The 70,955-nt window shown below is 41.6% G+C and overlaps 3 protein-coding genes across 14 annotated transcripts; all 3 read left to right on the top strand.

Moving 5' to 3' along the window:
• The first annotated feature begins 346 nt into the window (after nt 1-346).
• Nucleotides 347-13,959, top strand: LOC140898912 (solute carrier family 2, facilitated glucose transporter member 11-like). Of its 4 annotated transcripts, none has more exons than XM_073313473.1 (12): nt 347-513; nt 1,825-1,923; nt 3,648-3,808; nt 4,927-5,051; nt 6,298-6,427; nt 6,574-6,722; nt 7,140-7,327; nt 8,675-8,785; nt 8,862-8,963; nt 10,476-10,551; nt 12,848-12,975; nt 13,299-13,959. In XM_073313473.1, exons 1-12 carry the CDS (start codon nt 490-492, stop codon nt 13,503-13,505), a joined length of 1,500 nt encoding a protein of 499 aa, XP_073169574.1. In that variant the 5' UTR covers nt 347-489; the 3' UTR covers nt 13,506-13,959. The 4 variants fall into 4 exon arrangements, with proteins under 4 accessions (XP_073169574.1, XP_073169576.1, XP_073169577.1 ...); XM_073313474.1 differs by lacking the exon at nt 347-513 and adding an exon at nt 3,407-3,533 and having other exon boundaries at nt 1,844-1,923; XM_073313475.1 differs by lacking the exon at nt 1,825-1,923.
• Nucleotides 13,960-18,078: 4,119 nt separating this feature from the next.
• LOC140898911 (solute carrier family 2, facilitated glucose transporter member 11-like) lies at nt 18,079-37,234 on the top strand. Of its 4 annotated transcripts, XM_073313470.1 has the most exons (12): nt 18,082-20,921; nt 21,498-21,596; nt 23,190-23,350; nt 26,831-26,955; nt 27,672-27,801; nt 27,987-28,135; nt 31,327-31,514; nt 33,429-33,539; nt 35,122-35,223; nt 35,496-35,571; nt 36,475-36,602; nt 36,937-37,234. In XM_073313470.1, the coding sequence occupies exons 1-12, from the start codon at nt 20,898-20,900 to the stop codon at nt 37,141-37,143; spliced, it is 1,500 nt and encodes a 499-aa protein (XP_073169571.1). In that variant the 5' UTR covers nt 18,082-20,897; the 3' UTR covers nt 37,144-37,234. The 4 variants fall into 4 exon arrangements, with proteins under 4 accessions (XP_073169572.1, XP_073169571.1, XP_073169573.1 ...); XM_073313471.1 differs by having other exon boundaries at nt 18,079-21,596; nt 37,008-37,234; XM_073313472.1 differs by lacking the exon at nt 21,498-21,596.
• Nucleotides 37,235-37,640: 406 nt separating this feature from the next.
• Nucleotides 37,641-69,236, top strand: LOC140898910 (solute carrier family 2, facilitated glucose transporter member 11-like). Of its 6 annotated transcripts, none has more exons than XM_073313463.1 (13): nt 37,641-39,017; nt 48,638-48,736; nt 52,435-52,595; nt 54,503-54,627; nt 54,873-55,002; nt 55,608-55,756; nt 56,184-56,371; nt 57,429-57,539; nt 58,935-59,036; nt 60,497-60,572; nt 62,028-62,155; nt 64,956-65,114; nt 68,897-69,236. In XM_073313463.1, exons 2-13 carry the CDS (start codon nt 48,662-48,664, stop codon nt 69,101-69,103), a joined length of 1,611 nt encoding a protein of 536 aa, XP_073169564.1. In that variant the 5' UTR covers nt 37,641-39,017; nt 48,638-48,661; the 3' UTR covers nt 69,104-69,236. The 6 variants fall into 6 exon arrangements, with proteins under 6 accessions (XP_073169564.1, XP_073169569.1, XP_073169565.1 ...); XM_073313464.1 differs by lacking the exon at nt 37,641-39,017 and adding an exon at nt 40,243-43,008 and having other exon boundaries at nt 64,956-65,100; nt 68,897-69,098; XM_073313467.1 differs by lacking the exons at nt 37,641-39,017; nt 64,956-65,114 and adding exons at nt 40,243-43,008; nt 62,495-62,585 and having other exon boundaries at nt 68,897-69,098.
• Nucleotides 69,237-70,955: the final 1,719 nt, after the last annotated feature.

Below are 70,955 nucleotides of genomic sequence, written 5' to 3'. Positions count from 1 at the left end.
GACTGTACAGAAGAGCACATATTTACTTCACAGCAACATAACTCATTGTACAAACTCTCTCTCAGGCACGTTCTAGTTCAGACAGGTATTACTGCAGAGACACTTCCGAGCTTAGATCAGAGAACTAAAGAATTTTACAGTAACTGGAACATTTTAAGTTTTATGCTTGATCCATGTACCTCTTTCCCTTCCCACAGTTAGCACCCCACAGTGACTAATATTCTGAGGTAGCGATACCTCTCCCTCCATTGGCTTAGATTAGACACAGTTTCCTGAAATAGTTAACTCAACAGTTTTAAACCTTGCCCAGCTACTGCAAAACATATAATACAAAGAAAACAGTACAAAGTACAAATTTAACAGTAATCCCTTGGTGCCAGTTCCTCATTGCCACAACTCAGACAAAGATGGAGACACAGAAATCAGTTCATTCAGTTATAATAAAAGAGACCTACTAAGGACTGGGAACAGTAAGCCCTTTAACCAGAGATGGCCAGCTGCCTCTCAGATCTGGTGAGTACCCTGGTGTTTACCTATTGCAGCTGATGTTTTTAATGCTATCAGCACTTTAAAGATGACAAAACCAATATATCAATAGGAAGAATCTGCCTCCTACTCCCTGAAAATTAAAGCTGGGCAAAACCAACAAAAATTATTTTGCACAAAAATTTGAAATTTTGACGTTGTTTCCACTTCACAAAGTCGAAAATTTTCTGTCTCACACAATTTTTCATAATTTTAACCAACACGTTGAAATTTTTATAAATTTTTTTCCCTTTACTGAAAATTATTTGTTTTCTGTCTGAAGACTGAGCTTTTGGTAAATGAAATATCTCATTAATGATTTTGAAAATAATGTTGATATAAATACTGATATAATTTCATTAAAATTTTGGTTAAAAATTGTGAAAAATGTAAAATGGCAATACTGTTGAAAATGTTTCTGTGATATTTCCATTAAGACTTCTTTAAAACAAATCTGTGTGTGTGACATGGCTTCTTTGAGTCTGTCTGTTCTGCAGTCAGGATGGTTGAAGCAGAACACACTTTTTTAGAGGATATCCCTTTAACAAGAAAAGTGAAAAAAAAATATTGGAACAAGAGCATTCTCTGAAGGCTCCTAAGTAGCTGGTTTCAGAGTAGCAGCCGTGTTAGTCTGTATTCGCAAAAAGAAAAGGAGGACTTGTGGCACCTTAGAGACTAACCAATTTATTTGAGCATAAGCTTTCGTGAGCTACAGCTCACTTCATCGGATGGGAGGACAGTCTGGGAGACAATCAAGGGAATGGGAGAGTCATGAGGTGCTTATTCATTAGCAGGTGGGATAAGAGAAAACACAAACAAAATATGTGAAAATACAATCCCAATCACGCAAAGATCTTTTGGGAATAGCTGGAGATGGCATAAGTCCCATCCAGAATCCAGTGGCAGAGGCCAAAGACAATTCTCTTCCCACAGCTACTACTTACATTAACACAAGAGCCTGGGAAGCCCCACAACTTATCACACTGTTGACAGGGAAACTCCAGGGTTTCCATGGCAGCAAAATGCAGTTTCTTGAGCTGCATGTAGAGAAAGGGTCAGATAACACATCTCTGGCCCCAGAGCAAGTAGAGGGAGAAAGAGTGTTTTCAGAACCAAGGCACCACTTATGCTTTGCTACCATTTCAGTGAAGATGAGACAATATTCTTATTCTGTTCCTGTGAAGTTTCTTACACCTGCAACAGTCTGTGACATATGAGATATATTTCTGGAAAGTGAAAGACAGATATAAGGAACATCCTGGTCTTACCACAAGCTTAAAAAGTAGTTTTTCTTTGCAGGTTAAGTACCAAAGGCTATTTCAAATGATCTTCGTTTTGGGAATTGGTGGATCCCTGCAAGTTGGCCTTCAAATTTCTATGATCACTTACGCTTCTGTGGTAAGCAGTCTTAAGCAGCTGGAATATTATTTGGTTGTGTGTGCAATGGGACTGCATGCTAGCTTGAGGATGCTCCTTCAAGGCAATTCACCAAGTGTTTGCATTGCAACTATTCCTCCCTTTTCTATTCTATCCTGTAGGTCAGTGTTCCTCAAAGTGTACAAAATAATTGAGAGGAGGGGAGAGATGTATTTTCAGAATGCTTTATGCTGTAGCTAGCTTTTCTTCTGACAGATGGTGCAGTCAGTAAGTTAAGGCGGTAAGGTTGTGCATTTCCTTATTGCATACTCCTGAGACCTCAGAGTGAATCTGTAAAGGATTTTTTTAAAGTAGGATTTTGCTTTACTTTACTTCTTGATGATGTATAAAGAAGACCTGAATGTGTGTGTGGGGGGGGGAGGGACAGGTTGTTTGTTTTTAAAAAAATCTTCTGTTTTCATACACTGGAAATATTAGGAATGTCAAGTTTGGTCTTCCCAGGTTTTGCTGAAGGACACTTCTTGGGGTTCTCAGAGCGTGGGTACTTTGAGGTCTCACACCATAAAGGGGAAGTGGTGTTGAATCTTTAATAAATAATAAAATAATAAAAATATCTAGCTCTTATAAGCTTCCTTCTTTTTCCAAAATACTCAATAATGACTAAAATTCAATAGGTGTTAACATAAAACAAAGAGTCAGATTATGCCTGCCTAGATCCATGTGGTCTGAAGTCATGATAGGGGAGTGGATGAAGACAGGACAAGCTGGAGATGGCATAGATGGGACGCTCATCATCCCGCTCCTGTCCTAAGGTTACCAGGAAAAACTAATAGATCCCCACATAGTGTTAACTTTTCTGTATAGCCTCCCCACCCCCGTCTTTGGGAGTGCCTTCTGCAGGCCAAGAGACAGAAGAGATGAATCCCTGACCTGAGGCACCCTTCACAGTTGCTCAGCTTAGAGTCTCAAATTTTGTGATGTCATTCAGTAACTTCATTAATTCTCCAGTCACCAGAGTATGTTCTAGGATAGACAAGATCTGCATTTCTAATGTAAAAAAGACTTAGAAGCAAGCAAATGTAATAAAATAAAACAAATACCTTTCAGATCTTTTTTATACACCCTAAAGAAGAGAAAAAGGGCAAAAGTCTAAATATATTTCCTTTGAAGGCAATGCCTTTTCCGTGGGGATTCAATGTTATCCAGTGGATTTCACCTTACAGAGAAAGTAGAATTTTAAGGCTTCAGGACAGTGAAAATGAAAACAAGGTGGGCAATCTCACTGTAAAAGCACCACCAGTCAACTGTTTAAGAGAGGATCAAGATTGAGGTGCACTTGCAGAACTGCATGGGGAATTCTGTACTGTGTCCGACTTAAAGCCAATGTCATTACCCTCTTATTTTCATAGCTATAAATTAAATCACAATTTTTAAGCAAATTCAAGGAACATCTCTGGAATTTTTCACTCCACTCTAAATATATTAAACTCTCTCTGGCCTTTAGCTCCTAGCAGTTCCACAGTGTGAAACAGAAAAGGAGCAATACAAAGTTGATGTTCAAGGTCTCAGATTCAAGAAGCAGCAGAAAAGTTTGGTGGAATTATGGGTTCTTTTTTAAATTATGTCTAATAGTAAGTCACCCACTTTTAACTTCTTCTAAATAGTGCCTGAAAATATGACAAATAACTAAGAACAATCCATTGGAGTCATGTTTAGTTAATGAAAATCCCCTTTTTCTTTCCCAGCATGTTAAAAAGTTTATCAATGAAACCTGGCAAGAGCGATATAGCTCTCCTCTTCATCATGAGACCCTTATGTTGCTGTGGTCCTTCATTGTGTCTGTCTTCGGTATAGGGGGACTCCTAGGGTCTCTGGGCAGTGGATACCTGACTAGAAAATATGGCAAGTATGTATATATAAAAACAAGTTGTTAATCAAAAGTCATGAAACAATTAATGAGTGGTTGAGTCCTTGAGTGTGAAACATTCTTTTAGGTATTCTAGGACCAAACCATTTAGCACCTTGAAAGTAAGGATCAAGACCTTAAACCTGACGTAGTATTCTGTAGAAAGCTAGAAGAGTGAGAAGACTACTGGAGTGATATATTGATTATATCATTCTACATTTGTTGCAATTTCCTCAGGGCTGAGACCTTCAACCCTGATAGGTTATATTGCTATGGCCTAGGTGGGAACTAACAAAGACATCTATTATTGAGGCCTGGTTACCATCAGCAAGGAGGGGATGCTGTTTCCTAGCAAGCTGAAATGACAGAATGGGTTTCTTGGAGGTGCAACTATGAGTTTAGCATCACTGAGAAGCACAGAAGTCCTCCTAGGCTATGGTCTGACTTTCTGAGTTGTGGGTATGTCTTCAAGTGGAAAAGTTGCGTCTCTAAGATCTTCTAAGTGTTTTCCTATGCCAACCAGCATAACGTCTGTATTACTAGCCTTCAGCTTCAGCCAGCTCTTTTTCATCCATATTCTTATCTCATCCAGACTCTTAGATAGTTGGCTGACAACAGTATATTCCTAAATTGTGAAGGACAGGTAGAGTTGTATGCCATGTGCATATTGTTGACATTTGAGCCCATTAGGTCTCTGTTTTTCCTAGTGCCCCCATGTAAATATTTAATAAGGGCTTGTCTACACTTAAAATGCTGCATGAGCGCAGCTTCACCGCTGCAGCTCTTCAGTGAAGATGCTACCTACCCCCATGGGAGGCCTTCCCATTGGTGTAGGTTCTCCACCTCCCTAAGAGGCGGTAGCTAGGTCAATGGGAGAATTCTCCCATCAGCCTAGTGCTGTCTATACTGGGGGTTAGGTGGCTTTAACTGTGTCACTCAGGGGTGTGGATTTTTCACACTCTTGCGCAATGGAGTTATACTGACCCAATTTCCTAGTGTAGACCAGGCCTAAGACTGGGGAGAGAAGTGTGCCCTGAGAGAGTCTGCAAGTGATGGGCACAGTGGTGTAGGTGGGATTTGCCTACAGTTTTATGGAAGTTTCTTTTGCACTGTTACAGAAAGAAATGTCTAATGTGCAACAATCTGCTCATGCTATCAGCTGCATTTGTCATGGGCTTCAGTAAGACAGCCAAGTCCTTTGAAATGATTCTGATTGGACGCTTACTATGTGGCATCAGTGCAGGTGAGACTTCTCATACAAGTCAATTCTCTTTCCTATCCCACAATGCTTTGTCTCTCTTCAAATTTGGATTTCCCTTTACTTTGACAACAAAATGTCCAGATTCATCCTCAGTGGTGCAATGTCTCATTAGGTCATATGCACAGAAACAGCACACCTGCTACAACACTTATTCTTACACATATCAAAATGTTACCAATTCTGCTCACAAAAAACAAAGTTCTACTTTGAAAAAAAAATATCCCTAGAGCAGCCAGAGGAAAGTTTGGGCTTACTGTATAACGTGTAATTTTCTTGATGGGAAAGAAATGAATAGATACATACTGTTCTCAGCCTACTTCAGTTACAATCTGTAGTTTCAGCAGAATATGGTTCTGATCAACGAAATTGGAAAACAAAACAGAGGACAGTTTAAATCTAATGTTCTCATAAAGCTCTCAAGAAACAACTCTATTCAGAGCTTCACCCATTTTATTTTCTCTCTGTGAAAATTCTCAGTACACTGTCTTTACCCCTCCCTCAACACATGAACTCCTTTGAGTTAGGAAAATGACCTGGGATAACCAATAAAAGTAAATCCTGGCACGTAGCCCAGATGTCAATAAAAACTTCCCATGCTAATGCCATTATGTCTTCGATTTCTCACCTACACAAAAGGATACCTATTTCACCTCTTTCTTTTGGAAAGGGATCTCTTATTTTGAAACAAGAACTTTTCTAAACTGATGTAAGACAATGTTGCATTGAATGGCAGCATTTTTTTTCTTTTTGGCCCATGCACTGGGATGCTCTGTAATTTCTTCTATGAGGGGCACCGCTCTCGCCCAGAGAGAATTTCATCTGATTCAACAGAGTTTCACATCTTTATCCCTTTTGCTACCATATGCTAACAGGAAGGACAATGTCAGAAACTTGTTTACTTTAATATCAAACAGAAGTATGCTGAGATCACAGTATTAAGGGAAAGCTGTTACTTATCTAAAAGATGTAATATTTATTTTTAAATGCCTTTGTTTTCAGATTAAATATTTCACTCATTAAAAGATACAAATAACACTTTTTGCCCCAAATCTGCAACATTAATAACAATGTGCAAAACAGATACACATGACAAAAGTATTCATGATTTGCTCTGGAATCCAGTATTGCTTGCTACAGAAATAGCCCATAAAGTACTAAAACCACAATTTTTTAAATTTACACTAATTTTATTTCCTATAATGGTTTTGTTTCATCTCCTAAATTCAAGGCTTAGGAATTCCTCTACATCCTCAGTATGCTGGAGAGGTTTCCCCCAAGAAGCTGCGTGGATTTGCAAATTCTACTATCCCTCTTTTTGGGGCACTGGGAAAAACCCTTGGGCAAATTATGGGACAAAGGTAGAATACACTTACTTCCCTACCTACCTTTATTTCTCTATATTCTTTATCTTTCTGTTCATAGTTTCCATTTGCCCACGCATCTCTCCAAAAACAAAATCTGTTGAAGTTTTATTTTACAATATTTACATTTTTATACTCTCCAGGGAGTATTTAGGAACTGAGTCATTGTGGCCATTACTGATGGCCTCCTGTGGAATTGCAGCATTGGTCCAGCTGGTCACTCTGCCATTCTTTCCTGAGTCTCCACCCTACCTCCTGATGCATAAAGGAGATGAGGAAGGTTGCCTGAAAGGTAACTGAGAGAGTTCCCTGGTCCTCACTTTTATTTCTATTGGTTTTTTGGATTTGTGATGTTAATAGAACCTGTTAAGGGGATTTGTGATATTAGGTGGTACCAAGTTTCCCACTGCCCATTACTGATTCTGTGAATATAGATGAGCTACAGATTTTGATACATGTCTAAATTAGTAAACAAACTTTTCTTTGTAAAATTCTGTATTAGGGGAAGCTTTAGCTTTCTACCATTACCAGCTAACTTCATTATTGCATTGATCATTCTGATTGATTAATGAGATATGGCCTGTCAGTTCAATGGAATAATCAGTGCAGATACTGAACAATTCATGCATTATCTACTCAGTAAATTCAATAGTTAACTGAATAACAAAGAGTGGACTAACATGATGGATTTTGTCTTTCTCATGGACAGCCATGAAGCAGTTCTGGGGTGAAGGGACTCATCAAGCAGAGATTGATGACATGATGAAGGAGAAGGCTACAATGAAAAGCACCAAGATTCTCAGTGTCTTGGAGCTAATGAAAGAAGCATCCTTGCGTTGGCAGTTGTATACCATAATTATTATTATAGTTACCCTGCAGATTTGTGGCATCAATACAGTTGAGTTCTTCCTCACTTTAAGTCTCAAAACTATTAGGCAGCCTTGAAAATGCTATAGACTCAGTATAATTGGCATTTGGTTAACATGGGAGTCCATAGCATTTCAGAATCTCACCACGCAATCTCAAATGTATATTTAAGAGAAAGAGTGATAGTTTTGAATACTGCAAGACTCCACACATCAGGGTTCTTGGGAGGGAAGAATGGGTTCTACCATGACATTATTGGATCTGTCCCTGCAGTGTCCATATATGTAGCTGTTTCTGATAGCTAGTGGAGATCAGCGGAGTGATAAGTAGTGGGACTACCTCCCGCCTATGTCAATATGTGCTGCAATTGTTCGCCATGGACGGCAGGCACCTAACTCTGAGCCAAGCTAACATGCACTCTGTCTAGGATGGGGAGTAATGAAAGCACACAAACTTAAGAATCGAATGTCAAAATTATTACATAGGACTCGTTTGCAAATTCCCACTTTGATGTGGGACTACTGGATTGAGGAGTATAATTATAAGGAGGTATCTTGAGCAACTATAGTGCAGGTCTATTTATAATACAATATCATCTGACAAATACAGGTCCCAACAGCAGCAACAGCAGAAAACTGATAAAACCTGGTCAGTGTCATATTCTGCTCCATCCTTGTGTTTAAGGATTGCATACACAAGCAGCACAGATTAAAAGGGCACAATTCCGTATTGCAACATTTCACCACCACATTACACTGCTGCACTGCATGGAGAAAGGTTCTTGACTCACCTTCAAGCGATCTAGTCAAACACTACTTCCCAAATGAATAGTAGACATTCACTGGAGCAACTGCCATACTTACAAACAGGAGCAGAGCCCCACCATTATTTCAATACTGTAGAGATCATTCCTTCTTATGTATAGTGGCTGGTCTTCCCTGACAAACAGTGTGTGTGTGTGTGGGAATACCACTTGCCCTGTGAAATGGGTTCCACTTAAAAACACTGAGTTCCTAAGGAAGAAATACACCATTCTATTCCGACACCAAGACTTTCAAAAGCACTTAATGATACACGTCTATAAAGAACTGATGAAACCTCAGCAATGATGGTCTCACCGTCACAGGGTTTTAGTTACTGTAATGTTTTATAATAAAATATTTTAATTTCATAACATTTTACAGTGTTTTCATCTTTCAGTAATACAAAGTCTCACACCTACCCAACTTTATGTAGAACTGCAACATTGCAACACTGAACAGTAGAGACAAATCACAGTTCTCACTGGAGAATAGCAATTATTTATCTGGTGCCAGGAACAGTGTCACACATACATATGTAAGAGGTAGTTTACTTTTCTTTGATTGCATTTTCTAGATCTATGTTTATGCTTTTGAAGTGCTCCACACGGCTGGGTTTGGTGAAGACATCATCCCCTACATGTCACTGAGTGTTGGTCTATGTGAACTCCTCTCTTCTATACTCTGCGTAAGTAAAATTACACTGGGAATTGGTCAGAATTTGCTCCATCTGCAATTACATCAATGTGATTTGTATCCCTCAGAGCATCGTCATTGAGCAACTTGGCAGAAAGAGGCTGCTTTGCGGGGGCTATGGGATAATGGCTTTAATACTGGCTAGCCTCACAGTAACACTCGCCCTGCAGGTGAGGAAAATCTTTCCAATGAGTTCTTTTCCAATATCCACCCCATTTCTAACCCTTCCCATCAATAGTTCTACTGGCTATAGAAAAAGGCCAGTTGGCTCTAGAATCCCCAAAATAACTTTTGCTACTATGATGTCAGAGCTGGTAGTCGCTAAAGTTTGTCATGAGACTCCCCCAATCTTCCTCACACTCTGACGCAGGCAGGGCTGAACCTCAGGTAGATTCAATCTTGATTGGTTTCAGAGTAACAGCCGTGTTAGTCTGTATTCGCAAAAAGAAAAGGAGTACTTGTGGCACCTTAGAGACTAACCAATTTATTTGAGCATGAGCTTTCGTAAGCTACAGCTCACTTCATCGATAATGTCTTCTGCAGTTTCCACAGAATGCATCCGATGAAGTGAGCTGTAGCTCACGAAAGCTCATGCTCAAATAAATTGGTTAGTCTCTAAGGTGCCACAAGTACTCCTTTTCAATCTTGATTGTCCTCCTTCTTCTGTGGCCTGTGAATGTGGCGACTGTTAGCACAGTCTGCTGTATTCCTCCCTCCTTTACAGCTGGACCCAGCCAAAATGGTTAAAAGCTAAATGTGATCTCAACAATACTAGTATCATTGCTGTTGCTCCTTCAGAGACAGGGCTCTTGTGATACCAGCACTCATGGAAGAGGAGCTGCTCCAAACTGCTTCCTTACCCTCAGTGCCTCCCACTCCTGTTTCATTTATGATGGATCAGTGTATCTACAGAATCACTGGTCCAGGCTCCACCCTTCCTTGTGACCAACCCTCTGTGCACTATGGTGCAGAGACTCTTCTCTACATGGAGATGTGATCCATGGAGTGCAAGAGGTATAGTGAACAAGTGCCCAAAAGCTCTTTCACCCCTGTACAGGAGGCAGGATCTGCTGCATCCAGGGACCTCCATATATGTTGAAGGGGCTACAGAGGCAAGACTTGCCCTTAAAAAGAGGTGACCTCAACAAAAATGGAATTTTTCCCTTTTTGTTTGTTTGTTTCTTTATAGTGTACAAAGAGGCCTTGAAGGTTCTCTTTTGTTTAAGGATTCTTCTGTACATTCAAAATTCAGGTGTTATACCCTGGATTTATAGACAACTGGACAACTTGGAGATCTACCACAAAGAATCTATTGAAGGACAACATGATTATGGGAAAGGGAAAGTGATTTTTAGTCACCCTGCTTAAAGCATTGTTTTTGTTCATAACCATTTAACAAACACCTGGGAGAAAAACCTTTCATTAAAGAATCAAGACCTTCACCCCTTCAACAAGGCATGAGAAAGAGATCTCATCTGGACTGTGAACTAACAAGTCCTTAACAAAATCAGGGAAGACACAATCTGGTATTCTTCATATTTCTAAAGTTAGGAAAAAGAAAAGCAAGCAGAATTTGGGAGGCAGGGAGAGAAGGGGTAGTCGGAAAATGAGGCCAGGGTGGAAACGAGGAACTATTTGTCACTAGCTGAACAGACATCACTAAGCTTTGTATTCCTCTCTAGGACTGGTTCTTCTGGATGCCATACTGCAGCCTCTGTCTTATTTTGTTGTATGTGATCTTCTTTGGCATTGGGCCAGGTGAGTAGTTCAACAGAGAGGGAGAGAGACAGGAACCAGGCCACGTGAGTACAACAACATAGTAAGGAGATAGGGAAAACAAATAGCATATACCATTTAGGTATATGTGGAGTAACCGCAGAATCCAGAATGCTAATATGGACAAGGATAGGGAAAGAAGAGAACTAGACCACATGAATACATCTTCTTAGAGGAAGGAGAGAGGAGAGAGTGCATTAACGTGAGAGTAGAACCTGAGTGAAGGAAATTATTGACCTTACGTTATTGATTATATGACCTCAGAGGCTCAGGAAATACTTTTCTCCATCAAAAAGTCTTTCCCCCGCTCCCCAAAATATGTCATCTATGGCACTGATTCTGTAGCAGCATATGGCCTCCCAGTGGTTCTAAAACTGGGGGTTGGGATCCCAAAGTGGGTCATGACCCCATTTTAATGGGGTCGCCAGGGCAGGCATTAGTCTTGCTGGGGCCTAGGACTGAAACCCAAGCCCCACCACCTGGGGCTGAAGCCAAAGCCTGAGGACTTCAGCCCTGGGCAACGGGGCTCAGGTTATAAGCCCCCTGCCCAGGGCTGAAGCCCTTTGGCTTTGACACCCCACCCCACCCCCCATCGGGGCAGAGGGGCTTGGACAGGCTCAGGCTTTAGTCCCCCCTCCTGGGATCATATAGTAATTTTTGTTGTCAGAAGGGGGTCACGGTGCAATGAAGTTTGAGAACCCCCATATTGGCAACACGAACTCAATAAATAAAACAGGAGAGCAGGCAATTGTGGTTGACCTAAGGCACTCTTTGATCAAGTATTAGCCCCAAATATGATTTAACATTAGGCACAGGCAGACTAATTTTGCTTAATTTTGAACACTCTTGAACATCATAGGTTCAGTAGCAAGACAGACTTGAAAAGTTATTTGGCTTGTGTTTTGCTAAGCAGAGAACAAAGAAGGTGCACAGAATAAAAATATTCATGGAAAAAAACAGGGTGATAACACAAAGCAGAGAGCAGGCAGAGTGAAAAACAGAGAGAGAGTCTGAAAAAAAGAAAGAGGAAAAGTTTAAAAATACATTATACACATGTACGCAGAGTGGATAATTAATTTGTGCCAGAGCAGAGATACTCAGACCTCAGTGGTTCAGGAGCCAAATTAGTGATCAACATTACCCAAAAGAGCCACAGTCATGTGAATTCACTATATATAATTTTCACAGCAAAATGACTGACCAGGTGTTCTACAATTGGTTAATAACATAGTATAAGCATCCTGATTGGTTAATAATTAAATCACTCAATGGTTTAATATCATGTGCTGCAAACAGCCACAGGAAACACATTAAAGAGCCATTTGTGGCTCCCGACCTTCAGTCTGAGTATCACTGTGCTACAGCTAGCTTTTGGGGTGACTCTTCTTTCATGCATAGTACTGGCTTCCTTTTACCTAGAAAAGCCTATTCGGTTTCAGCTGCCTTCCCTTCCCTTGGGGGGAGCATGGTTTGCTAACTCACAGTTGTTTAGTTAGTCCTGGGACCTCAAAACATAATCTGAAGCATTGGTAAAAGCCAAACTCTATGAGGTTCATCCATGCCTATCAATATCATCTAGTACATTGGGACATTAAAAAGGGAGAGTTCCATAGTCCTATAATAACAACAAAATAATGATGATAATAATAAGCACTTGTATAGCATCTTTCATGTCAGACTTTCAGACTGTTACAAATATTCTCACATCTTCCCAGCGAGTTAATTACCATTTAAAAACTCAACATTTGTTACATATATTTCTTGATACATAGACTAGAAACTTACACAGTGGCATCTGAGTTACTACTGTAACTGTGGGTATTTTCTGTCTTCGTAATGGCAACACATCCTGGAATCATCATCACCAATAATTTACATGTAGGGAAACTGAGGCAGGGAGATTAAGGCATATATTCAATAATGTACTTAAGGATGTGCCAATGAGTTGACTCAATTATTTAAATGAGATTACTCCTATACTTCCCAAATTGGGGTCTAGATGGCTTGCCCATGGGCACACAATGAGTCTGTGGAGAAAAATAAATCAGAACTCACAAGATCCTTGCTTTCAGCTCTATATTCAGTGTGCATCCCATACAGCCTCTTACCTTGGCCATTACATTAGCATGATAGTTTTGTTATCTATTTTCACCAACAACTTTTAATGAAAATTTTTTTCACTGGAGGGAGAGAGGAAAGAAAGAAGGTGAAGGGAAACAGAGTAGCTAAGAAAACAACACAGCAATTATTACTTGTTCATGTTTCATCTTCCTTTCAGCTGGTGCCACAATATCCATTAGGGTTGAAATCTTTGACCAGTCATCCAGACCATCTGCCTTTGTGATTGGTGGGGCCCTCAACTGGGTTGGAATCTTTGTGATTTGGATGATTTTCCCATTCATTGTGGTAAGTGATTCTAACTGGATCATTTCCCAACTGCTTCTAATTTAAACCACCTTGAGAGGGTTGCAGGAAAATGGAGATGAATAAAGAGCAGTAAATCACAATGCTGGGTCAGTTTGGAATCTTTTGGCTCCTATTCTGTGGAGACCACTTACGTAACATAGGTGGTGCATTTCATTTTTAGACTGAACTGATCTCAAACTCAAACATGTAAAGAATGACTTCTCCTTTATTTAAACATTATCTGACTTCAAAGATATAAAGTCACATTCAAGAATCTGAAAGTCAGAAGATTTGTTCATATTTCTCTCAATTTTTTTCCCCAGGAGAGCCTTGGTCAGTTCTTCTTCCTCATCTTTATGGGGATTCTTGTCACTTCTGGGATCTTTATCTACTGGTTCCTTCCAGAGACAAAGGGAATGTCTATCACTGAAATCCAAGAGGAATTCAATAAGTTAAATTTTAGGAAGAAATATGTCCCAGCCATGGAGAAGAATGTCAGTGAAGATTATACTTTCTGCACTCAGCTCTGATTTACCATCAAAGGGAGTCAGGAAAAGGAAGAAAGAAGAGACATTAGTGACTTTCAGACTGGAAAATAAAGCCACACTGGACTGTCAGCTTTAATATCTTTTATTGGCCAACTTTTGTTGGTGAAAGGGATACGCTTTCAAGCCACACAGAGCCTGAGGAAGAGTCTCTCTCACCAACAGAAGTTGGTCCAATAAAAGATATTCCCTCACCCATCTTCTCTCTCTAATGTCCTGGGACCAAGTGCTGCTCTCCAGTCAACTCAGAAACAGGATGATGTCTGTTAGTAACAGATCCAGTGCTCAAGACTGGAATGACTGAGAACTCTGGCTTAACTTGGTGAACTGTAAATATTCTTTTATACTATCCGTCAATGAATCAAAGGTTGGCGTTATGTTTAAAACTTTTAAACAACTCTCAGCTGAACCATGAGTAAAGAGAGGAAATAGAAACCCACCTCTTCCAAAGTGACTTCCAATTGTCATTTTACAATACAAAACTGGGAATAGTGAAGTTATTCGGTTGCTCTCCAGGGCTTAGGTTTAGACAGTGATAGATCCAAGAAAAAGTTAAAAAGAAAGAGGAGGGAAAATCCAATGTTCTTTTTGACCCAACGTCATTGAATGGGAAAAATTTTGATTCACATCACAAAGGGATAAGAGCTCAGATAACTCTCCATAAAAGATGGTGTCATAGGCAGAACTAAGGTTGCTCAACACTTTCCACTCTAAGATTCTGCTTTCAGTTGCTCATAACTTTGCCAAATTTAAACTGTTCTGGCTGAAATTTTCCATGCTGGAAGTCTGACTCAGGCTGATTTCCCCCAACCCCTCACATTCCCTGCTTTTTTCTCCTTTAAATTTCAATTAAACAGTTCAGATGTGTGCAAAAATGAGATTAGATAAAAACACATTGTTTTCCCCATGTTAAAAAAAATTCTTACAGCAGTTTTGTTGAGAAGTTCTACCAACTCCATCCTTTGGAGAAAGGACTTAACATTTGGCAGGATGGCCATTCGAGTACCAGGAATGTGCCTTTTGCTGTCCCCACGTGCTTGTGTAGGACAGGTTTGGCACCCCTGTCATGAGGTACTCCTGTGTGCCAAAAATGCTAACAAGGGGTATGAAGCAGAAGAAAAAGCCTTGTGTAAGAGTCTTATCTGTTTTCACAACTGATTCCACCTTATCATCTATGGGTATGCTGGGGAGGTGGTGCGGTGGTCAAACTCCCATTTATATGCAAATTCCTGGAATTCTTCTAAGGCAAAAAGAAAAGGAGTACTTGTGGCACCTTAGAGATGAACAAATTTGAGCGTAAGCTTTCGTGAGCTACAGCTCACTTCATCGGAAGCTCACGAAAGCTTATGCTCAAATAAATTTGTTAGTCTCTAAAGGTGCCACAAGTACTCCTTTTCTTTTTGCGAATACAGACTAACACGGCTGCCGTTCTAAGGCAAAGAGGAGTCCGTAATCATTGAGTACAGAATCTAGAATGTCATATCTCACAGAGTGGGTCTTCAGTTTGCCAAGTATTGATTTACTTTTTGTATCAGGTAGGGAGGGCATCAACCTCCAAAAACTGGACTAGTAGTCCACAGTAGCCAAGTATTGGTTTTCCTTGAAGGTAAGCAAGTCCTCTCCCACCTTTTCCCAGGGTTGAGTGAGCAGTTCATATAGGAACAGAGTCTTTCTGTTGACGGGTATCACTCAACCAGCCATGTTCACACCCTTCTAAGGAGTTCAGTTATGTATTCATTCCTGGCCAGTGAACACTCAAGTCCATCTAAAACAACTGTCAATGCCACGGTGTAAGGCATTTTTTTTGCATGATATCCTTGCATAATGAGGCAGGGACAACAGCTTTGTCCTCAAAATATGATTCCATCCTACACACTCAGCTCATTTTAAATTTGAAAATGCAGTTCTGCTCCTATCAGCACTTGGCTTGTGTCTTCTGGCCACCCTGCTAGTATCTGCGGAAAAGGACCTAGGGGTGACAGTGGACGAGAAGCTGGATATGAGTCAGCAGTGTGCCCTTGTTGCCAAGAAGGCCAATGGCATTTTGGGATGTATAAGTAGGGGCATAGCGAGCAGATCGAGGGACGTGATCATTCCCCTCTATTCGACATTGGTGAGGCCTCATCTGGAGTACTGTGTCCAGTTTTGGGCCCCACACTACAAGAAGGACGTGGATAAATTGGAGAGAGTCCAGCGAAGGGCAACAAAAATGATTAGGGGTCTGGAACACATGACTTATGAGGAGAGGCTGAGGGAGCTGGGATTGTTTAGCCTGCAGAAGAGAAGAATGAGGGGGGATTTGATAGCTGCTTTCAACTACCTGAAAGGGGGTTCCAAAGAGGATGGCTCTAGACTGTTCTCAATGGTAGCAGATGACAGAACAAGGAGTAATGGTCTCAAGTTGCAGTGGGGGAGGTTTAGATTGGATATTAGGAAAAACTTTTTCACAAAGAGGGTGGTGAAACACTGGAATGCGTCACCTAGGGAGGTGGTAGAATCTCCTTCCTTAGAGGTTTTTAAGGTCAGGCTTGACAAAGCCCTGGCTGGGATGATTTAACTGGGAATTGGTCCTGCTTCGAGCAGGGGGTTGGACTAGATGACCTTCTGGGGTCCCTTCCAACCCTGATATTCTATGATTCTATGATTTCTAGACTGCCTGTAGTTGGATGTCCTTTTCTGTAACCTCTTTGATTTCCATCAGCTTTGCTCTTGAAACTCGGAGATGATGCAGCATGTTAATGGATACAATGTTCTGACCCCCTTCCCCAGCTCAGGGATGGTGGGTAAATGCCCTGCTCAGGTGTCAGCTAACACCAGTAATCTGCCTGGACATTCTCTCTACCTGGTGGACTGGAGGCACATCCACATGTACTGCAATCTATTTGGAGCATTAAGAAGGGGCCTTGCCATAATTACACTATTACTGGGTAGCCAAAGGTGTACTGATGGAATCACTCCAATCGAAATATCACAGCCAGAAGCTCTTTTGGGGGATATATAAAGATTCTGGCCTTGAAGAGTTCTGGCAAGATGTGATCAGTTGTGGATAGTGGCATTTTTTCCCCAATGTCCAGGTCAGTGGCTTTGAATCTATGCAGACGTGTGATTTGCCTGATGGCTTTTTTACCACCATCATGTTGCTTACCCAGGCTGTATTGGCCTCTACAGGTACTAGGATACTCCTGCTCTGCAGACTTGCAAACTCCTTGCATAGTAGATTATGTAGTGCCACCAGAATTTTCCTTTGTGGTAAGCACACAAGTTCCACTGTGGGGTCTACATTCAGTCTTAGCTTTCCTTTGAGGCACCCTTCGCTGTTGAAAACATCCATATGCTTTTAAAGTTGTCTCCATTGTCTATGAGACTCCCCCTTTGGCTTCTTGCACTGCACTTATAAAATTCTGAAGCTGCATCCAGATCAGATCCATGGTTTGTATGGCTGTATTTCCTAAGAGGGGTCTGTAATGCTTGCCATCCACCACCACAAACTTTGATTGGTACCATTCCTTATTTTTCAGGCTAGTTATTACCAAGTCACATTTTCTTACGGGCTACGTTATGTTCTCATTGTACATTGTTAGACTGTTCCTGTTTGCAACGGGTATGTTCAAGTGCAATTCACCCGGAGCAATTTCATTGAAGGGGGCCCTGCCATTCAGCTGAAATAGCACAGGGCATTTCTCTATTAACATTGTTGCATGCACAGAGGTTGATATTGTCCCTTGTTGCTTTCCTGTCTTGACAGCCTGAACCTGGTTCATTCTCAAACTCAAGGAGAGAGTCATGATATCCTCTCTGCTGTCTGATGTGCCATCCCTCTCTTGTACAAGTCTGACTAATCTTTCAGATCTTGCTCTGCTCTTGCATGCGCTGCTAAAATGGTCCAACTTGACAACACAGTGCTGTCCTAGTGCAGGGCACTTCGTCTCCTTTACCTGCTCATGCTGTCTTCCACAGTAAATGCGTCACACAGTGGGAATGGAACACTGGCCACCTGGTTGCCTTTGCTGTTGTCTCATTGCATGTACTTCTGGGGGTTTTGTGCCTCCTAGGCTTTCATCCTTGCTCTTGAGGCTACTGCTGCATGCCCATGTCTAAGCATGTGTTTGATAGGAGATTGCCTTCCTGACATGGGCGGGTGGATACAAGAGGCTTGGGGAGGCTAAGCCAAGCCTCCCCAAAAGGGGCAAGAAATGTCAGATGCGGATGCCAGCCTACCACCTTTGGAGCGCTGCTGTCGGAATCTCCCAAGAAGTGGGGAGACCACTGGTGCCCACACCATGGCCCCACCCCTGCTCTGCCCCAAGGCCCTGTCGCTGCTCAGCCTCTTCCTCTGTGGCCCTGCCCTCGCTGCTCCTCTTTTCCCAGAGACCCCACCTTTACTCTACCTCTTTCCTTGAGGCCCCCCCCCCCCGCAGCCCATCACTCGTTGCTCTCTGCCTCCTCTCTCCAAGTTGCTTGCCTTTAAGGCAGGAAGGAGCGAGTGGTGGGGGACCAGACGGAGGGGGTAAAGAGGAACGCGGCGGGTAGGGGAAGAGGCACAGCGGGGGCAGGGCCTTGGGGCGCAGTAGGGGTGGAGCATGGGCAGGGCCTTGGGTGGAGCAGAGGCTGTTCCCCCGTCTGGGCACTGATGGTCCCTCCCACTTCTAGGGAGCTTCTGTGCCTCATGCCTAGCCTTCCCAAACATAAAATTTGGGTGTCACCTATACTTCCTGGTGCAGCTACTCCCACAGATGGTGTTCCCAAGTGCATCAGACTATCCTGTCCCAAATCAGGGAGTCTGTCAAGTCCCCAAATGTGTATGTAGCAGCCTGTGTATTTAAGGCTGCAACGTAGGGGTCTATCCCTCCCTTTGGACTGGTTTGTACTGAAAAACTTGGGTCACTCCACACATTTGTTCTGCTTTGGGGAACAATAGTTTCCCAGGGCTCCTAGGCCTGCTGTGAGGTTTGAAGAAGTGGTGAAGATCTCTCTGCCTTGCTCCCCAATATGATAAAATCGTTTTAGTTTTCCGTCGCAGTCTCCCTGCCTGACTAGGTCTGTGTACAGGTCAAACTCCTCCTTCCACCAGGTCCATAGTCTCAAGTTCTATGCCTTCAGAATCCAGGGCTTCAAACCAAACTCCATGGCTCACACTCCTAGCTGTTGCACTTCAGAGAACTCACAGCTCTGACATTGCCACAATGTTTTATTTGAAAAGAATGAAGCTGAATCCAAGTTCAGTTCAACAAATGGAACTTTACTAAACCCTCTGGAATGCTCTATCCATGTGGCTTCCAGTTGCTTCCAGCCTAACTTCCTGCATTTCCTGTTCCACTGGTGTCCTGTCAATAAGTCTCCCTAGGGAACAAGGGCCTTCTAACTCCAGTTCCAGTGTTCATAATACAGAGGAAGATGCTGTCTGACGGGAATGCAGAGGAATTAGGTGGATTTGCAGGAGCCAGAGGGTGGGAAACAGCAGAGGGAGAGATGGGCAGGAGCTGGAGAGGAAGGAGCCAGCGGGTGAGGGCCAGCAGCAGATGGGGACGGGGACAGAAGCCATGAGGGACTGTGAACATTTTATTTAAGGACATGCCCAGCATCATATAGGAACTCTATGACAGGGATAGAATACAGTTCTCCATGATGGCATTAAACTTGTTGAACAATGAGATCATCCTTTCTTTTTCTGCAATTCCCTGGCTTATTCACTATACACCTTCCAAAATTTACAAATAATGAGGCAAGGTTCCTACAGACAACAGCCTCATTCACTACACAACCCTGACTTATTCTCAGGAGCACCATCCATCCTGCATTCTTGGTGAGGCTGGGGTCCAGTGAAATAGATGAAATTTTGTAATTAGAGACCATATGTATATATAATGCACACACACAAAGGGGCCAAATTAAGGTTGCAAATTTGGCATTTTACAAATTTTTATTGTTTGACTTTGCAATCATACCTTTCCTTTAATGTAGTTTTTTGGATGTAATAAAGAAGTAGTACACATCAGTACAGCTAAATATACCTGCAATAAGTCAGTCAACAAGATATAATCTAACTGCCTACTAATTAGGCACTTATCCCATGTTCATCACTATGGCATACGAATGAGGCAATCTATATAACACTCCAAGATCCTGAGAACATAAAAAGTAAAAGTAAACCAAGGAGGCAAGATGTATCTGTAGCTATGTTAGAAGAGGACGCAGGGACTGTCCTAGGGCGACACTGGCCCTTTAAGAAGGAAGATGCCAGGGCACCTGTGACTCATCAGCTGTTTCCCAAGTGGGTTTTCAGAGAGGGCACCTGGGCCATATAAATGGGAGACAGAAGGAGACATTGCTACAGGATTAGAGCAGTACGTGCACAGCCTTGTCTCCCCACAGGCCCAGGAGGTTCACCACCTCCTTTATACTCCAGGCAGGAGCGTCTGCAGCGTGGAGCCAGAATGGTCAGCGCTCCACGCTGAGCGAAGGGGAAACGGAATTTCAAAAGCGTGCAGGGCTTTAGAGGGGAGATGCACATACCTGTATACCTGACCGCTGGGCAGCAGAGTTCAAAACAGTGACCAGAGCAGTCACAGTGGGGCATTGTGGGATGCCTCCTGGGGCCACTGAAGTGGATGTAAGTAACAGCGTCTACACTGACACTACGTCGACCTAAGTGCTACGCCTCTCTTGGAGGTGGAGTTATTAAGTCAGCATAGCGGGCAAATTACGTTAGTCGGAGCAACGTTTTAGTTTAGACACTTACAGAGTTAGGTCGATGTAAGCTGCCTTGCATCAACCTCTTTGTAGTGTAGACCAGGCCCTAGCTATCGCATCTCAGGGAGGCAGAGTAGCTGCTGTTTTAAGTGTAGACAAGCCCTGAGTATATTTGCCAGACCTGAGGAAGAACTCTATGTAAGCTCAAAAATTTGTCTCTCTCACCAACAGAAGCTGGTCCAATAAAAGATATTACCTCACCCACCTTGTCTCTTTCCAGGATTAATCATTTCCTAAATCCTTGAGTTTTAACAAACAAAGCCAGATGTCTCTTATGTAATCAAATATTAACAGCTACCACTTACTAGGCATACAATTAATTTTGTAGTTTCTAGTCTATGAACAAAGGGCAACACACTTTCATAGTTGGAGAGAAATATCTCCCTACAAGAGGATACAGAATGAACACAGACACATTTAAAATGTTCTGAACCTTATGCAATGGGCATGAAAGAAAATAATGCAAAGCAAACAATACAAAGTCAAATTTAACTTTGACTGGTCCAAATGGACAAGCTTCTTTTAGTGCCTGGATTATACAATTTTAGTGAGGAACAACTGCAACCAGACTGCTAATTCAAGAGACCTGCCACAAAACAAAGAGCTAAGAAAACTCTTACCCTGAAGATGGGCAGCTTTCTCTCAGACTTGGTGAGTTCTCTGTCATTTATCTATGTACCAAGTACTTCTCATTTATATCTAAAAATCCAGCAGGGGGGCAGGGAAAAGGGAGAACATTGGAAGGGATCTGTTCATTTTCATGCTCCCTGTACTTCTAGAGCGACAATCAAACTCAATAATTTAGTCATTTTAACACTTTTTTCCCAAAATCAGAAAAGGAAATATGGTACTTGACACTGTTTGTTCCCAAAATTTTATTGTTCTAAATTTATATTATTCTATTTTCAGAGATATGCAATCAGTGAAGAATGTTCAGTTATTCATTTCAATGTAGTTAGTGACCCAAAGTTAGAAAACAAAATAAATATTTTCAAACCCTGAATACCTATATTTGACAGTCACATGCAGCTGAAGAACACTTACACTGAGAAATATCCCTCTAATTTAAAGAGCTTTTTAAGGTATATATTTTAGCATTTCAAGGAATGATTTGTTGTTCAAATCCCCTGTTAATACAATATTTCTAAGAGTTTTGTATGTGCAAGGATGAGGCAGCAAGGCCAAGAACACCCTGAACATACCAAAAACTTGTCTTCTATCTTCCAGGTTCAGTATCGGAAACTATTTCCAATGATTTTTGTATTGGGAATTGGTGGAACCTTCTCATATGGCTTCCAAGTTTCCATGATCAGCTATCCTTCCATGGTAAGCATAGCATCCTCTACAGCTAAATTCATAGTGTCAGGTTTTGGCCTGGGGATGTTCTTCAAGACACCTTGAAATTCTTTCCTCAACTCCTTCCGTTCTCATTCTGTCCATGAAAAACAGTAAGAATAGTTTGTAAAACCCCAAAGGACAATTTAGCAGAATTTATTCAGGATCATGGACATTTCTAAAAGAACAGAAGACTAACCACACCAGAGACTTTTACTAGAAGGTGAAGGCTCATGTGAGTTGCTACTCTTTAAAAAGCGTCTATTTCATTGCATGTATCCCTACTAATGGGAGTCTCATATGGGTATTGATGGCGTAAGTGTCTCTTATAGTGACTAGAACATGAAAGAAGCAAAGATACAGAATGAAACTCAATGTACAAATTAAAGTCTAAGCACTGAACTATTATAGCTAAGTAAGTGCCTTCATCTCCCATACCAACTTCATTATAATACTTCAGATGAAAGAAGATAATTCAGAATATGGAAAGAATTGGTTCAACATACAATATAATTTTTTTTCTAAATTAGAATTTTTAGACCTAAAATTTTTAGATAGAATAAAAGACCTTATTGTCACAGTTCAGGGCACCTGTATCTGTAATCCCCCTCCACGGTCCAGCAAGAGCACCCAGTGTAGGGTCCCAGCTCCTCAGGCATCAGCTTTCTTAGGCAGAGATGTGTCTCTCCCCCACTTGACCAAAATATTTCCAGGCTGCACAGCCCACTGCTTACACCAGGATATCCCCCCAGCAAGGCAGACTGCCTACATGACCAGCATCGGCACTTCTGCTTTGTCTTCAGAGACAAACAACACTATAAATCGCCAACAGTCACAGGTTACCACACAGCTCTTTATAAGCAAGCACGCTTATTCTTAAGGTAAAAGCATTACAGAGAATACATTAAAACAATAAAAGCACCTACATGCATATTAATAAGCTTACCAGAGATCACCCCAACTCCAACAAGGGCCCTCGCAAGTGAACAGTTCTTCAAACCTCACACAGGGGTTTTCCCTGTAGTCACCCATTCATCACTAAAATGCAAATGTTTTTGCTCAGAACAAGAATTTTCAGTTTTATGGGACCACAGTAGCCCAAAGACCTCCCACCCCTCCATAAAGATTGGGGCTCCCCATGGGCTGGAGGTCCAGTCTATTTGCTGGATTAGAAAGAAGACCATGAGACAGTTTTAGCTCAGGCTATTTAACCAAAAATCTTTTCTCTGTTGGTCCCTGGAGAATCCAGTTTGAACCAGTATATGCAAGCCTTTCTCGACGTGATGGTAGCTCATTGGAGGTGTTACAACCTGAGTGAATGTGTCTAACTACACCTCACTATTCTTAGTTCCTGGGCTTAGTTCCTGGACTGTCGTGCCCCAGCCCCATAGAAATACATATAATCCCTCAACAGTACATAAACATTTGCATTAATACACTGATCTCCTAAAATACTTCAGCTTAATTCAATGAAGTTTTATTTAATTCAGTAAGGTTTGTACTGGATATTATCATATTTGTCACACTTATGATCAGTATAATTGGTAATGAAACTCCTTCTTCCCCCCCAATTTTTCTTTCTAGTACATCAAGAACTTCATCAATGACACTTGGCAAGAGCGATACCATTCTGTCATCGATGAGCAGACCCTCACATTACTGTGGTCTTTCATTGTCTCTACTTTTAGCATTGCGGGATTCTTGGGAACCATCAGCTCAAGATACCTGTCTGCAAAATATGGAAAGTCTGTATCAAGTAAAAAGCACTTTTAAAAACTGTCCCCTATAACAAAGTAGAAAAATTATGTTTGGCTTTGAGACAATTGTCCCTATAGAAAGGAAGAATAGTCTATATTTTTCTAGCCAAAGTGTTGCATTATTTCACACCATCCCTCCAATTAATGAATATATTTCAGTGACAGTTCCCTATTTCCCTCTTTTATCCAAGTGTTCAGTCCACAATACTGATTAATACCTTTGCAAAAAAAAATGTAGATTAAAATTGACTGTAAAATTGGTCTGTTAGCTAGTGCTCTGCCATCTCATGCAGGAAACAAGATTTTGATTGCTGTCAATGCTGCAATAGTAAGTGAATCAGCTTCTGGAAAGGAATACTTCATGTTACTCAACTTTCATCCTGCCAGTGAATTAACAAAGGGCACTGACCTTCTCCAAAGGGAGGTCTGACTAATCCTGCCTGATCAAAAGGATACAAGAACAAATGTACTACATACATTGACAGGGAAATTACTGTCCATTACTTTTAAATTCAAAACAAATACGTTAGGTTCCTTAGCTCCTGTAAATCAGCATAGTTTGACTTTATTATACTTACCTTTATTTGATAATCTTAACTGGCACAAATTAGCACCTTTCTTGGAAGTCTCAGTAGAAACTAAGGAATGAATTAAAATGGAGATACAGCTCCTCTTTTCACCCTGAGAAGTGGTCCCTCCAAAACAGGGTGAAGGTACGTTAGTGGAATAGGGCAGAGAAACTTCCACTGCCTGATGTATCTGTTCAGTAGTTAAACAGGATATTCCATATTTCACTGCCATCAAATGTAATCTCTTTCATGAGCACTATACTCGCATGACCAGAAAACATAATATCCAGTAATGGGTTTGGCTCAGGAGGAGCTGTTATGTTTCTAGGGGGAAAAGCCCTAAACTAAGAAGGATTTAGAAAATAAAATACATATTTATGAAATGTCCAAGGGAAAATTACTTACCTCCAGTTACAGAGACAAGGTGGGTAAGGTAATATCTTTTATTGGACCAACTTCAGCTGGTGAGAGAGACAAGCTTTTGAACTGTTGTTGGCAATCACCCATTCTTGGGCCTGTGGCCCTGCATAAAGCCAGGATGGGAACAATCCAGTCTCAAAGCTGTAGAGAGCCAGCCCTGCAATGAAACATAGGTATCAGGCACTACTCCATTTTTCATCCTTTTCACACAGTGGAAAAAGAACAACTACGAAAGGTAGCTTGAAATTTATTCAAGGTGTAAATTACCTTAGAAAGGAAAACATTTATAAAAGGATAAAATGCCTTTGAGTTTTCTAGGGTTTTTTAAGTATATACACAGGGTTAACATATGGGGACTCAGAAATATATATAAAAACTAAAGCAGTAAAAGGAAAAATAGAGACATCCTGAAAAATTAAAATTCCTAGAAGGCAAGAGAATTTGGAGGCCCCAAGCTTATTCATAAAGAGGTTGTATAACACCAATAGACCTAATCGTCACCCTTGTCTAGAGGTGGAATCTAAGCAATTCTGCTTAATGAAACACACACACACAGAGCTCTTAATATCTCCTGGATGGAACTGACTGCAGGCTTGCTACCACAGCAAGTTTCACATCAAATCAGCCTCAATATGACCTTGAGATGAAGCTTGGTCAGATTATAGCAACAAGAGACTCAGCCACAATCATGCACACATGGTCTCTTAGAAAGAGTACAGCCATGGATGACTAAGGCGGAACTTCAGCAGTGTCTTTGGAAGTAATATAGAATATTACCATGACATTTTAAAAGTAAGAAAAAAATGAGCTCTCAAATTCAGAATGACTAGGTTGAATGAGTTTCAGGGAGTATCTAGTATAAAAATCTCTCCTTTCGTCCAGCAGTATAGACCACATGCCTTTTTTCCCTGGGAGATGGATTTTCTGATGTATGTCCTCATTATACTGTTCAATTTTAGTGCATCCTTGAGGGGGGTAGTCAATTGTACAGAATTTCTAGGGGTGAAAGTAATATTAAACTCTTACCGGTATGGGGGCCGAGCCTCCCCCAGCCAGCCCATCCACGCTGCCTGGCCTGTGCCGCCCGGGGCTCCGGCCACTGCAACAGTAGCGGCAGCCGGGAGCCCCGGGCCCTTTTAAATCGCCAGCCCTGGGGCAGCTGCCCCTTTTCCCCCTGTCGGCAGCCCTGCGGCAGCGCTTTAATGTCGGCTGCGTATGGGCCAGTACCTGCTTCTTACCGGTACACCATACTGGCCCGTACGGCCTACTTTCACCCCTGAGAATTTCTATCAATCAGATGTTATAGTCCCTATTGGATAATACTGAAGACTCAGACGCCCAAGGCAACCAGGTGTAAATCATCCCAAGCCTTCTTCCTGTAAAAGCTGGCTAAATGTGCATGTCCTTGGGGAATGAGATATGACCGCATTAAGAATGCTTCATGAAGTTGCTGGGATTCTTCTCCCCTTAGCAGGCATAAGAGGAAGGGTGGAGGAGGGAGGCACAAAAGAGTGAAAAGGCTAAAGAAAAGAATGGGTCAAAGTTCACGGATACAGCATAGCTGCTAGCATCAACGACGATCATCAATCAGCACAGATAGCACCAATAAAAATGAAGATTAAACAAAAAATTTGGGGGGGGGTGGAGATCACGGGTGTTGCCAGGATTGTTGGCGACCTAATCCAGGTAGGAGTAAGTGCCTCAATATTTTTTCTTTTTAAATAAAGGAGGCTGACATTCAAATACGGGTAAAGGATATAGACACTTTAACTGTACTGGATGTGTCCTTCATAAACTGTGTTCAGAAAAGAACTGTTTAGGAGAGCACTGTGGGGTTCCTCTGCAGGGATAGTGCCAGATACCCTTTGAGAAACCAAAATCTCAGAACTTTGAACTTAAAGAATTCCCAGCAAATGGCACAGATCCATGAGTGGGAGATCTGCTGGGATGGGTATCTTTGAAGAAATAATATTTCAAAATTTTCATTACAGTCTCTGCTTTACCTGACTGAAGTGTTCCCATATATGGTGGAATAGTCTACTTTATGCTTAGATTACCCAAAGGTTCTCAAACTGGTGGTTGGGACCTCTCAGGGGGTCATGAGGTTATTATGGGGTGGGGGTCGCGAGCGGTCAGCCTCCACCCCAAGCCCTGCTCTGCCTCCAGCATTTATAATGGTGTTAAATATATAAACAATGTTTTTAACTTATAAGGGGGTCGCACTCAGGGGCTTGCTATGTGAAAGAGGTCACCAGTACAAAAGTTTGAGAATCACTGGATTACACCAATTTCGGTATCAATTTAAGTAATGGTTCAACAGCCCGGCATAAGCAACTGCTAGGTCCCACTTGCAAATTCTTGATTCAATGATAAAGTCACCACTATCTGTGTATTCAGAGGATAAAAAGAGGGTATTTGGGGAAAGCAAGAGAGAGATGGTGTTGCCAGTTTTATGAAAGTCTCTTATGTGCTGTTCCAGAAAGAAATGTCTAATGTTCAATAACCTGCTTCTGATAGCAGCTGCATTTTCCTGGGGCTTCAGTAAGATGGCAAAGTCCTTTGAGATGATTTTGATTGGACGTTTCCTTTGTGGTTTTAATTCAGGTAGGTTGTGTTTGATTTCTACTTGTATAATAATCAGTTGGGATCCCCCTGCAAGGCTGTAAGCCAGAGGCAGGATCAGTATTCCTAAGTGTCAAAATGAAAGGGGTCAATAAATTGTTATAGGGAAGAAAAGAGATGATAACCCAAAGGATATCAGATAAAGGGGTTAAGAGAAAGAAATAAGAGAATGCATTTGATTGCTTGAGACTATTTTCCACATAATAATATTCCAGGCTAAGGGAAAACACGTTGGAAGAGTGAACTTTAAAAAAATGGGTAATAAAGCTGACAGCAGAAATATTGCAGGTTTGCAAATAATAAAATAATAAATAAATAAAATGTTCACTTCGTACTGCTAGTATCCTGCCCAGACTGAAACTGTTTGCCTCTTATATCTTTTATCCCTAGGTATGGTTATCAAAATTACATCTCAGTCTGACTACACAGAATATAGGAACAACTTCAGTTAGATTTCTTATTTTTTTAAGGAGTAAACGAGAATTCATCCTCTTTTTTATTTTAAAAAGAGTTTTGATCTTTCTTAATTTCCACTCAAACAGAAGAATCCTCCATTTAACATTAGTTTGTGGTATGGAGCACAGAACTGATCCTACTTCCATCGAAGTTAATGGCAAAACCCACTAATTTCAGTGGGACTTCAGTTACATTTTCCTTCTTTTAAACAAACTTGTCCTTTCTCTTTTCCCCTATTCAAGGTGTGGGTTGCAGTTTACATGGCCAGTATGTGGCAGAAATTTCCCCTAAGAAGCTGCGTGGATTTACAAGTGTCACTGTCTTGTTTTTTGCGAACATGGGGAAATGCTTAGGGCAAATTGCAGGACTAAGGTAAAACAAACATATTTATGTTCACATCTAAATTTCTGGGACCGGACGTGGGGGATATCTTTCTATTCATTCTCTATCTATCCATTGTTATCCCATATAGTTTAATTCAGTCTCCCTATCTATCACTCAAAAACATTTGGTAAGTTTCCCTTCTTTTGGTTCTTGTTTTAACCTATTCTCTCTAGTGAACTTTTAGGAACTGAATCCTTGTGGCCTTTACTGATGGCTATCAGTGGAATCGCAGCATTGGTGCAGCTGGTCACTCTCCCATTCTTCCCTGAGTCTCCATCCTACCTACTGATGCAAAAGGGAGACATGGAAGGCTGCCAGAAAGGTAACATGGACCACCTTAACTTACTGCTTTTTTCCTAGCTTCTGTCCAGTTACTCAAGCTGGAATCTTGGAAGGGGAAAGGATTACACAACATTTTGAAAAAACAAAATACCACTTCTACATTGTACTTTCTTAATGCTGTCATCAAGACAGTTCAGATACAAGTATTAGTGGGGGTTAACATTGTTATTAAAACTAGTGGCCATCATTTCTTTACTCTGATATATAACTAGTGCAAAAATTAACATTAATGCTATACTGAGTTGTGGTTATAGTCAGAAAAGTGACAGGGTAAGAATGGTATCTTACTATTGAACAGATCTGATCCCTGTGTGTTTTCTGAGCGGTAACTTTTTTCTTGTTAAGAAGGTAAATATTTTTCTGTCTAAACTACTAGCCAACAACAACATTGCACAGCAAACTAATAGGTAGTAACTATAATCAACTGAGATATCTATGAATGTATTTAAAATTAAACACTTTTTAAAGCCAGCTGAAATCAGACACCTTTATTTTGTATAGTTTTTCATACTAATGGTATCCCAAAATACTATCCTAATAGACACTAGATAAGTTAAAGAATTTGATGATAAAGCCAACAACAGAGAAAGAGAGAAATGAACAGGCATAGGCGAGCAAAAAATTTAAAAAATGACATTTGAGAAAAAAGCAAATGAATGAGGCAGAGAAGTAAGAGAAGATAATTTCAGACAGCAGGAAATGGAAGGGAAAGGGTGCTCACACCAGCAGTGTGGAGATTGTGAAAGGGAGCAGAAAAGATATTGTTAAATGAGGAACGGCTGGAAAGTAGGGAGCAAAAAGAGGTCAGGGTTCTACATTTCTCTTAAAACAGGACAGCTACTGATATTATCAACACCTGATAGGGAACAAAGTTCATGTGCATCTTCACATAAGCTGAAGTGTGGATGACTGAACGGATGGTCCTATATTTACTGATTCAATTAAAGAGTGACAGGGCAATGGATGGGTTTAATAGAAAGCATGGTGGAGCAATCCATCAAACAATGACATAAGAACTGACTGATGGATTGAGTAATTGACTTATTCACTGCATACTTTGATAAATATGTATTATAATGATGGAACAATGGATCAGATGTGGATGGATGAACAGATTAGCTATTTAATATCTTCCTTAATTATCTGGAGGTTGAGGAACAGCAAGTTGAAGAGATTTAGAGAGAATACCCTCTTAGTGTTCTGAACACCAGTGAGCACAGAGAAATAGTAAAGAAGGCTTAGAAATATTGGTGTGAAATAAAAATAGATTCAACAAGGGAAAAATTATAAGTTAATATAGCCCACGGTGGAAAAAACTAATTCAACAGTGAATGAAGAAAACTAGTAAAAAGAAATGCCAAAAGAGACATATGGATGATAGTGGTGCAGTAAGCAAGATATTGTGGTTGCTATGTGCTCTGGCTGGAGGGGGTGGGGGGAAAAACCGTGTCTTTAAATTATGAAGCAGAAAGGAATCACCCTCTGCTCCATCTGGTCCTGGTGTTACTACTCAATTAATATGATTCGCAAAACTGAATATCTCAACACCAGGAAATATTGACAAATTGAAAGGAGTACAGAAAAGAGCAACAAAAATGACAGACTGGGGCGGGAGGGTTTGAGGAAAGATTAAAAGTGATAAAATATACAGTTTATCTAAGAAATACCTAGAGACTGGAAACATGGTAATCATCTACAGGTATTTGAGTACCAAGAACGGAGAGCTTTTTACCTGTGTTTATTGAGGGGTAGCCATTAAAAAAAAAAATTTACAAAAGACATTACCACAAAAATTACCACATTTTCCCTTATACTTATAAAATAGGAGATCTGTGGTAAAGTTTAATGGTTCTATTTTCACTAGAAGTAATGGTATAGCATTAAGATTTCTAAGATTATAGAATTAAGATCTTAATGATAAGTTAAAAAAATGCCAAGAAAAACTTTGACTGCAAGCCAAATTCAGAGATGAATCAAGTGTAAATCAATGATCTTCCACCTCCCTCCCTGTGTAAAGTAGACCAATTTAAACATCCTTAGAAATCAATACAATGTGTGAAAGTTGGTCTAAGGGAGACTAAATTAGTCTACGGAGGCCTAATGTACACATCATTTCAGATTTCTGCTCACACTCCCTTGGAGAAAATTAGACTCTTTGAAACTCAATCTACTGACGGACATAAATTACACATCCTTACACATCATTTCTCAGTTTGGCCCCCCTTCTCTACCTTTGAGTCTAAGACAGTGTATAATACACATCAAAGAGGTGAAAGAAGGGGAGAATAAGTAGGCTGTACCTTAATGTTAATTTAAAACTAATTAGATTGACCCTCCTATTAAGCATTTTTTTGCATCTCTTCCCACCCCTTGTGTACAAGTTATACCAACTTAGATTCTCTGAGATTCAGTGGCCCAAATTCAGAGGTAATGTATACGGCCCTGCTTTGAGCAGGCGGTTGGACTAGATGATCTCCTGAGGTCCCTTCCAACCTTCATGTTCTATGATAAGTGGAATGTAATTTATACATTAGAAAGTGGGTGAGAGTCTAATGGAGTTGATTCTAAATTGTTATAAACTTAGGCTGCTTTAGATTTACATTTACATAGATTTAGATTTGTTTACCTGCCGCGTCCGCAGGTTCGGCCAATCACGGCTCCCACTGGCCATGGTTTGCTGCTCCAGGCCAATGGGGGCTGTGGGAAGTGACGCGGGCCGAGGGACGTACCAGCCGCTGCTTCCCGCAGCTCCCATTGGCCTGGAGCGGCGAACCGCAGCCAGTGGAGCCATGATCGGCCGAATCTGCAGATGCGGCAGGTAAACAAACCGGCCCGGCCCGCCAGGGGCTTTCCCTGAACAAGCGGCGTCCCAAGTTTGGAGAACACTGACATAGCCTAATCCATAGTACAGGTGGGTTGATGTCACAGATCTAGTGTTCCCTCCTCCCTTCTTCTCTGCTTCCAACCCAAGTTCAAAAGATCTGGATTCTCTCAGCACCTAGAAGGAGAGAGGATTCGAACTAACTGATCAATGGCCACGCATAGGAGGACTGGATGAATCCACTGATCAGTTAGTAAAGGACTGGAAGGCTGGCGAAAAAACATCAACGAACAAATTTAATGGGTTTATCTGTTTGTTGCGTAATAATTTTGAGAGTTTTTCCTTTACAGCTTTGAAGCAGCTTTGGGGTGAAGGGAATCATCAAGGAGCAGTAGATGATATGGAGAAGGAGCAGGCTACAACAAAAAAAATCAAACCCATGAATGTCCTGGAACTCCTAAAAGACCGATCCTTGCGATTTCAGTTGTATTTATTGATCACTGTTGTTGTTACCATGCAGCTTAGTGGTATCAATGCAGTTAAGTATTTGCCTCACTTTAAACATTATTATAAGTCATCACTGAGGAAGCAACACATTGTAATACCAGATGTATTCAAAGATATGAGGCGAGCTCACATAGTATAAAGATTCCGCAAACTTTAATGCTGCCAAAGCCCTGACTCAAAACAACGCCCGCCTCCCCTAAAGGTACAGACAAGTACACAGTCCAACAAAGCATTTGTTACATTTTCCAATCCCCTAACCTCTTTCAAACCACATCCACCAACATTCTAGTTAATGGGAGGGGAAGTCCATTACAATATGCACACTTAATAGTAGGAGGAGTAAAAAATTCATTTGAAAGGAAAGAAATCTAAAACTGATAAAGGGATTACACTGTATTTGAAAAAATGCATAATTAATGCACTCAATTCACTGCCACGTAATATCACTTAGTCCAAGAGTTTAGTAAGACTAAAAAATTATTTGACATTTATATGGACAATGAAAACATCCTCAGTTCAGTATATATATTTGTAATTTACAGAGTTATATATACCCTCTGCTTCAGGACACAAGTCTGCAACTAAGTGATGGGGATTAGGAAGAATCTTTTGCTACGGGCAGTTTATACTATAATTGTCCATTACGGGGATTCCTAGGCTGAGTTTAAGGCCAGAAAGAACCAGCAGATCACGTAGTCTGATCTCCTGCACACTACAAGCCACTAACCTCCTCCCCCCACCCAGCTACCTCTACATTGACCCCCAATAACCTGGATTAAATTTAAGTATTACAATCCTCCTCCAGAGACTAAACTATTGTGTGCTACAGGCAGAGAACTGCACCAATGCTCAAGGCCCCTGTAGTGGCATGGAACTGATTTTGAGAGATTATACCCAAATGAACTCTTGCACCTTTCTCTGAAGAATCTACTATTAGCCACTATCAGTAAAAGAATACCAGGCTGGTTAGACCCAACATGGCGATATTTATGTTCCTGTGTAAGTCTTCAAGACCATTGGGCACCGTGAGTTCTGTGTTTCAACATAACGTTCCACTGGTTTGTTGCACTAACTTTTTTTCCCCAAAACTCTTAAGGCCACTGCAGAATGGGCAGCTATAGGTATGAAGCTTTCATGAAACCTGCCTAACTGTAAACAACTGCTGCCCTACTTTTATTATTATCGTGGTTAAGGATACAATTTTTCTTCCTTCTGCAGCCAGAAAAATTGGACCAGATCTCCAGCTGGTGTGAATCAGTTCAGCTCCATTGACTTCAATGAAGTTACATCAATTTACACCAACTGAGACTCTGTTCTAAGGATAGTAGGCTTTGTACATTTGCACTATGGGAACCTGTGACATTTTGCAAGTCTGCAGTTGAATGTCTGGGACTCAATCCTACTCACCTCATTCACGTGCAACTCCCCTGAATTTCAAAGAAAGCTGTGTGTGAAAGCGGGGAAGGGGTTTTGACCCTTCAATTCCTTTCTCCTGATTCTCAATTTTCCATTTACACTGGCGGTGAGGGGTTTATGCCTTACAAGGACAGGCAAACTTTACACAGCTCAGAATGGAAGTTGAACACGGATTAGGATCATAATATTTTTCTATTACTATCTTGAGCCAAAAATACTCAAACAGTTTGTAATTCCCCAGCTCCTGATTTTGTGACTTGGCAAAGTAATGGACTTTCATTATGTCCACAAAGTTGGAAAGCTCTTTAGGTAACTAATCTTCACTGAAACTATTAAAATCTGTTCCCACGTAAACAACTTGACATAAATGTTAGAGTAAGAGCTCAATATTAACTAGATTATTAAGAACAAACCAGGTTAGTGAGTGAGACACACTCTCTCTGCTACCTGGCCCATTACTCATAAACAGTCTTGCACAGGTGTGCTTCAGTGATTTTTTTTAAACTATTTCTTTTGTTACATTTCCCAGATCTATTTCTATGCCTTTGATGTGTTCCGTACAGCTGGATTTACTGAAGATCGTATCCCCTACATATCTCTGGGAGCTGGGATCTGTGAGTTCTGCGCCTCCATAATGTGTGTAAGTCACATTGCAGTGGGAGTTGGCATATGTAAAATTTCCATTACCTGGGTGGTGGACAGTTCTCTGAATCAATGAAAAGGGAGGCTCTATTTCTGCAAAAGGATTTTCCAGTATGAAGTAGTGGGCTTCTCTCTTGTTCTTTGACTGCATCAGGTAGTCGAGTATAGACAAGGTGCCAGCATTTCTATCTCCATGTGATCTAACCTTAGTCAAAGCAAGTTCAGAGGACATGGCGGAATAAACAGCAGCAGACACTAGTGCCTCGCCTACACGAGCGCGTCGACCGTTGCTCTCGCTGGAGGACCTCTGCTAGTGGCAGTGCAATGGAGGGAAATTATAATTTTAAAAAAGCTCTGGCATTCAGATCCATAAAGGACATTGCTGGTAGTAAAACAATTTACTGGAACATCTACAAAATAGGGGGAGCTCCCTGAGAGGTACGGTGAAGCTCGGCAAGTGGAAAGAAGATGTGGTAGAAGAACTTCAACTCTTTACTCTGGGCCAGTTTGAAGGCGGAGTTTAAGTTCTTGATCAAAGTAGCATTGAGGCAAAGGTGAGGACCAGACCTCTCGATCCTCTTAACCTCAGGATATGTGCCTCTGATTCTATCTCTTCACTTACATACTTACTCACCCCATGATCCCACTTCGTGTCTATTCAAAGAGAGCTCATTCAATGGAATTCACCTTTCTCGGAGTTCTAGGGAGCATCTACACAACAGGAAGAGCAGAATAGGCTCCTCAAAAGGACATCATTTCTGTTCCATGTCTCCGTTCACTTGAGAGGGACACCAATTGCCAGTTCCATTAGGAACTTGCTTGAAAAATATTTGGAATCAGTGAAAACTAGAGAAGAGACAGGTTCTGCACAAGAAAGAGCTGCTGGCACAATGGGACTACTAGTACTGTTTTTCAAAGATTACAAGGCCAAAAGGGACCACTATAATCCTAGTCCGACCTTCTGCATAACATAGGACATAGGACTTGCCTGAATTAGTTCTTGTTTCAACCACAGCATATCTTTTAAGACATCCAATCTTGATTTAAACATTTCCATTGATGGGGAAGCTGCCACAACATTTGGTAAATTGTTCCAATAGTTAGTTACCCTCACTGTTAACAATTTGTTCCTTATTTCACATATAAATTTGTCTAGCTTCGCCCATTAAGGCAACCTCTAGCCGTTAAGGAAGTTTTGAGGCAGCAGAGTAAGATACTGCGTTCAGAATGGAGATTTGCCTGATGAGGCCAAATAGCTTATTGAACCATAGTGATTACGTAAATCATTTTCCTTGAAACTTTTTGTAGGGATTTTTTTTTCCTGAACAGCTCTAGTTTTCATATTGGCAGGGGCCTCATGGGAAGTCAGACACAGGAAGAGGAAAAAGACAGAAGGGCATATGCCAGCATCCCTAACCAAAATATAATTCTAGGATATAGAAAAGCCCAGTGAAGTCGAATCTGATTACAAGCTCATGGACCTATTACACACAAGATAGATGAATCCTGGTGAAGAATATCAATATAAAAGACAAATAGGAAAAGTAATTTTAGTGTCTTTTGCATTTTGTGCCCTTCAGAGCTTCATCATTGATAAATTTGGCAGAAGGATGCTGCTGTTGTGGGGATACGGACTGATGGTTTTGACACTCATGGTCCTCACAACAACTCTCTCCCTGCAGGTAAAGAAACATTCCCTTTCTCTGTGTCCTTGACCAATAGCTTCCCTAGTTGGGATTCTTGTCTGCAAGAACAAATATCTACAACATTCATTCAGTTAGTTCTTAAATATTCTATTTGTGATTTTCAGAACAGTCACCTCCAAAAAAGGAGAGAATTTTCTTCAGGCTGAGACTCCTTAAGGTTTTCCAAACCATGCTGGCAAGAAATCAGCATGGAAGTCTATTAAGGTATTAACAAACACGGTCTATTGTCCCTTTGTCTTCCCCTTTAGCATCAGTTCTTCTGGATGCCCTACTTCAGTATTGCTGTAATTTTCTTGTTGATTATCATCTTTGCAACTGGACCAGGTTAGTACATAGATTTGAGGAGAGAGAGAGAGATTGGAAAAAGAATGAATAATCTAAATATACTAACATAAAGGGGCTATATACTGATATCTGAACAAATTAAATTCAATATAAAATATAATATTTATAATATTTTGCACAATTATAGACAGTGTTTGGTGTGCAGATTAATAGTAAGTATTACTATTCATCCCATCACCCTTAGGAATGGCCTAATAGCCATTCTGGCAGCATGTTCTAACCATGTCCCTTCCTTTCCCAATACGCTCCCTACACTGGGAGTTGACACAGTCTAGAGCCATTCTAGCTGCTCTGTGTTGCCTGGGAAACACCCTTACAATGGAGGTTTTGTTTGGAAGCCAATTCTACTAACTATATACTCTTAAGAATCTCACTGTAGATCAAATTTGAAATATAAAGGCTCTTATATGTGAATGTTAGTAGCATGACCTTGATTGGATCAAACCTTTATAAGTTACACTGTCATAACTTCTTTAGTGTCAGTGGCTAGACTATTTACTGCAATAAAAATTAAACAAGAAAAGTTCTTTCAAGTGACACTGATCAAAAAAGGAAGTTTACCAATGGAAAAAAAGCTGAGTTCCTCTACTTGGAAAGTCAGAAAAAAGAGCTTACCACTAAAAATACTACTGACTGCACATGGACGATTAGAATTCAATGCCTCTGATTCGTTTTTCCCCCCACTTAGACCAGTGTAAACTCGTGGTAATGCCACTGATGTCAATGGAGTTATACCAGTCTAAAACTGGTGTGAAATTGGAATCCAGTCTAATATCGGTAAACTTTACACTAAAATTTCACTGGATTTAAATTATCTTACAAATGAACAAACATTTATTTTTACTATTTAATTATTAATCTGAGAAATCTTTTCCTTTCCAGCTGGAGCTTCATTCCCACTCATGCCTGAACTTTTCACCCAGTCATCCAGATCATCCGCATTAGTGATCTCCATGTCTCTACACTGGGTAGGACTCTATGTGATCGGGATGATTTTCCCATATGTAGTGGTAAGTGAATCTAAACGTGAGGGTGCCTGATTAAAAAAAAAAATTTTGGAGAATATTTCTGTGCCAAAGCAATGGCCTCACAACACACCAGCATATCAGGAAACCTGGGTTTTGGAATAACCATAACATCCTTGCTTCCTAGCCAGGGGTAGACATGCCTTACCACAGAAATTAGCCCTTATCAAGGAGGTGAAAAGTGAGAGATTGCTCCGTTCATAGAGTGCAACATGTTCCTCCAGATCACCATTTGAAATTAAGATATCTGCTTTAAAAATTCCCAAACTACAACAGTCAAGGGTCTTTAACTTATTTTATTTTCTCTTTTGGTTTTCAGAAAAGCCTCGGTACCTTCTGCTTCCTTATTTTTGTGGGCTTCATTTCTATCTCATGGATTCTCATCTACAGGTTCCTTCCAGAAACAAAAGGCAAATCAGTCATGGAAATCAAAGAGGAATTCAATCATTTAAATTTCAGGAAGAAATGTGTCCAGGACATGGGAGAGAATCCCTCTGAAAAATATACCTCATGTACCAAGTTATGACTGGACAGAAGAGAAGTAATTTCTTAAAGGGACAGAAAAGGGTGTCACACACAGACGAATATAAAAAAAGAGTGTTAGCTTTAATATTTTACTCCTGTTATTCTGTATTCATATTCATTTCTTCGTGCAAACAGACTTCATAGAAGATCATCCTATGTGATTCTATAACATGAGTGTCTTTCAGTATCTAATGGACACCATCACTAGTTACACAGTAATGTGCATTTCATGTGAAGATTCCAGTTTCCAAAAAACAAATCAAATGTGTACTTGCATACTTTTAAAGTCACCCAAACCTTAACTCTGCCCATGTAATACCATTGTAAGGACACTAGGACAATCTGGCTTTGCAAGATATACACATATTATAGATAATAAATAAGACAGTTTATATGCCTGAATTTGTTACCCTGTTGGTCACTTTGACTGTGCTGTCCTATGGCTCAGTAACCATGTTGATGGAGCACACTTTCATCCAAAATGGGTAACTCATAGGCAACACTGAATCTGAGAGCCAAATGATGTTAAAACCAACAGAATATCACTTAAGTTTGTATTCCTGAAGTACCATCATTTTTCCTATCCTACAATTCAGGTTGGACTGGGTCAAACACAGCTGTTTGCTTATGCACTTAATTGAACCGTTCTAAACCTTGTCCAATCACTGTCAATGAGGGTTGGTCAAGAGTTTACGGACAATGGTTTTTTTGACAGGAAATAGCCCGATTTGCAGAGGTTTATCAGGTCCAGGATGAGATTTCCATAGTGATTTGAACCTGGGTCTCCAACATGTCAGGAGACTGCCCTAATCAATGGGCTATATCAGGAATTCAAACCTGGGTGTTCTATATCCCAGATGAATGTTCTAATCACTGAACTAGAGCGCCAGTCTCTCTCTCTCTCCTCATTTTGTTGGAGCTGCTCAACTTTGTATAAATAATTAAATATTCATTAGCCAGACAAGGAAAGATACTGATGGAAACAGAGATTTGAACCTAGGTGCCCTATTGTAGGGACACTTACCTACCACTGGGCTCCTAGCTATTCTGAGCGCTCTCTCTCTTTTTTTTTTTTTTGGCAAGGCATTTCAAAAGATCTTGTTTTCTTTCTGCATTGAAATGAAAACAAAATTCTGAAACCTCAGTTTAAGAAACAGTTCTTGTTTTCCAGTCAGATCTATTGAAAATATTTTAATTCAATGTAAACAATACAAAAACATTTGGAAATGTATGAGAATGGCATGGTATGGCATTCTATGAGCAACTTGGTGCTGAGTCACTTTCCTGATCTCAGTTACTCACAAGCAAGTGAAACAATGCCCTGTGGAACATTAACAAGACAACTGACTAGAACTGATATTTGGAGCACAGGTCAATTCTGAAAAACGCACATGTTTTGGCAGCAGGTTTCTAAGAAACATGTATTCAGATGACTGGAATGGCGGGTGGGTATAGAGCAAAATACACTTCTCAATGCATTTGTGATATATGTCATGAATTACTCAACAGTGAATTGGGTAAACATAAATGTCAGTATGTTTAAATATTTAAATGTTAAAGGACCTGCTCTTCCCTTCCTGTTTTAGGTTCAGAGGGAATGAAAATAACCAAAAGCCACGTACATGTCCTAAAATCGGTTAGAAGGGAAGAACCACCAATATGGCACATTGTCCCCTCCTTCCGGAGGGTGAAAAACTCCACATTACTGTGCATAGCAGGTCTAGAGCACTGAGAATCTACACTATGCTCCAGTGGAAGCATGAAGGGGGACTACAAACTAGATAGTTACTCAAAAGTTTCAAGAATATGAAAGTAATCTTCTTTAAAAGAAATCAGCTGTCTGGTGAGACCATGCTCTAGACCTACACAGTAAGGGTAAGTCATGTGAATTTGACCAATTCACACAATAAAGTCTAAATTTTTGATAAAAAATTATGGAGGTTCGGGTGGGCCAAACCTGAGCAGTACTGTGACCTGGTGGTCAAGGTCACAATGACTGGAGCAGGGAGCCCGGCACAGCCCAATGGGGGACAAGAGCCACTGCTATGCGGAGAGTCGCAGACACACAAAAAAGTCACAGACAAGACAATAACGCTATCGGTGACTTTCATGCTATGAGAAACTTTGCAACCTTACTGAGAACCAGGTTAAAACAAGACAACCACAAGAAATGGAACTGACTTTGCAAGGAACAGTGGTTATTAGCAGGAGTAGTGAAAATGATGCTTCCTAAATTAGTGTCAAATTGAAGTGTTAAAGTAGTAAAACTGAAGAGTATCTAATTAAAAATGCACACTGACGCACAAACAGAATAAAAGGGTGGGATCAAATTTGATTTCTACAGATGTGGAGGTAATTTAAACACAAAAGTTGTCCAAGCACAAGGATAGCCGTGTCAATCATACAATAAGAGCACATGGTCCGCAGACGTGAGTTATTCTCTTCACAAAGTAGTGCAAACCAAAATACATTCATAGACACAGAACTGGAGGACCAAGTTCTGATAATGAAGAAACAGAAAGAGCTTTGTTGGGTTCTTTTATAATTCACAAAGCAAGTTTCCATAACAGATTATTTTCAGCACAACAAACCAAACAAACAAAAAGTGAATTTCAAAAAGCATATAATGGAGCCCAGTACAATCATATCAAGCAAACAGAAAATGGTCGTGACTACCCCAATGTTAAAAAGTAGTACGTTTGTTTCATCCTGAAGTCACAAAAGGAGCCCATGTGGCAAAGCTACGCTATCGTTTCTGTATAAGGAAAGATGCCAGTCAATAGATTCTGAACTAGAGGTACAATATCGCATCGTGCTCACCATCATTCAGCAATGCCATGAATAAATGCTCACAGGAATGATTGCTGAATCTGTCAGCATTATTTCATGAAGATTCCCATGTCATGCTAAGAAATCCCCTTGGAGCAAAGAAGGGGCATACACAGGCAGGCAATGACAACATAGCAGAGATGATACACTAAAAGGTAATGAATTCACAGAACTTCTTCATAGGAAAAAAGAAAAGGAGTACTAGTGGCACCTTAGAGACTAACTGCTCTAATAAATTGGTTAGTCTCTAAGGTGCCACAAGTCCTCCTTTTCTTTTTGCGAATACAGACTAACACGGCTGTTACTCTGAAACTCTTCATGGGAAGACAGCCCTGGAGTCTGATTCATCTTTATCAGTTAAGAAACAATAATTTATATTCCATCATGAAAAACCTGCCATTCCAGACCAGCCATGGCTTGCGTAAAATAATACTTCTAAACACAAATAAGACCCCTTTTCCATCTCTTAGCTCTATAGCATTTGTGTGAAACCTTAACTCAGAGCTGGACCATTTCTCCTGAGCCATTTTTATCCCTCATATCCTTCACAACCAGAGAGGCTTACGTTTGTTCTTAGAACAATCCAGAGAAAGGTTAGGCAGAAAGGACCCACCTAATTTTGTTCCTGCTTGGCTCCAATTCACAGAAAAAACAACTATAGGAGCCAGCGAAAAGAACAGGAGGACTTGTGGCACCTTAGAGACTAACAAATTTATTAGAGCATAAGCTTTCGTGGGCTACAGCCCACTTCATCGGCTGCATAAAATGGAATATATAGTAAGAAGATATATATATATACATACAGAGAAGGTGGAAGTTGCCATACAAACTGTAAGAGGCTAATTAATTAAGATGAGCTATTATCAGCAGGAGAAGAAAACTTTTGTAGTGATAATCAAGATGGCCCATTTAGACAGTAGACAAGAAGGTGTGAGGATACTTAACTTAGGGAAATAGATTCAAAATGTGTAGTGACCCAGCCACTCCCAGTCTCTATTCAAACCCAAGTTAATGGTATCTAGTTTGCATATAAATTCAAACTCAGCAGTTTCTCATTGGAGTCTGTTTTTGAAGCTTTTCTGAAGCCAGAAGTGGAGCCAGAGGACCACCTAGAAGCAGGATGCAAGAAAGCCAAGGAATTGTATTCCTTGGTGAAGGGAATAGGACTGTGGAGCTTCGAACTCCCATTTTGAAGCGCTTTCCTGTTTGTGAGGTCTGTGTGGAAGTTAATTCCAAGGTAAATCAATTTCTCTGTAGGAGCCAGAAAACTTGCCAAGGTTCACAATCAGACCTAGGGTCAGGAAAAGATTTAAAGTTAGAAACAGGAGCATCAGTATTCCTAAGTGAGAACTGCCCCAGACTATCCAGTGAATAACTGTGATTGCCTGCTTCCAGAGGTGAACTCCTATAACTGCTGCAATGAGTTTTGTAAAAACTCTGGGGGTTGAAGAAACGGGGGGAAGACAGCATAGTACTGGCAATATAGAGTTGAAGGGAGAAACCAAACGAGTTACTGTGGAGCAATCAGCACATGCAGATAAGCGTCGTGTAGAACTATGGATGCTAAGTAATAGCCTGTACTTATAGCTAGAATGACTAAGCAGGTCAGCTCCAGTTTGATCTGCAGGGGACTGACAAACTGTAACTAGAGTTCAGAGTAACAGCTGTGTTAGTCTGTATTCGCAAAAAGAAAAGGAGTACTAAGGTGCCACAAGTACTCCTTTTCTTTTTGTAACTAGAGTGAATAGGAAATGCCTAATGAGTAGAGGAAGAGCTCATTAGTCCTGATCTTCAAGCCTAAAGGAGATGTGCAAGAACATAGTAATTACTGACCTATCAAGTTACTGAGTCACACGATGAAATGGCTGGAAAGAATTATTGAGAAAACACTTCAGGAGGAGCTGGACCTTCAAGCAAGCAATAACAAATTCGGGTTTATGCCAGGAAGCTCAGCACTGGATGCAATGTTTGCATGCTGAATATTGAAGGAGAAATACAAGGAATTGTATTTAGTGCCTGTGGATTTAGAGAAGGTACCTTGACTGTGAGGCTCAGTCCCGGCTGCTTGGAGCCCCAGCAGCTTCTCTGCAGGAGGCTGCAGCACCCAACTGCCCACCTGCTTGGTCAGCCACCCTAGTCTGAGCTGAGCTGCTCCCTTTTGAACTCTCCCTCCACTGAAAGCATGCCCAGCAGGAGCGAAGGGGCGTGGCTTCCTGTGTCCAGAACATCTCCTTAACCCTCACCTCACCAGTGCAGGGTTTGTACATCCATCCCATCACAGGAGGACAGAGCTAAAAAAAAAGAAGTAGGTAGGCAAACAGCAAAAGTTGGAGGAAGACTATTAAACGATGAATCTTAGCCAAAAATTTCAAAAAGAAAATTCAATTGGTATTGATTGCTTAGCTGGTAGACCCGGATATCCAGTTGCAGAGCTGGTTAGGACTGTGCCCACTGCTAAACTGATGAAGCAATTCTATTCTCTTAAGTAACGACTAATTTATAGGGTACTTCAATTCATAGCAGAGCTATTGGGACAGAATTATTCACTTTTATATTTAAAGTCCTAAAGTTCCGTGTCCAAATTCCATCAAGGGCATCCTCCATTTCCACCAAATTACAACTCAGAGCTAATTCTCAATTTATATTAAAGACAAAATAAGTTATGATCAACAGAATCCTATTTAGAATTTAAGCCTACACTAAATTGCTTCCCCTCCCCCAATTAGTGAGTACTCAGGAAAAAAAAGTTCCTCATCAAGAAGACCACCTCATTTGATTGGACTGGACATAACTGTTGGTTCAAATATTTAATCCAACCCTTTCAAACTTTGTACAACATCCGAAATAGACTTTAGTTAACTGAAAACCTTGGAAGTAAAATTTAACTTGAATCACATGGTGCCAGCTCACTACTGGTGCGACAGCATAATTCACATAAGGACGCCCAGAGCACACTTCATCCCTTTGACAGGAAAGAGTCCATGATCAACTGCAGCCAGCCCTTTTGTAGAAGATGGCTAACTGTCTCTCAGACCTGGTGAGTACCTGGTAATTTAATCTGGGGGCTCTATTTAGTAGTAGCAGACCACAAAGATAGAATACTAGAAAAATAGGAAAGATTCAACGTCTTTAGACTCTTCCGGTTTTGTTCTGTACTAGTAAAGCACAAAGCACAAGGGAGTCCTGGACCGTGACGGGGGCTGTTACATGCTACCACAATACAAATCATCATCTTGTTTCCCTGGACCACCGCTGAAATCTGTGGCCTCTTTTCATCATATCATACTTAAAGTGACTGTTTCTGAGAGTTTGTTTTTCCAAACGGATGCCATTAGTAGACTAATTATCACTGTCTTCTGACCATCCAAATGGCTCCTAAACTGCTCCAGTTTATGAGGAAAAAAGATTTAGGAGTCTCTTGTTTCCTGTGATGGCAGAGATAAGTCACCTTGAAAAGATGGAGGAGCGATCCTATCTATGTAGGGGTGAAATCCTGGCTTTATTAAAGTCAATGACAAAACTCCCATTGATTTCACTAGGGCAAGAATTTCACCCTAAGTCCTTACCTTAGTATCTGTTGTGTCCAGGTGCCGCCAAAGAGGCAAAATGATCATCTCTCTTTCTTTCCTGCCTGCTATTGAAAGATAGGACTAGACATCAACAAGATGAAATTCAATAAAGGCAAGTGCAAAGTACTACACCTAGGAAAGAAAAATCAAATGCACAAAACCAAAATGGGGAATCGCTGGCTAGGTGGTAGTACTGCAGAAGAGGATCTGGGGGTTTATAGTGGATCACAAACTGAGTATGAGCCAACATGTCACAGCTGTGAAAAAGGCTCTGTCATAAATATAAAGGGAAGGGTAAACCCCTTTAAAATCCCTCCTGGCCAGAGGAAAACTCCTCTCACCTGTAAAGGGTTAAGAAGCTAAAGGTAACCTCACTGGCACCTGACCAAAATGACCAATGAGGAGACAAGATACTTTCAAAAGCTGGGAGGAGGGAGAGAAACAAAGGGTCTGTGTGTCTGTCTAGATGCTGTTTCTGCCGGGGATAGACCAGGAATGGAGTCTTAGAACTTTTAGTAAGTAATCTAGCTAGGTATGTGTTAGATTATGATTTCTTTAAATGGCTGAGAAAAGAATTGTGCTGAATAGAATAACTATTGCTGTCTGTGTATCTTTTTTGTAACTTAAGGTTTTGTCTCGAGGGATTCTCTATGTTTTTAATCTAATTACCCTGTAAGGTATCTACCATCCTGATTTTACAGAGGGGATTTCTTTACTTCTATTTACTCCTATTTCTATTAAAAAAAGAATTCTTGTAAGAAAACTGAATGCTTTGTCATTGTTCTCAGATCCAAGGGTTTGGGTCTGTGGTCACCTATGCAAATTGGTGAGGCTTTTTATCCAACATTTCCCAGGAAAGGGGGGGAGTGCAAGTGTTGGGAGGATTGTTCATTGTTCTTAAGATCCAAGGGTCTGGGTCTGTAGTCACCTAAGCAAATTGGTGAGGCTTTTTACCAAACCTTGTCCAGGAAGTGGGGTGCAAGGTTTTGGGAAGTATTTGGGGGGAAAGACGTTTCCAAACAGCTCTTCCCCAGTAACCAGTATTTGTTTGGTGGTGGTAGCGGCCAATCCAAGGACAAAGGGTGGAATATTTTGTACCTTGGGGAAGTTTTGACCTAAGCTGGTAAAGATAAGCTTAGGAGGTTTTCATGCAGGTCCCCACATCTGTACCCTAGCGTTCAGAGTGGGGGAGGAACTTTGACAGGCTCATATCATTCTGGCGTGTATTAACAGGAGCATTGTATACAAGATGTAGGAGGTAACTGTCCCACACCGTTCAGAACTGATGAAGCCCCAGCTGGAGTAATGTGTCCTGTTTTGGGTGCCACACTTTAAGAAAGATGTGAACAAACCGGAGATAGTCCAGAGGAGAGGAACAAAATGATAAAAGGTTTAGATTGCCTGACCTCTGAGAAAAGGTTGAAAAAACTGGGTACTTTGTGTCTTGAAAAAGATGAATGAGTGGCGGCCCTATAGTCTTCAAATATGTTCAATTCTCTTATAAAGAGGATGGTGGATCATTTGCTCTCCATATCCACTGAAAGTAGGAACAGAAGTAATGGGCTTACTCTAGGAAATTAGGTACTGGAATAGGCTTCCGAGAGAGGTTGTGGAATCCCCATCATTGGAAGGTTTAGGAACAGGTTAGATAAATACCTGTCAGGAATGGCTTGGGTGAAGAGGTGCGTTTTCAGTTCATCTATGAATGTGATGAGGTTAGAAGCCTCTCCTATTTCGTCTAGTAACAAGTCCAATGGTCTTGCTTTGGTTCTCATGAAGGTTTTAGCTCCTACAGACACAAGTCTCCCCATACTGGTCAACAGTTTTATTCCAGTGGAACACAGCTGCTGTAGAAAGCCAGTCATACTAGGTGAAATTACCTTTAACGTAGCCAGGACCAGTTCCATGGGAGTTTGAACTAGAGTGGGCATTCAATGTGGAGCCAGTGCAGAAAGCACCATATTGAGTGGATGCATTTCTAATAACTTGTGGGAGGTTTTATTTTTAAAAAATAGAGACCCGTCCCCAGGAATGACCAGACTAGTGGAAGCCTCCTTTCTCCCACACACCACATTGTCTGTCCTCACCCCTTCCATCTCTGCTCCTCTCTCCTTTGATCTATGCCGCCACCCCTTGTGTCCATACACCATTTGCTCTGTGCTCCGCCCAGCCCCTACCATGTCTCACCTACACTCAGTGTAAGCACCAGTGACCAAGCCCTTGAGAACCCCTTGCCCTTCCCCCCTCCCCACACTGTGGGCAGCCCCTTTGGCACTGGCTCACCTTGCTATGCTGCTCCTTCTGCCTGGAGCTCACCGCCCTGTGCTAGGCAAAGCGAGGGGAAGGGCGGAGTGTGGATCAGAGGGAAGCACTGCAGAATCAGAGCCCACAGTCCCTCCCTCCTACCCTACAGGAAGAGTCAAAGCAGGGCTGAGCCCAGCACAGCTGGAGCTGGGGTCTACAGCCCCATGCTGGGCATGTAGCTGGAGCAGTGGAAAACCTTGCTCTGGCTGGCCTTGGCCACAACACTCATCTACACCCACAGTGCTCTCCATCTCCAGCAGTCTCTCCCAGTGGTAGACCACACTGTGGAGCAGGCACCACTTCATGGCAGCAGACAGCCCAGCCAGAGCCTCGGCAGCAATGACACAGCTCCCCGGGTCCAGGTCCCCATCCTCCTCCTCTGAGCACTCGGCTGCCTCGGCCCACTGATTCCTCTGGGCCAGCATGCACGCCTCGCTGGTCATCTCCCTCACAGCCACCTCCTCCACGTCCATGCTGATGAACTCATTGAAGTCCAGCTCACTCGTGATAATAACTTGTGTTGCTTGGGAGGTAGTCTGCTATGTTTTGAATTAGCGGGAGCTTTCTTAAGGCAAGGAGCTTCATTTCTAGTTATAGACCATTACCCTAGTGGAGCCTAAATATTGCAAATGCATAGATCACTGTAATCTCAGGTCTAAGTCTGATAGCATTTGGATAGGACTACACCTTGGGACCATTCAGAAGCTGAACCTATTACAGAGCACCACCACTTCTTTGTTAAGTGGAGCTGCATGTTGGGAGCATATTAAACTAATTTAGACCAGAGCTCCGTAATCTCATCAGATTCCAGTAAACTTCCAGGTGGAATTCAAGGTGTTTGGTTTTAATCTATGAAGTGCTTAATGCTCTAGGATCTGATTAGTTGAAGGATTACCTCTTTCCCCAGTATGCAATGGCAGACTTAAGATGAGCGAAGATGCTTCAGCTGGAACTCCTTCAATATAAACATAAGGGAGCAGATGGCAGTGTGTGCTCTGAGAAGGATCCTTGGTCTTGGAACTCACACTCCAGAGACCAAATTTGTTAGCTTTTCAGGCATAAAGCAAAGGCCATATTTCTTCTCTTGCCTCTAGAACTGCTGAGGAATTTGTGGGCTGAGGTTGATATATTTAATTGGCAGTCCTCTGTTTATAGATTTTGTGATTGTTAATTTACAAAGTAAGTGCCCAGATTACTGTATGGGTGCCTCTAGTTCTACTTTAGAAATATGAAGAAATAAATTAAATCAAATAAGTAAGATTAGAAACTTTTTTTCCGGCCAGGCAAGACAAAAATTGACTGATTTTGCCACTGTGGATCTAAACACTGACTAATGTAACAGTCTGAGGCAGATGCCTTTGATGGGTGTGGGGGAGGAGCATCACCACATTCTCATTTAAGTTCCGCTTCAGCTAGCTCCTCTACATCCAGGTACTGATCTCAGCTAGGCAATAAGGAACCTGGAAGATGGCGTAAGTTAGGTTTGACATGAAGGAGATGTAGAGCGAAACGTTATCTGCCTACTGTTCATACTCCTACCAACGCTGTTTCATTTGGCAGCCTGATCAATGTAGATTGAATCAACAGCTTTTGTTTAAATAGAGCCCTATATACTAGGCTAACTATAGATTCAACATTCGAAACACTTCTGTGCCAGGACATATATGTATGTTCCCCATGGAAAATGCTGATATATAATTATTATTATGGGATAGATTTGTTGATAAACCTGTAAGGTTAAAAGCCTGGCTATGCTTTGCAATACAGTACAAGACTTATTTTATATAGCATGTCTTACTAACTACAACCCAAAATGTTTTGAGTTAAACAGCAGCAGAAGGGGAACAACATGAAAATGTGTAGAGAAAAGGTGTGTACTACCAGGTAGGTCCCTTCAGAAGGAGGAAGGGACTAAACCCTAATGGCTGGAAAAGTAAAGCCCATTTACAAGGGTAAAACAGGAGAGCACAGAGGACTAGAAAAGAACAAAATGATGATGATATCTATCGCCACTGATAATGGTGATAACCCCTTACTTTTCCTCTGCACATCTCAAAGGGCTTTAGAGCCAGTAGAGCTCAGAGAAAGAGAAGAATTTGGCTCTGGTAAAGAGCACATAGCTGTTTCCTCTTATTCTCCTCTAACAATGATGAGAGGAGAAAGTATCTTTCTATTATCATATTTAAAGTTTGGACTGGATCAGAAACGTGGGTGGATGGAGCAGGGAAGAGTCGATTGTTTTTAAAATTCTGTCTTGGCAATACAGCTGAGGGGTAACTCTTTATGTTAAGTCTGGAAGAGAGAAAGTCTGGTTTTACTTTCAAGAGAGTTTGATTTGGAGAGGCCTTGAGGGTACAATACTTATGGTTTACTGTTCATAAACAAACTGCGGATTCAAGGTACTAGAACTCCATTCTACCTGGACTGATACCCTTTTTCCTGTCAGCTTGTCACACTAGCAGTCAGATCCATATAGCGAGAGACATCTCGCAGGCAACAATGGTTTAATTTCTGCTACCTTACTTCTAAGCAAGGATATGTAGATAATTTTGTAAAATACAATAATTTTCCTTGCACTAGGAAGGATTTAACCTTAATCTGGTCCTGTGGCCAATTATTCTGCTTTTGGGGTTGGACTGTGGGCTTTTGGAAGAATGTTTGTTTATATCTGAAAGTATCTGTAGTGAATACATACTTTCAGAGCAAAGAGGTGAGTATGGCAGACAAGGATGCAAGACCATGAGGGAATCTAGATTTATGACAAGTTGATAGAGCATTGCTTTCTCTTTTCAGCTTCAGTATCGAGGATTGTTTCAAATGATCTTAGTGCTGGGAATTGGTGGAAGTTTCCCATATGGGTTCCATATTTCTGCAATCAGCTACCCTTCCCTGGTAAGCAGAGACTCCCCGGAGTTTACATGGTGGAGGGGCCTGGGTTAAGGATACTCTCAAAACTTGCTGAGCATTTCAACAAACTCCATTACAATGTCTTCATTTTGATCTATAATGAAAAGAAAATAACATGTAGGTAGAGCACCTTATCCCCAACAGGACAGTACTTTAAAAAACCAAAAAACAAAGCAAAACAAGAGAGATTGTTAACCCAATAGCATAAGGAATATCCTTTCTTGCAATCTAAAATGAGCACTTGTGGCACCTTAGAGACTAACCAATTTATTTGAGCATAAGCTTTCGTGAGCTACAGCTCACTTCATCAGATGCACAGTACGCATCTGATGAAGTGAGCTGTAGCTCACGAAAGCTTATGCTCAAATAAATTGGTTAGTCTCTAAGGTGCCACAAGTGCTCCTTTTCTTTTTGCGAATACAGACTAACACGGCTGTTACTCTGAAACCTCTAAAATGAGCGACACCAAAAATGAGTTTCCTACATTTCAGAACTGATTTACCAAAATGTTGGGAGGTATTTATGTGATTATAGGCTAAGCTTCAGGGGACTACCTGGTACAATCAATTTGTGTGCAAGCCTTTTGTCTTTAAAGACTTGGGTTTAAGTTCTCCCTTACGTAACAAGTGAAATCAAATGTGGAGCTCTTATTGTAAAGCCACTACACCTTAAAACACAGTTTTGCAGTCTCTGCTTAAAGGTAAAAAACTTAAATCCTCTTTTAGAGGGGGGTTTAAAAATTGTTTTGGAAACAAAACTCGGTAACCATATTCATTTAGGACCGTGGTTCTCAAACTTTTGTACTGGTGACCCCTTTCACATAGCAAGCCTCTGAGTGCAACCTCCTCCCCCCCCCCACTATAAATTAAAAACACTTTTTATATATTTAACACCATTATAAATGCTGGAAGCAAAGCTTGGTTTGGATTGGAGGCTGACAGCTCGTGACTCCCCATGTAACAATCTCATCACCCCCTGAGGGGTCAAGAACCCCTGATTTAGGAGTCATCAGGAGACCAGCAGGAGGCCCTGTTATCACTAAAACTAAAAGGTGTTTATTTGGTGTAGCTCTGACGTACTCTTCCTCATAGCTCAAGTCCACAAACCTGCAGCTGTGTTGTGAATTTACGAGATAATTTGGTCAGCTTTATCAAGTCTCAGAGGATAAAGACTTTTCCCTTAGAATTAGGAGGTATCTAAAGTAAAAGCCTTCCCATAAGCCTGCTGAGGGGACTTTTTCCTATTGTTCCCAATGTGCTAACAGAAACCACCTCTTAACATTTCACAGCTAAAAAGGTGTGGCCACAACAGGCTCATTACTGATTCGAGAGTAGTGGGATAAGGGTTCCTGTCAGAAAGCAGTGGTGCGAGCTTCTTGTGTAGAGAAGTTTCAGAGTAACAGCCGTGTTAGTCTGTATTCGCAAAAAGAAAAGGAGTACTTGTGGCACCTTAGAGACTAACCAATTTATTTGAGCATAAGCTTTCGTGAGCTACAGCTCACTTCATCGGATGCATACCGTGGAAACTGCAGCAGACTTTATATATACACAGAGAATATGAAACAATACCTCCTCCCACCCCACTGTCCTGCTGGTAATAGCTTGTCTAAAGTGATCATCAGGTGGGCCATTTCCTGCACAAATCCAGGTTTTCTCACCCTCCACCCCGTGAATTTGTGTGGGGGGGTGGAGGGTGAGAAAACCTGGATTTGTGCAGGAAATGGCCCACCTGATGATCACTTTAGACAAGCTATTACCAGCAGGACAGTGGGGTGGGAGGAGGTATTGTTTCATATTCTCTGTGTATATATAAAGTCTGCTGCAGTTTCCACGGTATGCATCCGATGAAGTGAGCTGTAGCTCACGAAAGCTTATGCTCAAATAAATTGGTTAGTCTCCAAGGTGCCACAAGTATTCCTTTTCTTTTTATGTAGAGAAGTTAGCTTTTTTTTAAGAGATCAGATCTCTACTACGGCAAGTTGTATAGTTTTCATTCACTCACAGAAATTTGCACAACAGGGTGAGAAGACTAAACTTTTGAATATGTAAATGCTTTTTCAAAACAAAATTACATTTTTAAAAAGTGGAAAATTTTTTTAAGAGTATCAATTTTTCATCTCTGTTAATGCACTTGAGTGAGCTGTATGAATGAGGGGGAAAATCTGCTGTAAATTAGGCTAATATCCCAGAAATATCAGAAAACCAAAGTAATCTCGTGCATTAGAGAAAAGAATTTCCACTGGTGAAAAAGATCTAGTTGGAATTCCATCCCTTATCTGTAAGTTTAGCCAACCATGGCTGTGTACAGACGCTACAGTCACCAGTGGGGAACGAATACCACTTCAACTAAAGCTCTGAGACGGCACAACACCACTGCGTACAGTCAGCAGTTAGTCCCTGGGGCCAGCTTGTAATAGGAGATATGATCACATGCCTACGGCAGTATGTTGCATGCACTACACTAGCTCAGTGTCAGGAATGACCGCCTCCAGGTGGGCCTGGGATCAGCTAGCTAACCTCAGTTAAATCCCCTAACTGGCCAGATATGCCTGATGGGCTGAGCGCTGTTGCCAGGACAGCTCCTAAACCTAGCGGCAGCACTGGGCTGTGGCAGCTGTTCAATGCACTTCCCCACAGCTGCAATCTCTCTTCTATCTGCTTTGCTCCCCCCCAGCCCTGTCTCTGCCCTCCTCCTGGCTCCCAACTCCAGCTCCAGCACCTGGCTTGGCTCCTGGCTCCCTGCTATTAGACCTGACCACGCACATCCGTCATGAGATCAGTGTTGCCAGATCTTATGATTTTACCACAAATCTCATGACATTTGATCTTTCTTAAAGCCACAGCTCCAGCAATCAGATGATTACATTAAAATTTCAGCTTCCATTTAAAAAAAAGTGTCTAGCCCTCCTGCCCTAAAGGCTCAAATACCAGAACAAAAATTAAAAGAATCCCAAATTATATTCAAAATCTCATGTTTTTTAAAACCAAGTTTCTGATTTTGTGGGGAGCAGACTCATGATTTTTCAATAGTTGGGATTGGCAATACAGCTAACTCATCCTGAGTGCAAGGTCTACAACAGTTCAAGTCCCGTTTAGCAACAAACAATGGCCAAATATACAACAAAAAAATCAAAGACTAAACCCTGGACCTTCATTACTAAAACCACACACCTCTGATACTTGAACTAAAGGAACGCTCCTTCTGTTGTAATAGACTGTTCTGGTTGCTGGATCTAATCAATTAGGAGGAGATATGATAAACCATACTAAGCCAGTCTGTTACATCGGAGTTTCCCAAGCTTTCCTGAAATTTCTACATTTCAGAGATGTCTTATAAAAAGACTTGACAGGATTATAAACAAAATAAACTCAAGGTGCATTTTCTAACTTTGAAAGTGTCTTGAACATCTAAACTTAAAAAAAGTTTAGTTGAAAATTTGGCAAAGTACACAAATTTGTTTTGACAGTGAAGATTACTTTAAAAAGAGGTCCAAGACTACAGCAATGGATCAAAGTTGAAGCACAGTAACAGAATAGTATGAGGAAAGTCCATAGTAATTATGCTCAAATAAATTGGTTAGTCTCTAAGGTGCCACAAGTCCTCCTTTTCTTTTTGCGAATACAGACTAACACAGCTGTTACTCTGAAACCAGTAATTATTTAAAGTCTCATTTGCTCTTTCAGCACATTAGGACATTTATCAATGAAACCTGGATAGAGCGATATGGCTATCCCCTCCATCCTGAGACCATCATGTTGCTGTGGTCCTTCATTGTGTCTGTTTATGGTATAGGAGGACTGCTAGGGAGCCTATATTGTGGCTACCTTACTACAAAATATAGAAAGTAAGTATTTATTTTCATAGCTTGATAACGCATGTGGGGAAAAATGTACTAGCAAAGCACATACAGTCAACTATTCTTGTTCAATGTAGTCTGACCATATATACTTCTATTCAATTGCTTTAAATTGCTATCATAGCCACCCAGGGTAAGTGGTAACCAGTCTTTCATTCAGTGTATTTAAACAGTATGCTGATGGTGAAGTGTGGTCCCTTCTGAAGATGGGCTTACCAACACTCCATTTACTAGTGCCTTGTGGGGAAGTAACATGTGATGCAATTTCCTCACATCATCCTCCAGTACATAATTTCCAAGATCTACAAATCCAGAAACAGAAGCCATGCATATTCGTTCAAACACAGGTTTCCTGGGAACTGTTACAATCACTTGGACCAGCCTGAATTCCACTTTTGAGAGATGTAGCTTAAACACTCAAGGGTAAACCTGAAACATTAAAGTGCTTGCTTAAAAAAAGTCAGATTTGCAAAGTGTATTCATTCTGGAGTGAATGTTGTATTAAAGTATTATTAGTACCTATTCTAAAGAAAACGTGAAACTGAACAGAAAAGAAAGTTAACTTTACCCATAGTTCTGTATAAGAGACTGCTCCATTGTTAGTAATGTCCTCTATTAAAAGTCTGTCCCGAAGTAACTCCACAATAGATGGAGAAAGGATTCCTCATGCATCTGGTGTGTTCTCAGGATCTTGTGTGTAACACCAATATCCTTTGCAGAGAAATTGGCAAACAGATCTACTGGTGTGTTCCACTTAAAGATTTGCTCCGCCACCCTCTGATCCAGAGGCCCCTCATATGGGTCTCAACTATCTTAGCCTGACTGCAGTTGTTCTTTCCTGCCAGGTAAATGCCCCCAAGAAGTTTCTTGTGGGACACTGCATAATCCCACACTTGAAGGCCTCCTGATACTAGAAACAAGATCCTGCTCCTCTCCACTTGTTTACGTCAACCTTGGTAGCGTAGCTGCCTGAATCAGAATCAACTTTTAGGTATAAGGTCTCTGTACGCTCTTAATGCATACAAGATCACATTCATCTCGAGAGCAGTTACGTGTAGCAACTGGTCTTGGAGATACGAACAACTTTGAGTGAAAAGCTGCTCCACTTAGGCTCCTTTTCACAAGCGCATCCAGAGATATCAGATGAATCTGCAAGACCTTTCCAAGAATGCTGAACGTCTCTGGATAGCAATCCAGCCAGTGGGTTTCAGAAACCACTAGCCACCCAGATGCAAAAGTCTATGTGATTCAAGTCTGAGACATCAGGGTCCACTGAGGGGACATGCCATGGTCACCACTTACTGCAGCCATCCGGCCTAAAATTTACAGTATAGTCTTTACTGAAGCCTCTCTTTGGTATATCCTTTCTGCCAGATCCACAAGTGCCTTGGATCCACTACTGTGGCAGGAATGCCTCATCATAAGTCGTGTCTACAGTTGGCTCCCACAGAGTCAAATTGTTTCTGTATAACAAGCTGGTACTTTGGATATTGCACCATGAATTCTAGTGACTTCAATACCCCAATGCTTGTACTCCTCAACATATTGTACTTGATCAACCTGTTGTTCGAGTACGACTACACATGAACTCCCATCCTAAAGAAATACTGACACATGCTAAGCATTTATAAATGCACATGCTGCCAAGGTACAGTTATGAAGTAAAAGTTCTTGGATTCTGAAAGCGAAGAATCATTTAATTTCTCCGGGAAATACCCAGTTTGGGTATCCATTAAAACATGCCACAAAGGAACAGTAATTGCTGTACCATACCTACAGTTAACATATTTAAGACGTTACATGGTGCTTGTATGTTGGATAAGTAACAGCAAATACATTAATCAAAAACAGTATAAGAGATACTCACTTCATACCACTCTCTCATCTTTTTACAGAAAGAAGTGTCAGATTGTCACTAACCTGATCATGCTAGTAGCTTCACTTTTCATGGCCTTCTGTAAAATGGCCAAGTCCTTTGAGATGATTCTGATTGGGCGCTTCCTTTATGGCATGGGAACAGGTATGACCTCTGTAGACATCAAAAGGGAGTCTCCTTGGTATCCCAGTATAGTCTCCTTTCATTATAATTCTTTTAGAATTATTTTATATTACCCAACAAGTATACTTAGCATGTCACAGAAGACACTGATACATAATAGCTGGTCAAAGGTGCAGGGGGTGGAAATGAGTAGTGGGAGGAGCTTGGGATAAGACAGTTAACATTTTCCTCAATTTAATGGCCATCTCTCTTCTTTCCTGTCCAAGGTTTCTCTCTCACTATACATCCTCAATATGTAGGAGAGATTTCACCCAAGAAGCTGCGTGGATTTTCAAACTCCACTCTCGCTGTTTTTCTGACACTAGGAAAAGTCTTAGGACAGATTTTTGGACTAAGGTAAAACAAAATCATCTATCACCTTTCTCTGCAGCAGCAGAAGCTGGTCTTAAGCCTTTTTTAAAAAAAAAAAGAAACCACCCTCTAAAATCTTCAATAAGTGCTCTCATCTCCAAAATTAAATGTTTTATCTTAAACCAGTAGACAGTATTTGACCAAATCTGAGAGTTCCATGTTTAAGACATTGGACACAGAAAAATACAAGTAATTAACCACAATCTGAATTTTTTTTCCTCTATAGCCTTGCTACCAAGTGGCTTACCTTAAAACTTCCTGAGGTTTATTTGAAATATCATGGTGAGATCTAGCACATGGGACCACATTTGAGATGTGTAGCATATTAGAAAGTTTTTCAGTTCAAAATTAGCATCACAATCTCATGAACTTCCTAAAGGTCACTGTGGGACCTAATGTATCATTAGAAAGTTTTCCAAAGTGCTGCTGAGTTTCACAAAATTTGCCAGACTGACTCAGTTATCCGGCTGCAATGCACTCAGCACTAGAATTCGGCCCATTTGCTGTCTCTCTATTTATCATTCAGAAAAAGTTATTGAATGTTAACATAATGGTTTGATCATGACTGCACTTTTACATGTACTCTCCAGAGAGCTCTTAGGAAATGAATCGTTGTGGCCATTGTTGTTGGCTTCTACCGGACTCACAGCATTGATTCAGCTGATTATGCTCCCCTTCTTCCCTGAGTCCCCATCCTACCTTCTGATACAGGAGGGTAATGAGGATGCCTTCATGAAAGGTAAAGTACTTACTCCACTCATTTCAGTAAATCTAATTTGTTGGAGTGTTAGCCATTGAAAGCAAAAAGAGTAGAGCCCAAGACTCCTACTACCTCAATAAAACCGCGCTCTTAATGTTCATTTTCATTAAATAAAATTTTTAAAAATGGTTACATTTGTCAACTCAATATTAGAGTGATATGACATTCTGACAGCCCCGCAGACAAAACTCTTCTAGTTATCTATAGAATAAGCACCATCTGGGCAACAAGAGTAGGCTTCCACACATTGCCCCGACAACATACACCAAATCATGATGTGATGAAAACAACTCTAAGGACAGACTAATTAAGTCTATGTGATTCAGACAGGCTAAAAGGATTTGTTATTAAAGAATGATGGAGATGAACTGATAGATTAAACTATTTAGTTTTTTCTTCTGCACAGCCATTAAGCAACTCTGGGGTGAAGGAGATCATCAAGCAGAGATTGATGACATACTGAAGGAAAAGGCTGCAACAAAAAGCACCAAAACCTTGCGTGTCCTGGAACTATTTAAAGAACGATCCTTGCGCTGGCAATTGTACTTTTTGGTCACCATCATGACCAGCTTGCAGCTTAGTGGCGTCAATGCAGTTGAGTGTTTTCCCTGTGTAAAAACTCAGAGTCATTGTTAGGTAGCATTAAAAAAAGGCCTAGTTATTTGTTGCACTATTATATTCATGACATATGTTATGCAGGAAGTCAGACTAGTCAGATCATAATAGTCCCTTCTGGTCTTAAAAATCTGAGAAACTTGGTCCTCTTCTTCCTGATCAATGGACCCCTGGTTGTTGCCATTACAATTCTGCTCTGACTTTTCTAGTATGGAATCCTGAATGCATTAGCAAGTTTGCAAATATAGATAATACCTCTCCATAAAGGTCTCTGGTGCCAGCTCCACCAAAGAGCCAGCATAGGCCACTCGCTCAGACATGAGGGATCCTCCCAAGAATTGCTAACAAGCACGAGTATTGGGGGCAGGTATTCAATGCCAAATTCTAGGGTCAGTCTCCACCAATAAAGGAGATGGACAAAGACACACCACTGTTGCATCACATTCTATGTCAAAACACTGCTGACCCATCCCCCTGAGGTCCATGGGTTGGGGTCTGCTGGGGAGGTCAGAGGTACTGAAGGCTAGAATCTGAAAACAGAGACAACGATGAAGCTTCTCATTCAGGTACATGAAGATCTAAGAATATGTCATTCTCCAAAAGCAACAAGAGGGACTATGCATCCGATGAAGTGGGCTGTAGCCCACGAAAGCTGATGCTCTAATAAATTGGTTATTCTCCAAGGTGCAACAAGTCCTCCTGTTCTTTTTGCAGATACAAACTAACACAGCTGCTCCTCTGAAACCAAAATCATCCATGTGCGAAGCTAGAAAGCTGTGGTTGTAGAGACAGGAATGGATAGAGCAGACAGAACTTCACTTGTACAAGGAGCTTGTGACATGCTTGTGACAGTATCACATGTACAGTGAGAACTAGATGGCACCAAAATGCTTCGCCAGTGAGCAGACAGCCCACCCATCAGTAAATTTGCTTTATATTAGAATAATTTTTGTCTGATTTCTGCCTCACATCTGAGGAGTTTCACAGCCTGCCTCCACGATGATTGTTCACACTATTTTCTCTCTGCCTTTTTCAGATCTATTTCTACTCTTTTGAAGTGTTCCGTGCAGCCAGGTTTGAAGACTATCTCATCCCCTACATATCACTAGGAGTTGGGACATGTGAATGCCTATCATCTATAGTGTGTGTAAGTCTCACCAAACTGGAGTTTGTAGGAAAAAGGGAATGTATTTAGAGACAGCATTTTTTTTTTTTTTAATGTGTAGCCTTGGCAGAGGGGAGTTAGGGGAGAGACTCACTCCGTTGTGTAAACTAATCAAGAAATTTCCTCCTACCTCTAAGTCACATGAAGCTGTGAAAGGCAGCCCTTCTCCCCAATTAACTTTGTATTGTTGAATGTCTTTGTACTCATTTTTACTCCGTGAAATGAGTTTCACATCATGCTTTAACCAATCATGATTTTGTACAGACAACTGCTTTGTGGATAGATAGGAAGAATAAAGGGCACAGTTCCAGTGGCCTCTAAAAGAGCAAAATAGTGGATTATGTGAAGCCATGTGAAATTTTGGATTGATACAAAATTGTGCAGTTTGACACAGATCTCCATGTAACAAAGAAATGTAGGTCATTTGCCAAGAAGCTGGTGCATGTCTGATCACTACCATTTTGGGTAAAAAGAGGTTATCACCTGCAGGGAATGGCTGTCAATTGGCTGTACACTTTCCCTATTCAGGTTTCAGAGTAGCAGCAGTGTTAGTCTGTATTCGCAAAAAGAAAAGGAGGACTTGTGGCACCTTGGAGACTAACCAATTTATTTGAGCATAAGCTTTCGTGAGCTATACTCACGAAAGCTTATGCTCAAATTAATTGGTTAGTCTCTAAGGTGCCACAAGTCCTCCTTTTCTTTTTTCCCTATTCAGAGACAGAAAAAGTTACCAGCTCCCACAATGGAGGAGACTAAAGTCCATGAACTATTTTATCCCATCAATTTTTAAGGAATTGCAGTGGAGGCTCTGGGAGATATAAACCCTTCATGAACACCTACTTTCTGCCTTAATTTCTGGGGTAAGCCTCAGGTTTGAACTACCTACGTGTTGAATTATGACTTTTTCTCATGACACAAGATAATACAATAATTATTCCTGTAAGTAGGGTAGATATATATAGCTCATGTCTGCACGCACTGCATTCTTGCCTAAAAATGGATTATCTCTAGACATCCAGGGATCAAGACTGATGTACAGCGATGAAAGTAAAATATACCTCTTCCCCATGGTTTTAAGGGAGAAATATTCAAGTAAAAAAATATTTCTGAATAAGTCAATAGGAGATGTAAGTAAAGCAGAAGTAAAGCAGAATCAGTCCAACCATACTGTATAAATCTTTCTGGTCTAAACGTACAGTCCCCAGTACAAATGATAAACTGAAATATCAGTAAGATTTAGCTCATGTTTAGAGAGTCTCATCTGTTTGTATTAACTGAATAAGACTTCTGAGAAGAAGGTTAGGAGCATGGGAAGTAATCCATTCATTTGGAGTTGGAATTAACCATATTGGTAATGCTGTGTTTTCTGTTTTCCAGAGCTCCCTTATCGAGCGATTTGGCAGGAGGATGCTGTTGTGCGGAGGATATGTACTAATGATTTTCGTGTTAACACTCCTCACAATGACTCTCTCCCTGCAGGTAAGGGGATTTCCTAATCGGGACTTTTCCAGCATCAACCCCCATTTCTAATCTTTCCTCCTAGGCAAGATTTTTCGCAACAGAATAACCACCAAAGTGAACTTCATTCACCATGGTGGAAAGACAAATTGGAGGATTGGGCCAAAAGAAATCTGATGAGGTTCAATAAGGATAAGTGCAGGGTCCTGCACTTAGGACGGAAGAACCCAATGCACAGCTACAGACTAGGGACCGAATGGCTAGGCAGCAGTTCTGCGGAAAAGGACCTAGGGGTGACAGTGGACGAGAAGCTGGATATGAGTCAGCAGTGTGCCCTTGTTGCCAAGAAGGCCAATGGCATTTTGGGATGTATAAGTAGGGGCATAGCGAGCAGATCGAGGGACGTGATCGTTCCCCTCTATTCGACATTGGTGAGGCCTCATCTGGAGTACTGTGTCCAGTTTTGGGCCCCACACTTCAAGAAGGATGTGGATGAATTGGAGAGAGTCCAGCGAAGGGCAACAAAAATGCTTAGGGGACTGGAACACATGACTTATGAGGAGAGGCTGAGGGAGCTGGGATTGTTTAGCCTGCAGAAGAGAAGAATGAGGGGGGATTTGATAGCTGCTTTCAACTACCTGAAAGGGGGTTCCAAAGAGGATGGCTCTAGACTGTTCTCAATGGTAGCAGATGACAGAACGAGGAGTAATGGTCTCAAGTTGCAGTGGGGGAGGTTTAGACTGGATATTAGGAAAAACTTTTTCACTAAGAGGGTGGTGAAACACTGGAATGCGTTACCTAGGGAGGTGGTAGAATCTCCTTCCTTAGAGGTTTTTAAGGTCAGGCTTGACAAAGCCCTGGCTGGGATGATTTAACTGGGAATTGGTCCTGCTTCGAGCAGGGGGTTGGACTAGATGACCTTCTGGGGTCCCTTCCAACCCTGATATTCTATGATTTTATGAAAGCAGGAAGCAGGGCCAGATTTCCAATTAGGCATAGTAGGCACGTGCCTATGGGCGCTGGTGTTCTAGGAGCACCTAAACGTTAAAAGTGGGGCACTGTGAGCCACCAATGGGCAGGGCGGCTGCTGAAGGGGCTGGGAGCGTCCTAGCCCCTTTCCAATCTCAGCCACCCCACTGCCTCCGCCCCAAGCTGGGGAAGTAGAAGGAGGGGCGTGGCCGGTGCCCCATTCACTTGCATAGGCAGAACTGGAGCATGGCTACCACACCGAGTTGCAGGAGGGACAGAAAACACCCAGGGACCGCTTGCCATGGGGAGAGGTACAGTCCCCCGCTTAAGTCTTGCCTGGAGGGGGTGGGCTGCGCCCTGGTTCGGGCTGGGAGCACCATGTGTGGCAGAGGAAGGGGAGCTGAAGATGCTGTGCCTAGAGGCGCATAAGGTGTAAATCTGGCCCTGGCAGGGAGCATTCTATTCTACCATGTTGTTACAAAGTCTGCTCTCACTTTGCTTTCTCACTCTAGCATCAATTCTTTTGGATGCATTACTTCAGCGTCGTTCTGATCTTCTTGTTCGTTATCTGCTATGGAATTGGACCATGTGAGTACATCCACTTTAGATGATGGTGAGGAGGGAACTTTGCACCATACCACTCGAGTGCATCAGAATTGGTGGATAAAGAATGGAACACCACTGTACCACCTCTAGAGAGCAGCAAGGGAAGGAGGTTTAGCTATCTGAATACATTAACAGAAGGAGACAATGTGTCTATAAATGGAAAAAGTGGAAAGAGCACATGAGCACCTCAAGTTTTACTGCTGATCTTTTACTGGCTCTTAACTCAGAATGTAGTATCCTCCTCCCCCCAAAAAATCTGAGAATCAATCCCAGAGGAAGAACCCCAAAGTATTCTGCTACTAACACAATTCCCCCGACAGAACATTGATAAGTACATATTTAGTGATCACCTCCTTTGTTAAAATAGTGAACTGATGCACTTTCTGCCCATGGAGGAGCATCGATGGAAGAGGCTGCAAAACAGATGAGGGATGTGGATTAACAATTTATTGCACTGATGGTGCATACCAATAAAATATAAAACCACATAGATCACATAACATCAGAGGAAATATGCCAAACTGTGCACTACAATCTAGCAGATTAAGAGGCTAATGTATACAAAGTTTAAAAATCTTTTTTCTCCCTCATGCCTCACAGCAGAAAGGGACGCTATATGCATCTCACAGATTAAATATCCCATTATTCATTTCAATTTGAAATTAACAAACTCAAGACTTTACATCACAATTTCCATCTATTCAGCTGAGTTAAGGCAGGGACCCTGTCAGAGTCCATCAGTACAGTTTCAAAATTCAGGACAGCTAGGTATAATAATAAATACATAGCTGTTATATAGTACTTGTCATCCATAAATCTCAAAGCACTACACAAAGGAGGTGAATATAATTTGTCCCCATTTTACAGATAAAGAAACTGAGGCACAGGGAAGCAAATTGAGTTCACCCAGCAAGTCAGTGGCAGAGGGTACGTCTGCACTGCAGTCAAAAAGTATGACTGCAACATGTGTAGCTATACCCAAGCTAGTTTTGATCTACTTAGTTGGGGGGGGGGCGGGGGTATGTACTTGAATGGCTAGCCCATGCTACCACCTGTGCTGTCACAGCAACACTGCTATTGTCATTCAAGCTAGCTAGATGAAAGCTAGCTCGGGCGCATCTACACGTGCTGCAGAGTCACTCCTGACTGCAGTGTTCACATACCCTGAGTCCCAAGCCCCAGTCTAGTCCTCTGTCCACTAGCTCACACCTCCCTACAAGGCAACCCAACTCTTCCCTGAGTTTCTGCACACTGTCTGCAGCACTGCACTGCCAGGGTTCTGGGATTGGGAATCAAGTTCTTTTGTTGTAGTAGAGGACACTAACCACATAGATCACTGGGACAGACTTACTATAATTTTCTACTAGGCATTGTCAGTGTGAGGCCCTTTGCAGAAGCAAGTGAATTAAAGTTACTAAAGAAACATCTCTTCTCCAGCTGGAGCCACTGGAGCCATAATCACTGAAATCTTCAGCCAGTCATTCAGACCATCAGCCTTTCTGATTTATGGAAGCATCAGCTGGGTGTGGCTCTTTGTCCTTGGAATGATTTTTCCCTACATTGTGGTAAGTGATTCTGTGACCCAGCCTCTTTGGAATGCCTGAGGGCACAGGAGTACATAGATATAGTACAAAAGAATGCAGTGTAAGGACTCTAATGAAAGCCTGTGGCACACTGGTCATCATAATCATGGCAACATGTGTGTGTATATATACACACAACATCTGTATAAGCAGTTCTATGTATATATACTGAAAATTATGTTGTTAAGATCTGTGACTAGGGACTGGACACTAGAAAGGTGAAAAACAGGTTTTCTTTTAGGCAAGAAATGTTTATCTATCTGTTGGTTTACATGTAAATTAAGTACTCTGCGGTTCACAGAGGTTCCCATTCATTTACAGTCTGAGCCAAATATTAAAGAAGAATTGTTAAATCCACAAGGAGGAGATTTACAGGAAGAAATGACCCAGCAGGGGAGAGGCCTGTTCAGAAGTAAGGACAGTGAACTTTTTGGGGTATGGGCAAGAAGGTACACCCTCATTCCTGCAATCTCTAAGGAGAAGCTGCCAGTGGGCTTGATCTTATGAGATGTCTTCCCAGCCATATTGATTGAAAATGCTGGGGAAAATTCCAGGGCTAAGCTATCTTGTAGGACAGTGATCCCCAACCTTTCGTGTGGGAGTAGTATATGGCTATTCCCAGAAGACTGTGGCAGGTTCTAGACACCCCGCCGCCAAAATGCTGCCGCCGAAAAGCAGCAGCGAGAAGAAGCATCACTGCCGAAATGCCGCTGAGAAATGGCAAAGCTTCCCGGCAGCATTTCAGCGGCAGGGTGTCCTGTGGGCGCACAAAAATGCCCCGGCAGGAGCCACGGCACCAGCGGGCACCACATTGGGGACCCCTGTTGTAGGAGATAGCAGAATGCCTTTGTTAGGGGGCTTACTTCCCTGGTCCTTCTCGCATGAACAGAGAGCAACAATACCCGAAGTCCAAAGGTGCAAACAATTAGATGTTTATTGGGGTGAACTTCCAGCAAGCATGATTCTAGTTTCCTTCCTTAGCGTCCCCCTTCCCAGCTCTGACACCCCAGAGGCTTACCTGTGTCCCTGTTCCCATTTCCCCCTTTAGCTAAACATGATTCCAATTTTTCCCCCCATGCACCCACCCACTCACTTCCTGATTGACTGCAGACTATATAGTAAAACTTGAGTTCTGCTTAGCTATACCTTAACCAATCATTTTACTGAAATTTAACTAACCAATCCTAACATCTTATAACTTGATTATTTAACCAATTATATCCCACCACCTTAATTAGTTTACACCCAGCAAAATTAATTATACAGCAGACAGGAACAATCACAGAACCAGACAGATTATACGGACAAACAATGGGGAAATGGGGACTACAGTGATAGAACAAACACAGAAATGAGGATTTCACATCCCAGCTATTGATAAGTGAGTTCTTGCCAGACAGGATGCTATCAAACTAAGTTTCCTTTTACATGTTCTAGGCACTCCCCTTTCTCTGGAGGCGATAGGCATTATCAGGACAGGATTGTATTCCTAATAGCCCAATGGCACCTTCTTTCAATGGGACTAGTTTGGAATGTGAGGATGTGACTGGTTGCTTCCCAGCTTATGGCTGCCTCTGCTGCTTAGCCAAAGCTCTTAACCTAAGAACAGGGCCTCAGACTGTCACAGTAAGAGAAGGCCCTTACACCGGCAGACAGTGATTTTGATTCTCTTTTATACCTCTAGAACTAGCCAAGTGATAAGAATACACCTAAATTCTTAGCGTATAGGCCTTTACAGACAGGCTTGAATATCTATATCCTAACAGCCTTGTTAGTTAAGCTTAGGCTCCAGAAATTGTGTTATGATTTTGTTTTATATGTAACCATTTGTTTCCAATATTCTCACTCTCCATCACTTGACTCTGTTCTTTGATAAAAAAACATTCTCGTTTTCACTATAGATATCTTAGCTGTGTGTTAAGTACAGTATGGCTCTTGAGTTGAGTCTTGCAAGCTGGGGTGTACTAATCTTTTGGATCGGAGACTTCTGTGAGTATTCAGTGGGACAGAGGCCAAGTACTCCAGAGGCAGGCTTGGAGGATTTGGGAGTTGGAGTGTGCCTATCGCAAACTCATACAGAGACAGCGAGGCCTGTGGAGACATGGAAGGCAGCACTTGTGCTGCCAGAGGTTGGTGGTTTCAGGGAGCTGATCCACAGCAGGCCCAGATGAGACACTCATGACAAGAGCAGGTGGGATGAGTTGCCTCATAACTTTGGGAAGCATCACAGTTGGCAGGAAATTACACCCAGTTTGCTGATTAGCTAGGGATCATGCTCCGGGCATTTATTTACCAAATAAATAATAGTTACTGAGAGATTCACACCTGAGAAGATTGGGAAACAGGTAAAGAAAGGTTACGGTTTGTTGTTTTGGGTAAGGGAAACAGAACAAAAGAAAATATAAAATGAGTAAGCGGATAAACAGAAAAGTGATCAGACTGATTGACCAAAAGGACCAAAGAGGGGTGCAGGCTTAGAAAACAATCCTGATGCAGCTCTCAGTGAAACAGCCCTGAAGATGGAGTTTGACAGGCTGGAGATGACTAAAGCGGAAAAGAAAGGAGAGCACCAGAGGTGTGAAACTGCAGAGAGAGCCAAAGGAGCAAATAACACCCCACCAAAGAGCACTGGCGCTAAAAGACAAAGCAGGAAGCCCAAGAAGCAGAAGCCCTTGGGGGGGAGGAGGAGGAAGACAGAGAGCCTATATGCCCTGATCATATTGAATTTACCAAAAAAAAAAAAAAAAAAATCATCCCTTATCACATGGGGAATTCTCACCAGGGTTCACAAAACTGCAACAAGCTGTACCTGGGTTACAGAGAGACTGACTGCACTGAGGAATGTTTAACCACCTTCAAAAGAATATGCATGGTACATAGAATTCCAGATGAACAAAGAATGACTGTCTTACTCCCTGAATTGACTGGTAAAACTTTACAGGTATTTAATGATACAGAGGTTAATGAGGCTAAGAAGTATGTTCATAGAACCATAGAAATGTAGATTTGGAAAGGACCTCGTTAGGTCATCTAGTTCAGTCCCCTACACTAAAGCAGAACTAAGTATTATCTAGACCATCCCTGACAGGCATCAGTGCAAGGAGTCTGTTAAAAAGGTTTCACACTACTCCAGAGGCATTCAGAAACCTCAAAAGATTGATAAGTTACATCGAGGGGGAATATGTGCATAAAATGGCAGATTATGTGAGAAAATGGATAACGAGTGAAGGGGCAGACACCCATGACAAGTTGGTAGATCTGATCACTCAAGAGCAGCCGTTCTCAAACTATGGGGAGGGCCTCCCAAGGGAGGTGCAGGAATGTGTCAAGGGAGGTATGAGCTGTGTGCTGTTTTTTTTTTTTTTTTATTTAAAGAGCTCTGCCTGTTAGGCCTAGGCGGCTGGGGCTTGTGCGGAAGGGCCATGCGCTCCCGGGAGCTGGGAGAATGAGACAAAGGGGACAGCCAGAGCCCCACTACCTGGGGGCTGACAGCCAGAGCCCTGTCATCCAGGATCAGGCTCTTCTTCCCCCTCCCTCCCAATCCCTCACCAGGAGGCAATCCAGGCTTGGGGTCTACTTCCTCCCTTCCCCCCACATCCCTCACCTGGAGCTGCAGGGCTCCAGCTGTCAGCCCCAGGGTGGCGGTAGCAGGGCAGAAGTAAGGGTGGCAATGGGACCCTAAGTCTGCTTTGAAAAGTGATCTTGACAAATCACACTGCCACCCTTACTTCTGCCCTGCTGCTGGCACAGTGCTGCCTTCAGAGCTGGGTGCCCAGCCAGCAGCCTCTGCTCTCCACTCTCCCTTCAGAGCTGGGTGCCCAGCCAGCAGCCTCTGCTCTCCACTCTCCCTTCAGAGCTGGGCAGCGGCGTATGAAGGCGGGGTGCAATCAAATAAGTTGAGAACCCTGCTCAGGCCTACTCTGAGGAAGGGTAAGCCATGGTGTAGGAGAAAAACTCCAGTATCAGTGAAGACAGCTGCCAAAGGTAACTTGTACATACAAGCGAGACTATTTGAGGAGCACAAATTCCAAAGGGAAAGGCAAAAACTTGGCATAAAAGGGGGTTCCCAGTTTGTCCCTGGGAATAGGGAGAGAGGTGAGGGAACTAAATCCACACCACCACAGTTCCAGTCTCCTCCTAGTAACCCTAATTATTGGACCCCACCCCAAAGAAACATTATATATGTGGGTCCCTTGATCATATGAAAAGGCCGTGTCCTAAGTATGGGGGATCCCAATTCACTCCCTGATCTATTCGGGTTAATGCAGCTACACTGGAGTCAGAGACTTCAGTGGTGGCAGAGGGAGTTCTGGTTACCTTTGTCAGGTCTGACCTCCTGAGGGGTAGAATAGTTTATAACAATGGCCAAACATAAATGGTGGAGCGTGCCAGAGGTGGCAAGACACTGGTGCTCAGCTTTTCCTGGTCGGGGGGATGTGATTCAGGAGAATGATATGCTCCCGGGTGGGAAGGTAAAACTACTATCTTTAAGACAATTTAAAACCACAGTACCTTTGGCCTGCATCAGATTGGAATGGAAAGGCTTAAGGGGTACTTGAAAGTAGGAATTTTTAAAAATTTACCAGCAGCGTGTTGGTTGAGAATTATGCAATATCACTGCCCAAAGCTGTCAGCATTGTGACCCATAAAAGGAGAATATGTCCCTGAGTTCACAGAGGTAACCTCTGAGGAGAGAAAGGGAGCTGAGAGGGGAAGAAAAGCCTCAGTCCCCTTATCAGCAGAGAATATCAATGTGTCCCAAGAGAAAGGGGAGAAGCTGCTGGTGACAGCTCTCTAAGCAAGCCACAGCCAAAGTGAGTTTGCTGTGGAGCACAATGCGGACACCTCTCAAGAGAGCATCAGAGAAGCCATTCACAGTACGGCCCCAGATAGGGAGAACAGGGCTAGGTTCTTTACAGAAGAGAAGCTAAACTGTACTGGAAGGCTCTGGTGGGGAAAAATAGAATACAAAAAATACAGACAATTGCTTTTGACCTCAAAGCATCATGTGGAGTTAATATTATTAGCCCACAACTGTCCTTGTGCAGGACACTTGGGAACAGAGGACATATGAAAGGTTTGAGGAAAAAAATTGTATTGTTTTAATGTTCAAAATGAGGTAAAGGATGACGGCAGCACTGGTGATTTATGTCAGAAGCAGAAAAAGCCTGTAGGATACCACAAAGCTCCCTTGCCAATAATCAAGGAAGCATTTTACTGGGTTGCCATGGACATTAAAGGACCCTTATCCAAGCCAAAACAGAGAGGGGGAAAATATATTGGTAGTAGTAGATTTCACCACTAGGTATCCAGATGCAGTTCCTCTAATATAGAAGCTGAAACAGTGCATAGAATATTTAATATAGAATCACTATATTTAGCACTGTAGCAGATTTCCCAAAGGAAATCTTGTTAGATTGTGGGTCAAATATCATGTCCCACTTATTTAGTGAGTTATGGAAGATGTGTGGGCTAAACCAATTAAGATCTGCTCCATATCATCCAGAGAAATAGATTAGATGAAAGATTTTAGAGCCCATTGAACCTATTTAGAAATATATTTTAAAAGAAGGGAGAGGAACTGGGATGTAATGTTACTTTATCTGTTGTTCACCTACTTGGAGGTGCCCCAAGAGTCCAAATGGGGTGAACCCTGTGATCTCCTATATGGGTGAAAAGCCAGAAGGCCCCCTGGATCTCAGAGGCTCCTGGAAGGGTGGCTCTGAGGCAGAGGCTGAATATGTGCAAAAGTTTAGGGACGATTTAAAGATAATGATAGGAATGGTTCAACAAAGCTTCACAAAAAGCCACACTGCTCAGAAAACATAGTGAGCAATCATTTGATGTGGGGGACTTGGTGCTGGTATTACTCCCTGTGAAAAGTTACAAATCCAGAACACGTGGAAGGGGCTTTTGGGGGTGCTGGAGAGGGTTAATGGTGTTACCTACAATATACTTGGGCCCCACAGCAAGGCTGCTGCACAGACCGTGCATGTAACAAGTTCAAAGTGTAGCAACTGAGAAGCCATTATAAACATGCCATGCTGTTCAGGGGCAGATTCTCAGATTGCCCCTCTCATTGACTTGATGATTGAGTACTATAGTAACACCTCAGTAGAGCACTGAGGTGTGTGAAGAGAACCTAGCTGAAAGGGCAAAGGTTATGAGCGTATTCCAGAGTCACTGGCAGGTATTTTCCAGTGGGCCAGGTATGACTCAAAGTGCTCCATAAGACTAACACTGTGTAGCCACTGCCTGCCCCCAGCAGAGCATATCAGACCACTAGAAAAATGCAGGAGAGAATCCATAAGGAGATAAAAAGCATGCTGAACATGGGGATAATTAAAGGGTCAAACAGTCTCTGGATTTCTCCAGTTGTTATGGTTCCCAAAAAGGATGTGACCATAAGTTTGTGTTGATTACAGAAGGTTTAACACCATCATAGTTCCTGTGCACATCCTGTGCCCAGAATTGATGAACGTTAGGCGCTCTAGGCAAGGCAAAATATTTAGGAATTCTATACCTAACAAAAGAATATTAACAAATCCCAGTAGATAATGAAATGCATAACAAAGTCCACCTTCATTAGTGATTTGGGACTCTGTTTTATTTTAGAATTAAGAATTTCTCTCATTCCTAAAATATAAACCTACGCTGAAGAGATAAGGGAATAAGAGTCAGAAGGGTATTTTTCTAACAATCTTCTCTTATTTCTGTTTTTAGGAAAGCCTTGGATCTTTCTGCTACCTTATATTTCTGGGGATCCTTGTGTTCTCATCAGTCTTCACCTACCTGTTCCTCCCGGAGACAAAGGGGAAGTCAATCATGGAAATTAAAGGGGAATTTAATAAGTTAAATTTTGGAAAGAAACAAGCGGTGAACACAGAAAATAATTTATCTAAGGAACACACCTTCTGCACCAGACTCTGACTGCTCAGATGGGAAATGTTACGTATTAGAGGGACAGGAAGCACTGTTGCAATCAGACTGAAATATAATCCTAAAATGGACTGTTAGCTTTACTGTCTTATTCTTATTTTCATAAAATTATACAGACATGAAATTCCTCATGCTTAAGTCTTATTTTCCCCCAGATAGTCAAACATTTTCAAGGTTACTTAGGTGACTCAGTTTGAACTAGTCAGTCTTGCACCAGGATTCACTAGCACAAGGGCTATACTTAATCAGTTTCCCCTATTCCTGAGGGTCTTTCATATTGCAACAAAGGAAAGATTTTACAAGAAACAGGAAATTGAACTGTAAAAATAAAAATCACAGGTGGGGGGGACTTAAGCAGGTAAAGTACCTGTATTTATTTTGGTTGACTAGATTTCAGGTTGATTATGGCCCTGATCCAAAGCCGATTGAAGTCAATGGGATCAGAATCTAGGTCTCTTTTCTTGAGAAAGAAAACAAGACTGGATGTTTAGGAAGCAACGAAGACCTTGTAAAATAGCTATTGATAAAGAGGTGGTAAAAGCTTGCTAAAAAAGCATCATTGTAAAAAGTTCAGCCAGACTGGATGACCCACATCAAGGGAATTAATTTAGTGTCCTTACCAAGGAAGTGAAATGATCATGGAAAGTCATGGAAAAATTGGATTAATTTACAGAAGATTGGGAAGAAAGCAAATGTTGTACCAGTCTTCAAACAAGAAAAGAGACGTGACCATTACTATCTAGTAAGTCTAACTTCTGTCTCTAGAGCCCTGACGGTGTCGCTAGAGTAGATATGGGGACAGAGTAGGCAACAAGGTTTGCTACAGGGATTGTTACCTGGGTTAGTGTTTCTGTGGTGTGGTGTGTGGTTGCTGGTGAGTATTTGCTTCAGGTTGGGGGGCTGCCTGTAAGCGAGGACTGGCCTGCCTCCCAAGGTCTGTGAAAGTGAGGGATCATTTTCCAGGATAGGTTGTAGGTCGGTGACAACGTGCTGGAGAGGTTTTAGCTGGGGGCTGTACGTGATGGCCAGTAGTGTTCTGTTATTTTCCTTGTTGGGCCTGTCCTGTAGTAGGCGATTTCTGGGTACCCGTCTCACTCTGTCAGTCTGTTTCCTCACTTCCCCAGGTGGGTATTGTAGTTTTAAGAATGCTTGAAAAGATCTTGTATTTAAGGATCTGCTTTCTTAGTACACAAGGCTTCTGAGAATTACACCAGATGTTTTCTGAGAGGTGAAAGTTTGTTAGAGGGTTGTTTTTATATAAATAGTTTGTAAATGGCTGTTTATTGAACCAAGTAAAATGGTTTATTGGCCCTAATGGTTTGTAAAATGGTTTATTGAATCAAGTAGAAACTTAGATTATAAAACTGGGTGGAAGTATTGTCTTCATCTTTCCAAACCATCTCAAACTGTATACAGTAGAATTTATGACTCAGAACTAGATGATCACATCGTCTTCCTTCAACAATTCATGAAAGAAGAAAAAAATCAAGTGGACCTATCAATATAATAAACTGCTATTTCAGTCAGCACTGGTTTATTGCCAGTATGGACAAAGCATCTCTCTTGGGTTTTTGTTTGTTTGGCCTCTTTTAATGTTTTTGAGACAAAGAGTCTGCTCCTGCAGGCCTTATTTATACAAGTAGCCATTCATGTGAGATTTCCCATTGATTTCAGTGGTAGTAACATATGAGTAAAGACTACTCATGAATATAGGCTACAGGATTAGACCCCAAGTATACAGCAGTATTGTCTCTTCTGATTTTTTGAGAGGTGAGAGAATCCACTTCAAGTTAAAAAATCAGAAGCCAGTTGTGAATTGAATTAAGGAGTTTGCACCAGTTTA

The sequence above is a fragment of the Lepidochelys kempii genome, chromosome 15 (genome assembly GCF_965140265.1).
Source record: "Lepidochelys kempii isolate rLepKem1 chromosome 15, rLepKem1.hap2, whole genome shotgun sequence".
NCBI classification, from domain to species: domain Eukaryota; kingdom Metazoa; phylum Chordata; order Testudines; family Cheloniidae; genus Lepidochelys; species Lepidochelys kempii.
The sequence above is the reverse complement of the archived record's forward strand: the minus strand, read 5'-3'. Positions and strand labels throughout refer to the sequence as shown.

Excerpts from the sequence above, each read along its gene's own strand:
- LOC140898911 (XM_073313469.1), top strand. The coding sequence starts at position 21,438 with ATGAGGCAGCAAGGCCAAGAACACCCTGAACATACCAAAAACTTGTCT. Across the intron at positions 26,956-27,671 it reads CCTTTGTGGTTTTAATTCAG|GTGTGGGTTGCAGTTTACAT; the intron begins GTAGGTTGTGTT and ends CCCCTATTCAAG. Across the intron at positions 27,802-27,986 it reads GGGCAAATTGCAGGACTAAG|TGAACTTTTAGGAACTGAAT; the intron begins GTAAAACAAACA and ends TATTCTCTCTAG.
- LOC140898910 (XM_073313462.1), top strand. The coding sequence starts at position 42,985 with ATGGCTAACTGTCTCTCAGACCTG. Across the intron at positions 59,037-60,496 it reads CAATGACTCTCTCCCTGCAG|CATCAATTCTTTTGGATGCA; the intron begins GTAAGGGGATTT and ends TTCTCACTCTAG. Across the intron at positions 62,156-64,955 it reads TGATTTTTCCCTACATTGTG|GGTTCACAAAACTGCAACAA; the intron begins GTAAGTGATTCT and ends AATTCTCACCAG.
- LOC140898912 (XM_073313473.1), top strand. The coding sequence starts at position 490 with ATGGCCAGCTGCCTCTCAGATCTG. Across the intron at positions 6,428-6,573 it reads GGGCAAATTATGGGACAAAG|GGAGTATTTAGGAACTGAGT; the intron begins GTAGAATACACT and ends TATACTCTCCAG. Across the intron at positions 10,552-12,847 it reads CTTCTTTGGCATTGGGCCAG|CTGGTGCCACAATATCCATT; the intron begins GTGAGTAGTTCA and ends TCTTCCTTTCAG.